General features: G+C 44.6%; 1 protein-coding gene and 1 non-coding gene across 3 annotated transcripts; one reads left to right on the top strand and one right to left on the bottom strand.

Moving 5' to 3' along the window:
* Positions 1–13,330: 13,330 nt before the first annotated feature.
* Positions 13,331–27,795, bottom strand: BATF3 (basic leucine zipper ATF-like transcription factor 3). Of its 2 annotated transcripts, none has more exons than XM_010366097.2 (3): positions 27,324–27,795; positions 24,203–24,307; positions 13,331–13,893 (listed from the first exon to the last, which is right to left on the bottom strand). In XM_010366097.2, the coding sequence occupies exons 1-3, from the start codon at positions 27,471–27,473 to the stop codon at positions 13,705–13,707; spliced, it is 444 nt and encodes a 147-aa protein (XP_010364399.1). In that variant the 5' UTR covers positions 27,474–27,795; the 3' UTR covers positions 13,331–13,704. The 2 variants fall into 2 exon arrangements, with proteins under 2 accessions (XP_010364399.1, XP_010364400.1); XM_010366098.2 differs by lacking the exon at positions 27,324–27,795 and adding an exon at positions 26,972–27,249.
* On the top strand, positions 19,427–19,530 carry LOC115899367. The gene has a single exon (XR_004059093.1). It is a non-coding gene; the product is annotated as a U6 spliceosomal RNA (small nuclear RNA).
* Positions 27,796–56,751: the final 28,956 nt, after the last annotated feature.

Below are 56,751 nucleotides of genomic sequence, written 5' to 3'. Positions count from 1 at the left end.
AGGATATTTCTTGAGCTACCTGTTGGATACCCCTTTCTTGACTTCAGGGAAAGGAGGAAGCCCTCACGAATCTCTTTGCAATCTTCTCCTGTCTCCACTCTTTTATATCTTCAGTGTAACTGAGAGGTTTCAAGCCAGGTAACCAGTCTTAAACTTCTTTTGTAGTAAATTTTGTATACAGCCTAGCACTTCCTTTAGAAAGTAGCATCTATTATAACTTGGTAGCTGATTCAAAACTTCAATCTTATGTCTTGTGGCATGTATAACAGAAAAAGAACTGGGAAAACCCTAAATGTTTACCAGTTATTGGTTCAATAAAGTATAGAATGTCCATGCCATAGAGTATTAGGCAGTAGTTAAAAAGAATAGGGCCTGTCTCAATGTGTGAACATGAGATAGTGTCCAGGATGTATTACATGAGAAAGCAAATACTGTCGTCCCTCCCTATCCACATGGGATTGGTTCAGGAACAATGCAAGAATATCAAAATCTGAAAGTGCTCAAGTCCCTTATATAAAATGGTATATACTATTTGTATATAACCTCTGCACATCCTCCATATACTTTAAATCATCTCTAGATTACTTATAATACCCAAAACAATGTAAATGTTATGTAGTGGTTGTTATACTATGTTGTTTTTTTATTTGTATTATTTATTATTATATTGGATTTTTAAAATATTATCAATTCACAGTTGGTTGAATCCACAGATGTGGAATTCTCAGATACAGAGGGCCAACTGTATCTAGTATCACCTCATTTGTGCCTAAAAGAAGAGGAAATGGTCTTCATGTATAGTCTTTATGTGCACAGAATATTGCTGGTTGTATATCTTAGAACCTGGAATAGCCACTGCTTCTAAGTTAAGGGCAATTTTTTTTTTTTTTTTTTTTTTTTTGAGATGGGATCTCACTCTGTTACCCAGGATGGAGTGCAGGAGCATGAACATGGATCACTGCAGCTTCGACTTCCTGAATCAAGCAATCCTCCCACCTCAGCCTCCCAGGTAGCTGGGACTACAGGTACACGCCATCACACCCGGCTAGTTTTTGTATTTTTGGTAGAGACAAGGTTTCACCATGTTGACAAGGCTTGTCTTGAACTCCCAGGCTCAAGCGATCCACCCACCTCAGCCTCCCAAAGTTCTGGGATTACAGTCGTGAGCCACGAAGTAAAGGGTCTTAAAGGCCGGACCTGGGAGAATTACTTTCACAGTGTATTATTTGGTACTTTTGATTTTTTAAAATATAAATGTAATGTATATATTACATTTTAAATTCCCAAAGGATTATACAGTCATTTAAAAATTATGGTTGTGAAGATTAATATGGCAGCATGAAAAGTTTTTATGATGTAAAGTGAGAAAAGCAAACATCCGTAGTCAGTACGTGCATTCCAATTTCAACTATGTAAAAATAAGCAAATTTAAAAAAGACTTAAAGAAAAATGAACAAAATTTAAGAGTAGTTATGTTATAGCATTGGGATTTTCCATAGTTATAAAATCAACTTTATTGAGGTATAGTTTATATGCAAAAATGCATCTATTTTAAGTATACATTTGGAAGAATTTTCACAAATTCATATAGTCACATAACCATCACCACAATCAAAACACAGAACATTTCCATTATTCCAAAAAGTTTCCTTGTACTTTGTCTCATTCAATCCTGGTCTGCAATCAACGATGAGTTTTCTGTCACTATAAGTTAGATTTTATTTTCTGTCACTATGAAGTAGAATCATATACTATGTACTCTTTTTGTGTCCTGGCTCCTTTTGCTCAGCATAATATCACATCCATCCTCTCCTTCTTCCTTAGAAACTGCATCCTGGGCAATATCCTCAGCTGAAAGATTACACTTCCCAGCCTTCCTTGCAACTAGATGTAGCCATATGACAAAATGATGTCCAATGAAGCATAAATAGAAATGTCATGTGAGACTTTTGGAAAAGCCTCTGTAAAAGTGAGGAGCAGACACCCTTTTCTTTTTCTTCTCCTTTCTCTTGCTGTTGCCCTGGAATGTAGACCTGACGGATGGAGCTCTGGCAATCATCTTGGAATATGTAGTGACCTTAAGGATGAACAGAAAAGAAAATGAGCCTGGGCCTTTAATGACACAGTGGAGCTGCCCTCTCAGCTTGGCTCTCTTCTTCTTAGTCTGCTTTTATATGAAAATATATACATATCTTGTTTAAGCACAAATATTTTGGGTTTTTCTGTTATTTGTTGCTAAAAGTAATTCTAATTATTTCATAAGCCTTAATGCATTTTTAAATTATGCATTTTTTGATCAAAAATTAAATTGTAACATAAAAAATAAAACTTTATACTAAGATCTGACAAAAACCGTTTAAGAAAAACATTACAGGCTGGGCGCGGTGGCTCACGCCTGTAATCCCAGTGCTTTCAGAAGCTGAGGTGGGTGGATCACCTGAGGTTCATTCGAGACCAGCCTGGCCAACATGGCGAAACCCTGTCTCTACTAAAAATACAAGAATTAGCCGGGCATGGTGGCGTGCACCTGTAATCCCAGCTACCCAGGAGGCTGAGGCAGGAGAATAGCTGGAACCCAGGAGGCAGAGGCTGCTGTGAGCTGAGATCGCACCATTGCACTCCAGCCTGGGCTTCAGAGCAAGACTCTGTCTAAAAAAAAAAAAGAAAGAAAGAAAAAGAAAAACATTACAGACCAATATCCCTCAGGAACATAGATGCAAAAATTCTCAGCAAAATATTAGCAAATTGAATCCTCAATATATAAAATGAATATGCATGACCAAATGAAAGGTTGACTCAGCATTAAAAAATGAATCAATGTCTGTAGTCCCAGCTACTTGAGAAGCTGAGGCAGGAGGATCACTTGAGCCCAGGAGTGTGAAGCTGTAGTGCACTATGATCACTCCTGTGAACTGCCACTGTATTCCAGCCCAGGCAACATAGCGAGACTTCATCTCAAAAAAAAAAAAAAAAAAAAAAATCAATGTATTAATAATTCTCCACAGAATAAAAGAGAAAATCAAATAATCATCTCAATTGATGCAGAAGATGCATTTGACAAAATTAATATTTCTTTATGATAAAAATTCTCAGCAAACTAAGAATAGACAGGAACTTCTTCAACTTGACAAGGAGCGAATCTGAAAAAAATTACAGCTAACAACATAATTGTGAAAGACTGAATGCTTTCCCCTAAGATAGGGAACAATAAAAGGATAACTGCTCTGAACATATCTATGAAATATTGTGCTGGAACCCCTAGCAATGTCTAAGGCAACAAAAAGAAATAAAAGTCATAAAAGATAGGAAAGAAAAAGTAAAACTTTCTCTAATTACAGGTTAAAATGATTATCTACATGGACAATCCTATGGAATCTAAAAAAAAAAAATCACAATCCTTCTAGAATTAATAAGAGAATTTAGCAAGGTTAAAGGATACCAGGGTGATATACAAAAATGAATATACTAGCAACAAACAACTGAAAAATTAAAATTTTATAAATCCCATTTACAATAGCCTTGGAGAGCATGAAATATTTCGGGATACGTTTAATGAGTGATTTGTAAGACTTCTACACTGAAGATTATAAAACATAACTGAGGCTGGGCATGGTGACTCATGCCTGTAATCACAGCACTTTGGGAGATCAAGGTGGGTGGGTGGATTGAGCACAGAAGTTCGAGACCAGCCTGGGTCTCGAACAAGGTGTAACCCCATCTCTATAAAAAATACAAAAATTAGCCAGGCATGGTGGTGCACACCTGAAGTTCTAGCTACTCCGGTGGCTGAGACGACAGAATCGCTTGAGCCTAGGAGATCATGCCACTGCACTCCATCCAGCCTGGGTGGCGGAACAAGAACTTGTCTCACAAAAAAAAAAAAAAAATCACTGAGAAAAATTAAAGAATATTTAAATACATGAATAACTGTATCACCGTCTATGAATAGTGAAGACTCACTATTAGCAGGATGTCAGTTTCCCCCACATTGATCTATAGATTCAATATAGAATCTATATTCACATAATCCTGGGTGAAAACAGCTGGAGTTTTTAGACATTGACAAGCTGATTCTGACATATAAATTTACATAGAATTTAAAAAATAATACAATGAATCTAAAATAGAAAAAAATAAGACCAAGATTGTGACAAAGACACACATGAGGTTCTGCAATAGCACAGAGGAAGAAAGAATAGCTCTGATTAGGTGACTCAAGGGAGGCGCCTCAAAGGAGATGACTGAACAGTGCCGGCATCTGGGTGCTCAGGTAAGCATCTGAATTTTGAACAAAAAAAACAAACTTCCTGCTTGATCCTGGTTGAGAACTACGGGTTCAAACAAGGTGGTGCCTGTGGGGACAGAGAAGGGAGAACAGTTGGAAGAGAGGATGGATATGAACACCAACTGGACTTGGTGGAAGAAAAAAATCCAATTAACTCTGGTTTCCAGCTTGGGCAGCTGGGTAGATAATGATTTCATATTCCAGGATTTGGGAAATGGAAAGCAGATTAGTTTTATGCATGGCAGTGGGGATGAGAGAGAGGTTGAGAGAAAAATGATCTCTACACACCCTCCAGAGAGCTCAGAAACTCAGTCCCCCCAAGTGGGTCCAGCAGGGCAGAGAGCTGGAGACAGGCTGACCCCAGCTGCCCTTTAGGTTTTGCCTCCAGTGGGGCAGACCCTGCTGCTGAGAAAGGTGTGCTCTGAGCATTTGTTGGACAGCTGCTGAATCTTAGGGCTCTGAGTTACTATAAAGCAACTTTTCTCCATGGTTTTGTTGTTTAGCATAGAATTTGTTAGCCCCTAGACAATTGTCCCTTGGTTTAGAATGCCGGAACAAATTTGACCCGTGGAGTCTAGTTCCAGGATTCTACTCACATTGTTCCACTGAAGAGATTTTAATAAAGGGATATTTCCAGGGATGACAGCCAGGCTAGGGAGCCGACCAGGGATGTGGAGGCACCCAGGAGCTCTCCACAGTGGAAGCTATTACCACATGGAGGCCAGAAGGGGCAGAGGGAGAGGATGGTATTACTGAGGCCCAGTGGAGACTGGAGCCATAGAGGAGGAGCTGGGCTCCTGGAAGAATGCAGCCATTGCCAGGCCAAGCCTCTGAATCAAGTGAGCGCAGACAAAAAATACACCCCATCACCACCCTCCTTATCCCTCAGTCTCCAACTGGTGCCTCCCACTGGCTAATGGTGATTGGAAGCCGGCCATCAGGGGAGCATGAGCAAAGAAGAGTGGAGAATGGACCAGGTGTGTAGGGTCAGGGGCAAACAAGATACCAACACAGCCACCCTGGAACACAGCCTGTGTAAAAGCAGGGGCATGGGTAACTTGGAGGAATGACAGAAAAACCATAGCACAGAAGTCAGGACTCTTGGATCCCCACCCCCACGCACACTGAGTGTTCTGGGAGGCATGCTGCTGGCATCTTAGGCCTCGACTGCTTTGGCTGCAAAATGAGTAGGCTGGACCATTCAGTTGAGTGAACATTGTAGCCTTCCACAGAGAGTCCCCTGACTCTGCTGTAAGTCAGCTGGCCTTCCCACCAAGCACAGACTGTGGCTCAACCCCAGGCAGACAGGAGTAGTGCTGGGCAAGGGGAGTGCCAGGGAGGCCTGGGACTGGCCAGCATCTGGGACTAGAGCTGATGTTCCTCTTTTCCAGCAAACCCATGGGACATGCAGAGTCTACCAGGGACTTTTCTTAAACGTACTTTTCACGGTGGTGAGGTACATTCAAAAAGAAACAAGAGTATTCATCTCCAGAGAGCAGCAGCTTCACAGACCTGTGTTGCTGTAGCTCCAAGTCCTGGTGCCCCCGCTCAGTTCCTGATAACTGAAGATGAAACTTGAACAGCAAAAGGGAAGTCTCCTGTATCAAATCCTGTTTCTAGATGGTTTCAGTTCTTAAAGACGTAGGATTCCATATTTTCTCACCCAATAAGCTGGAGGCAAAGAAGCTTCAGTGACCACCAACCACATTTGCACAGCCCTGGGGTGAAATGGGGCTGCGCCACAGAGCCTTTCTGGAATCCGGTTTGAAAGGGGGTCCCGATATTTCTAAAATGTGTCATCTTTCTCCTTATCTATGTAAAGAATTGGTCCAGGTAAGTGCACAGATTTGCTAAGTCAGCTCTGGGTCCCAGAGGGCCTCTTAGTTTTCTCCAATTTTGTACCTTCCTAGTTTCTACAGGGTCAGATGCCTCACAGGAGCACATGCTACTGTTTTCTTTTGCAGGTGGGAAGGGCCTGTTCACACTGGCTTCAAGGTCACTCACAGGCCGAGCTCAGGGAGTTGCTCACTCCTTTACTGTGCCCATGAAGTGTCCCTGGCCTCTGGGAGGACAGACAGAGACTGGGATCTCGCTGCCTTCAAAGTATTTTGTCACAAATACATGTTCGAATATGTGTTCTGCAGTTTATTTAAAGAGGATAAAGGAAGGAAACAAGAACAACAAAGAGAAAAATAAGAAAAAGAAAAGGTGGAACAGGTGGTTAGTAAGGGTTCCCAAGCATGTGGAAATACATAATAAACAAAGAAGGTGATGCGTCCCTTGAGGAAGAGGAAAGGGAAATGCTACCACAAAGATTTCACTGAGGCCCAAAGCGTTTTTCTCCTTGAAGTCAGACACCAGACACTGGAAGAGGTGGATACAAGATGCTGTGGCATCTTTCACATCAGGACACAGTCATTTGTTTACTTATTTACTTAAACAAACAACAACAATATGGCCGGGTGCGGTGGCTCAAGCCTGTAATCCCAGCACTTTGGGAGGCTGAGGCAAGTGGATCACCTGAGGTCAGAAGTTCAAGACCAGCCTGACCAACATGGTGAAACCCCCGTCTCTACTAAAAATACAAAAATTAGCCAGGCATGGTGGCGCGCACCTGTAGTCCCAGCTACTTGGGAGGCTGAGGCAGGAGAATCGCTTGAACCCAGGAGGTGGAGGTTGCAGTGAGCTGAGATCGTGCAACTGCACTCCAGCCTGGTGACAGAGTAAGACTCTGTCTCAAAACAAAACAAAACAAAGCAAAACAAAACAAACAAAAAAACCCAACCAATATAATGGGATGCATGCTGTGATTCAGAGTCAAGGGAAGCACATGGGAAAAGCTTCTGATCAAATTTGTCAGAGATCACAGAAGTCTTCTGAGGAAGCAGCGTCTAGCCTGTGCCCTAAAGGTGCTTAGGAGTTGGACAGAAATGAGGGGGAGGAATAGCAGATAGGAGGGCCTAATTCAGGATAAGGCAGCCCAGGACAGCGGAACAGGTGAGGTGGCCCAGGGACTCTCTGCTCCTTGGAAATTACACAGTCAATACATGATGCCCTGACTTTCTCGGTGTCTCTGTGCATTTGGGGGTAAATAAACATCTTCCAAAAACACTAGCTTCATTTGACACTGTTTAAAAATATGTTTTTAAAAAGGCAAAATCATGCTCTTATTTATATACGAAATATACAAGTGTTAAGACTTTTATTTATTGGAAATCATTAATCAATGAGGGAGCCAAGCAGTTGTAACCAGTTCAAAAGATAATCTGAAAAACAGGCATGTTTCCAGATTTGGAATATCAACATGAATGTGCAAATGGAGGCAAACTGGTCTTTCCAAGGGAGAGGAAGGGAAATAAATTGATCATCTACGGGAGGACATAATTTGCATGTCTATAGATAATGACTTTGCATTGTTCTGAATCAGCTACAATTGACAGAGTTGTCAAAGCTCAAAGACACTGCAAGACTCTTATCAGATAACTTGAGGGGTGTCCTCTAGACAATGCATAGTTACCTCTTGCACATTTTCCCTACATGGCCAGCCTGTCAAATTCTCTTGCTTTTTGTCTCCTCTGGCCAGGACCATGGGTGATTTGTGTACCCAACTCCTCTGTGCACACATGATAAATGAAGTAATCCTAAGCAAATATTAAGGACTTACACGGTAATGATGTAGAACAGATAGAAATGTGATAACTGTATTTACAGCATTTAAATGAAATTAAAGTTAACAACTGAAGAGATTTGTGTCCTGTGTCTATTTCTGTCTCACATCTCCATCGTCATCATCAGCCTATTGTCACTTTCATCACTGTTATTACAAGGCCTTTCTTAAGCAACGTCTTCGCTAATTTATGGGAACGCCACATTTACAACAGGCAAACTGACCTGGATGATGAATTCTAGGAGCAAAGAAAGTAGGTTATGTCCATGCTCTTAAATGGGGAAACAACAATGAGAAATTCATATCACAAATATGAAAGTGATTTTGTAGGGGTTGGAGTAGGGGGTAAAGGCTTACCTGGGATGAAGACAACTAGGGAGGGAGTACCCATTCAGTCAGTCAGTCACACAGATTTTTTTTTTTTTTTTTTTAGTGCTTACCATGTGCTAGGCCTGGTGCTAAGCAACCAGGCGTATAGGAATGAATAAAACACTCTCTGACCTGTCGCTTACAATCTCAGTAGGCATGTTCCCTGTTCAGACCAGATGGTGGAGAGCATTAGATTTCCTCTAATCAAAATGAGACAGGTCTGGAGGTGAGATTTCGGAAGCGGTATGACAAGGGGCCCTTTCAGGTGTATGTGGGTGAGGGATGTGTCTTTATCTTGTGTGTCTTGTTTCCCCATGATGTACACAATGGGGACTTAACCTTTCATTGTTTGAACAATAATTTGTAAATGAATAACTAATCAGTATTTTAATTATTTTATATTAGTATTTATTTTTATAAAAATTAGTTTATTGAAAGTAATATGATTATAATTTGCAAAAATGATTAATATTTAAATATTTATAATTAATATGATTTATGATTAGCATAATTTATTACTAATAAAGATTCCATATTCCAAATGGTTACAGCTAATTTGCAAATTAGCTGTAACAATTAAATAACTTCTGGGAGGTACTTTCATTTATTCTTTCCACTCTCAGCCTCAGGTTGCTGGCCGCCACTGTTGTTTCTCAAACTTTCTTGCTTTCTCAATTTCAGAAAGTACTGCCTGGTGAATTGAATCTTCTCTGGGTTTGTAACATTCTGGAAGGTACTTTTTGGTCTTACCATTAGCATGAAGGAAAGCCTAAGGAAGCTCTGTGAAAGCTGAGGATGCTTGGAAAATGGTCCTTCCTCTCAGGTTTCTGGGCAACAGTAATGATTACACATTGTCCAATAACCTGCCACCCTCAAGTTCAGACAACACAGGGGCCAACTCAGAGCACAGCAGAAGCTTATATCCTACACAAGGCAACTGAAAACCCAGTTCTAGATGAGTCTTGACGAAGAAATGAATAGATAAGTAGCAGGTTATTAAGGGAAATCAGGGAAGTTCCAGAGCCCATCTCTGGCCTTTCAGGATGGTGTGGTAGAATGCAAACAGTGGACTCTCCCTTGCACTTTCCCTCAGGGCTATGGTTAGAATTCTGGTCTAGTAGCCTTTGTTCTGATCTGTGATGATATTTCTGGTCTTCTTAAGAATATCATACCAGAAAAAGGTGATGCTAGAACAGCCAAGAGAGCAGGTGAGCTGTTTCAAGGGGCAGTTTGTAATGAACACAGCCTTGGACTTAGGGGTTCAAGCCCTTCAAGCGTACCATCCCAAGAGCACCACCACTGCTAAATACAAACTTTTGGTGTGGGTCACGCTAATGGAGACGATGTCCATGGTGGTGGTGTTGACCACACCTATCTCCTTTGTCTCACATAGATAGGGTAGGATACTTTCATCAAGGTAGTCCATTTCCAAATGGGCACTCCAGAAAAGTTCCCATGACTCCAAGCATACAGCAGTTTCCAGAGATTCGGGCCTTGGTTGGCCACATCCTCAAATCTCAAATTATGCAGCATTATGGGAGTGTGGAGGAACTTCCCCCAGCACACCCTCTTGTGGATTCAGCAAAACCTCCCCAGGAGAAGGGATGAGTTAGATTCAGAGAACAAGGATCCCCATTCCCTCCTTCCCTTTCCCATCCCTCTTTCCTTCCCTTCCTCCTCTCCATTCTTCCTTCTTTCTTTTTGCTCCCTGGCTCTCTTCTACAAGCCTCCTTCATGCAGCACAGATGACCCTGCCAGGACTTCTTGGACCTCAAGGGAGGGAAGGTGTTTCACTGAGAGCTGGGGCCTCCTTTTTTTTTTTTTTTTTTTTTCTAGTTCTTGCTGGGGCAAAGCCCACAGCCCTGTGTCAGTAAATACCTCCCCGGGTGGCAGAGACCCTAGTGGTGGGAAAGAAGAGAGGGGCTTTTGGGACTCTCGCTTTCCTGTCTGTTAGAGTCATCATTCTTTACCAAGATCTGGGGTCAAAACTGGGTCCTGATTACTGAATGGAAACCCCAAGGTTCAAGGCTGGCTGGTGCAATATAGGGCGGGATTGCGGACAGGAAGTGGTGTGACTGTGTGGGTGTGAAGGAAGGACTTCCTCCCTCTCTGACACTTTCTATGCCGAGGGGGCCTTTCTCAGGCTGCCTTCCTTCCAAACCCAGCAGGCAGCCACTCTGAGACTTGAGATACAGATGCCCAGCACAAGGCCTGGTGCCCAGCGGCAGTACGAATAGAACCACACAAATCCAGTCCTCAGCAGCTTGTCTACTCCCCTAGTCCCTCCTGGAAGAATACAGCACCTTCTCAGGCTTATACTCTGCAGAATTTTTACTTTTTCAGGTAGGAGTAGCCCTAGGGGACATTTGTTTTTCAGGACTCTGGTCCCGTCTCCAGTTATCTCGGAGGGGATATGACCCTCAGCACCATGGGCTGCCTTAGTTTTGGTTCCCTTCTTCCAAATGTATTGTTTTCACATTGAAAGTAGAGGCAGTCTTGATCCTCCCAAAATTCAAGCTCAACCTCAAGCTCAACACAGCAGCTAGGGAGGAGGACACCTGATTCAGTGGCCAATTTGAATAAAGTTCTCGATCACAGACAGATAAAGCAATTAACATATTGCAGCAAAGCAGCTGGATCTGGGAGACATTTAGGAGACACAATGGACAGGACTTGGTAGATTAGCTTGGGAACATAGAGAAATCAATAGGTTTCTAGCCAGGTGGGTGACGGACCCTTGATTAAATAGGTAAAAACAGATTAAGAAGCATGTTTGAGGGGAAGACAATGAGATCATGAGTGTATCTTGGGCCATGTTGAGTCATTGAGTGGGATGTGCCTTGAAACATCCTCTGAGGGACACCTAACAGGCAGTTGGATGGATCCACAGGGCTGCCCCCTAGAGAGATAACTGGGCTCTGGATACAGATGGGAAAGTTATCAGCGTAGAGATAGATGGTGGCTAAGAAGAAGCAGGTAGAACAAAGAACAAAGGTAAAAGCCGTTGTCATAGGCTGTTGGGAAGTAAAGGAAAATAAGACGTGAGATGTGACCATTAGATTTACTAACCAGAGCTTACTGGTAAACTCCAAGGAGGCAATTTCAGTGAGAGGGTGGGAGAAAAGGCTGGAACCTATGATAGAGCCTGACAGATATTCACCAAACCCAGTTCTTCCTCCTACTGAACGCTTGACTAAATTTAATTTCCTGACCTCCCTTGTAGCTGGATGGGGCCAGGTGACCGAGTTCTGGCCATTGAACTGTGGGGAAGTAATGCACCAGTCACCTCCAGGACATAGTCCTTTGCCTCATCCCCCATGGACCCTCTCCTCCCCAGCCTCCCAGCCAGAGTAGAGGGGCTGGGGGATGGCAAGGCCTTCTACTCAAATGGAAGCTAGGGGACTAATGAGGATTATGACGTGGAGCCAGGGGATTACCTGAGGTCAGGCTGGATAGGGCTTATGGACAAGCAGGCCAATGGGGCCAGCAGGCCTGGACACCCTGGAGTTAGCAGTGGAGTAGGAGAGCATACAGTAGAACAGCAATGACCACAAGGGTCAGAGCAGGTCAGTGGACAGTCAGGACAGCTGGATTTTGGAAGTCGGGTCAGTCAGAGGGGTCCACAAGCCTGGAGAACTTGGAAGTTCTGCAGGATCAAGTTGAGACTCCTGGAGGCCACAAATTCCTGGAGTTGAAAGTCAACAGCAGCAAAACTCCTGCATGTGCCAGGCACACACTTCGTATGTTCCTACTCACCGCTGCAGAGACCCCCGGGGCCCCGGCTCTAAGTCCACCACCACAGACAGGGTGCTCATCTGAACCGTGCAGAAGGAAAGACAGGCCACATTTTGACACTAGCTGAGCTGCACCCAGTTTATCTCCTTGTTGCATCAACCTGACTCAATTCACAGAGGATCAGGTGGGAGACCACCTGAGGTCTCAGCCTTGTTCTGCTGCTCACCCATGGGGGACCTTGAGCAAGTCTCTTCCCCTCGCTGCACCTGAGCCCCTTCTCTGCAAAGTGGAGGGTTCAGAATGAATTATTTTAATGTCTCTTGTTTTAAAATCTTGCATCATGCTTTTCTGCCCCTGAACTCCCAGCAGGCAAGAGTTCTGTTCGCTAACAGCAGCCTTCCAACACGCCTGACAAGGGCAAGTTTGCAGCCTTCAGCCTGTGAGTGTTAGAGACCAGGCAGGCCTCCAGTAGGAAGGGGAACTCTCCCTAGGAAAGGGGGCGTTGAGAGGAGTAGCCCAGAGTCAGCAAGTCCTTCACCCCTGGGAGGGGGCTGCCTTCTATTTCTTTCTTGTTTCTTTTCTTCTTTAACCATCTACATTTACAACCAAGCACTTTCCTTTCTGTTCCCATTTCTTGTTCCCTTTATGATGGAATGGCTCCACCCTCCAGAACCACGTCTCTTCCAGGGAAAAAGAGAATTGGAGGATGGGAAGTGTCTTCCCAGTTGGCTTTCCTTGCTGGGGCCAACTTCAACCTGGCTTGGTTCTGCTTTTCCCAAAAGACGAGAGTCGGGCAGACAGGGCTTTTTGAAAAGAAATTGCTCTTCTCATCTACCCAAATATTTGTTTAAATAAAGAGACAAATTTCTCCACTCAGTTGTGACTCAGACTAATACAAAGTTTCTCCCCCATCCTACACCTACTACAGAACAAGAAGGTGGCCTGGGAGTGGACGGTGCAGTTGAGAAAACCAACCTGGAATAGAAAATGTCCCACGCAAGTCCAGCATGGGTGTGAGAGTTGGCCAAGGTGGAAGGCTGTGCAGAGCATGACAAAGACACGGGTCACACCCAGCATGCACCTTTGTGACCCAGCTGGGTCAAAGACTTCTGAAGGCCTAGAAGTGGCGAGGAAGTCCCATTGGTTTATGCTCCAACACAGCCCCCTAAAGCCACCTCCCCTGTCTGCCATGGAGGTGGCTGTGGGAGAGTAGCCAGGCAGGGAAGCAAGACCCATGAGCCACAGAACACCCGGAGAAGACAAAAGATGACCTCTCCAGGAAAAGGAAGTGTATTGTGCCTCTAAATTCCAAGAACTGGAGAAGGGAGAGACAATAAGCATCTTTATTATCCAAATTCTAGAGGAAATGGCTCTGCATAACAGCAGAACCTAATAGCTGCCAGGGTGGATGAGAAGTCATTCCTGAGGGTGGCCTCCATGCTGGATCTGCACAAGGGCTCTGTGAGTCTTGCGCCTGTTGGATGTCATGCTGAGCCCAGTCTGCAGGGGACACAGCTGGCTAGTCCTGGAGCTCCCAGGAGGAGGCCTGGCCACAGGTGCCCCCTGTATACAATTGTGAAGGGAAACCCTTCCTCCCTGGTATGAAAATGACCAAGGCTCCTCGTTGGGCAGAGGAGTGTCCTTGGCTTCATCGGGGCAAGCAGCCGGCCACGGGGTCTGGCCGGGGAGGCACTGGCACAAAGTTCAGGGGGCAGAGCAGCAGCGGACACATCTTCTCATGCTCCTTCAGTGCCTCTGTCAGGTGCTTCAGCTCCTCTGTCAGCTTCCCGATCTCTCTCCGCAGCATGGTGTTTTCTTGCTCCAGGCACTCATATTCCTGGAGGAGACAAAGAATGGGCAACATCATTTCTGATGCGGTCTTCCCTTCCTCCGTCCTCCTGTGCTGCACTGCTTGCCTCTTGCCCATGAAAGCTGTCTCGTTACGCATGTCCCCTCCACCACTCAGATATTCAGGTATTTGTCTATTTGATGAGTGTCTCTCCCCTCCCACTGGGAGAAACTATTTATTGAGGTATACCTTACATAAAATAAAATGTATCTATTTTAAGTATGATCCAGTGAGTTTTGACAAATGTATACACCTGTGTTGATCAATACACAGAACATTGCCATCACTCCAAAAAGCTCCCTCATGCCCCTGTGCAGTTAGTTCCCCCAAATGCTGATGTGCTTCCAAAGATCTCTGTTGGGTTCACAGCTATACTCCCAGCACCTAGAACAGTACCTGGAACACAACAAATGTTTGTTGATTGCACTAACAAACAAACGAAAACATCCCTTGCCTTGGCTTTGCTCCAGCACTCACCTGTTCAGTGTCCTCCCCATCAGAGTTTACAGAGGCGTAGAACTGCAGGGGATCAGAGAGAAACCTTATCCCAATCCACACAATGTAGAAACCATCCATATCCAGCTTGTTCTGGGCACTCCTGCCCTCAATGGACAGACTGTCATTTCTGGGCTGCTCTACTAGAAAAATCCTCTTTAGGGGCTGGGCATAGTGGCTCAAGCCTATAATCCCAGCACTTTGGGAGGCCGAGACGGGCGGATCATGAGGTCAGGAGATCGAGATCATCCTGGCTAACATGGTGAAACCCCGTCTCTACTAAAAAATACAAAAAACTAGCCAGGTGAAGTGGTGGGCGCCTGCAGTCCCAGCTACTCGGGAGGCTGAGGCAGGAGAATGGCGTAAACCCGGGAGGTGGAGCTTGCAGTGAGCTGAGATTGCGCCACTGCACTTCAGTCTGGGCGACAGAGCGAGACTCCGTCTCAAAAAAAAAAAAAAGAAAAAAGAAAAATCCTCTTTGCTGGGCATGGTGACACAAGCTTGTAATCTCAGCACTTTGGGAGGTCAAGGTGGGAGGATCACTTAAGGCCAGGAGTTTGAGACCAGCCTGGACAACACAGTGGGACCCCATCTCTAAAAAAATTTTTTTTAATTAGCCAGGCATGGTGATGCACACCTATAGTCCCAGGTACTTGAGAGGCTCCACCAGGAGGATTGCTTGAGCCTGGGATTTCGAGGCTGCAATAAGCCATGATTACAGCACAGCACTCCAGCCTGGGTAACAGAGAAAGATCCCAACACAAAAAAGAAAGAAGAAAGAAAGAGAGAGAGAGAGAGAGAGAGAGAGAGAGAGAGAGAGAGAGAGAGAGAGAGAGAAAGGAAGGGAGGGAGGGAGGGAGGGAGAGAAAAGAAAAGAAAAAGCCCTTATTTGTACTGATCCAAACTCTCCCACTTTCAAATGTACCTATCGGGCTTGGTTCTATTTAATAGAACCACACCTAGTAGATCCAATGCTTTTTTCAACATCGCATTTCTTGAAATGTTAGGATACAGCCCCGTACCACTTCCCTTTACATATTCTCTGAACTCAGTTGTCTCAGGTCCTCTGAGTTCCTTGCATCAGGCTTTTCTTTGCCCTTCTGGGGACCCTCACCAACACATACTCCAATTTGCCAGAATATCTCAGAAAATGTTGCTCCCAGGATGCAATGCATGGTTCTGGAGACCATGCCAAGGGCAAACGTGTGGCAGTGACCTCTCCTGTGCTGGGCCCAAGCTGCTGAGGATTCTTCCTGAGCCTACACAGAAATGCAAGATTTGTCTGCCTGTGCTGCTTCTTTGTCTGTCCTTGGATGATGATGGATGCTACGGGGCTTAAGGGTAGGGTTTTACATCCATCTCCACTGAATTTCATTCCTTATTTGGACATCTTCCAGCCCAGCAAAATCGCAAAATCTTTTTGAATCTCAATTGCATTGTCTCATGAATGATGATAGCACACAGCTTTAAGCCATCCACTAACTTAACATGCAGGTCTTCCTTTTCTTCATCCGAGTCATTAATAAGTTCTACAATAAATAGCCAATAGCAGAGCTCTACGGCATGCCAATAGAGACCCTCTCTAGGCTGGCAATCTCATTTAAATCTTGCTGAAATGTTTTCATTCATTTCTAGTTTATAGTAAGGCTTTGTTGTATCATGCACACCATGCATTTCCCAAGCTCAGGGCCCAATTGTGTTACTCTTCACACTTTCTCTCTGAGTAGTAATTTTAAGGGAGTATCACTAAAGAAATCTGATCTTATAGCCCCCAAAGACACATGCAAATTATCAATCCTGCCCCTTTGCTCATGCAGTTATCCTCAACTGGACTGCCTTCCTCCTTTTCTGCGTGGGTTCAGCTCAAGCCCACCAACTCTAGGAAGGCTTCTCTGACCACAGTACCTACAGGAACCACATCTTTTATTATGTGTTCTATTCTATTTTGTATCATATTCAATCTCATTCATATTAAGTAATGTCTCCCCCCAAAGATCAGAAATGTAAAGGACCTAGGAACTTCTGCTACTCCTCTCCTCTACCTCCACCTGATGCACCACACCACCAGCATCTACATGCTCAGTGATTCCTCAGCCCTCATCCTCTGCTTTTTCTTTAACTCCATCCTTTCCTTTCATAATGGACTCTCGGCATCTTCCTCCCTTTCAGAAGCAAGGGGTCTGGCAGGGCTGCCTGTAAAGTCTATCTGAGCCATTCCCCAGGCAGGCTCCCAGGGTGTTCTGGAGCACTCTCCAGGGCAGCAGGCTGTTCTGGGAACATGTGGCTTCACCAGTATACCGGCCCCATTCTGCGTCCATCCTCCTCCCTGCCTCCCACTCCCAAGCCCTCACGCCCTCCTCTGGCCTCTGACAAGCTCTAGTTCTGGAGTCAGAATTCTGTCTACAAACCCAGCAACAAGCCCTCCATGGGCAAGGGGAGAGTCTGGATGGGAGGATGGGATGGAGGCCGAGGCGTCAAGGGAATCCTGCAGGCAGTAGAGGGATGAGAAAAGCTGCAGCACACACACACATCTGCAAACACACACTCACACACTCATACACACATACACAGAGTCACACATGTATCCACAAACACACACACTCTCATACACACTCACACACACTCTCGCACACATACACACTCACACACACTCATACACAGCCACACACACACGTCCGCAAACACATATTCACTCTCATACACACACTCTCACACATGTACACACTCACACACAGTCACACAGTCACACAGTCATACACACATACACACACCTCGCACACTCAGTCACACACACTCACAGACTCACATCCACACTTCACACATTCACTTTCACATAAGCACTCACACTCACACACACTCCACCCTGCAGCTGGAAATGCCCTTCACTTTCAAGTAAAATGGAGACTACATGTGAATAGTTCCAACATGTTAACATTTTAAGTAGATTCCGAAGGACAAGAAGCCCTCTTCCTTTGGTAGAATATTCCAAGCTGCCTTTCTACATATACTGAATTCCACAGCAAGAGGCTCTGAGCTTCGCAGCTTTGTCTCTGGAAGCCATGTGCGCAGCCCTGTGGCCTGAGGCTTCCCTGAGGTCCCCTGCCCTCCCCCAACCCCTGCTCAGAGTCGTCAGAGCTTCCCGTCACAGATGCCCCACAGGCCCCTCATCTGCCTTCTCCACAGGGACTTTCTCTTCCAGGATTTAAGCTTTACTTATAAACCGGCTAAGGGACTTTTATTGAGCTGAGGGAATAACAAGAAGAGAAGTCAAAATAGGTGAGACCAGTCCTATGAAAACAAAAAGAGGAGCTGGGAGGGAAGGAAGAAGAGGCCAGAGAACACCGAATAGCAGCAAAAGGGGGAAGAAATGAAACCCACCTCACACCCAGAAGAAATTCCTGGAGTAAACACAAACAAAAAGCAAGCAAAGAACATTAAACCCTTCATTATTTCCAAAAATATGACCCATCTAGCTCTAATTCTGCCAAGTTCCAAATCCTTTGCTACACGAGGGTTTGAGGTTGCTGTACTCCCTCTCTGGGTATTTGCCAGGACAGTTTCAAAGCAGACACCTAAAAATTAGAGGTGGTGAAATCACTGTGGATCCCAGTTCTGCCTCAGAAATGAAGCTGCCTAAGGCAGTGGATCTCAAGTAGGGCAACTGTGGCAGTCAGCAGGGGACACTGGCAGTGTATGGAGACAGTTTGGGTTATCACAGCTGGTGGGGGGTGCTACTACATCATGTGGCTAGAGGACAGGGATGCTGCTCAACGTCCAACAGCACAGAGGACAGATCCCCAACAACCAGGAATTAATGCTGCCCCACACATCAACAGTGTTGAGGCTGAGAAACCCTGTTCTGGGCATCTAGGAGCAAGTGACTGGGATCAAGGGGCTGTCTAGGGATACGCAGGGTCCAGGGTGCCTCTGAGGCTAAAGACAGGATCAAGGACTGGTAAAGAAGTGAGTACCAGGGAGCACAGATGACAACTACAGTGATAAGGAAAGAAGGAGGAACAGGCCACCAGGAAGCCACAGCCACACACAGACCCCATTTCACAAATTAGAAAACTAAAGCTCTGAGAGGTACAGTGACTTTTCCAAGGTTACACAGACTTGGGATCTGACTCCTAACTTCAAGGTCAACTGCAGCTCTCTTGTAGCATCAACAATTCTGCGTTTAGTTGGCAGGGTCTGGGTCCAGATTTCCCCATGATGGTTACCAGAAGTAAGAGGCTGTAAGATCTCAGTACTTTAGAATAAGTCTACTCCCAAGCCTTCACTGATGCACTTCCCAGCAGAAAAACTGTGTTACCAGCAAGGGCTGTAAAAATGAGTGTCATAATCAGTTTCTAAGCCACATGGGTGCTGGCATGAAGCTTCCTCTTAGAACATGCAGTACCTGAAAAAACCATGGCGACACACAACATAATCACATTGCCCAAGTCATTCATCAGTTTGTGACATTTGGGGCTCCTCAGGATGGCACTGCTGCTTTCCTTTTCTGACTCAAAATTCTTTCTCAGTCTTACACCTTTGGGATGTCTGGTCGAACCAGTCTGACCCACTTCTGAGCCACCTTTCAGCCTGGGTGAGAGGAGACCCTGCCTATTCACTTTGGTTCTCATTTGTCAGTGTGGACTTTGGCATGCGCCTAGTGTTCAGAGATGAATGCAGGTCAAAATCCCCACGGGAGATGTGAGCGGGTTGGAGGGATGATTTGAAAGCCCACAGTGAACTCTGAGGTCTACAGACACATGCTAAGAACTGCTTCTCATCACCATAGTCCAACGGCCAGCAACCACTGCCCAGAAAACTCTACGTGAAGGGGAACCCCAGCCCCTGCCTCTCTGGCTTGGCCTGTGCAGCCTCTTCCCCCATCCTTCCCTCCACAGAGGTCTCGCCTTGACGGACACTCCTAGGCCTTTGGAGATGGAGAACAAGGAGGGGAGGAGGTGGCCAAAAAACTCCTAAGAGCTGCAGTTGGAGCAAGTTTCTCAGGGCGTTGGAGGCAACAGAGGCTCAAGTGCTCACTTGAGCAGCACATACACTGAAATTGGAATGATACAGGGATTAGCATGGCCCCTGCACAAGGATAATATGCAAATTCATAAAGTGTTCCATTTTTTAAAAAAAACCAGGAAGACCAAAGAGTAAAAAACAACCCAAAAAACCAGAGGCTCAAGTGCAGGTGGAGTATGTGAGTGAGGTGAGCAGAGAAAAGTGGAAACTCTTGTTGCCCAGGCTGGAGTGAAGTGGCGCGATCTTGGCTCACTGCAACCTCCGCCTCCCAGGTTCAAGCGATTCTCCTGCCTCAGCCTCCCGAGTAGTTGGGACTACAGGCACACGCCACCATACCCGGCTAATTTTTCTATTTTTAGTAGAAATGGGGTTTCGCCCTGTTGGCCAGGCTGGTCTTAAACTCCTGGCCTCAAGTGATCCACCCACCTCAGCCTCCCAAAGAGTTTGGATCACAGGCATGAGCCACTGTGCCTGGTCAAAAAGTGGAAACTTTAAACACGTTTGCTCCAAATATCCCCCCTCACGATATGCAAGAAATGCAACTACAGAGCTTGAGTTACTTTGAGATACTCAGAAATGCAATCCCTGCAGTGTGGGGTAGAGGAACAGCAGAAGAAAGCCCTTTTGATGCGCCACAGTCTCCAGGGAGCAGCAGGCAGTGGCTGTCAGTGGCTGTTTTCTGGGCCCTCTGGTGTCTCCCAATGAGCTGGCCTCACTCCAGATTTGAGGAGGAGGTTCCTATGCATGGCGTCCCCATGCTAGATTGGCCTGGGAGGTCCAGGGGTCCTAAGGGGCTGTCATGGCCAGAAGCAGTGTGCAAGGCGCTCTGTGCTCAACTCACTGGAGCTTGGCAAAAGGGTTCTTTACACCATTTTTAAACCAGATACCTTGCCTCCAATAGTAGATTTAATCATCCAATGATCCCTACAGCTACAATGCTTTCCTGGAAGGAACAGGGAAGGGATTACTCACATGGTGAGTAATGATTCGGTTCAGAAATGATGTTCCTCTGGTTCTGCAGAAGGTTTGGGATATATTTCCATTTTCCTAAGCCAGTTCCCTGCTTCCTCACACCCACTTGTGACCAGCGACACTTGTGTGGAGCTAGTGAAGCTAAGGTGAGGGCTACAGCTCTGGGGTCTGTATACAGGTGGAGCCACTGTCCTAGCCTCTTTGACCTTGTGTTTCTCAATAAAACTGGCCTTGCTGAGGTGATCTGCCAGTGGTGTGTAATCCTGACCCATTCCTTCAGCCCCACAGAGAGACAGGCGAAGGGGGTGCTCTTCCATGGAGGGTCTAGGCTTCAGATCAACCCGCCCCATTTCTGGAAAGGGCAACTGGCATGACTGTCATGCAACACAGTCTCTGGGTTGGAGAGCAGGCCAGGGACCCTACAGAAGGGGTCTCCACCCCACAGTTCCAAGAGGGATCAGATAGGGGTAAACGTGGCACCACCCTGAAGTTCCCAGGCACCTGGTTCACTTGGTTATGAGCCAGTTTTATTGAGAAAAGGCCAGTTTTATTGAGAAACACAAGGTCAAAGAGGCTAGGACAGTGGCTCCACCTGTATACAGACCCCAGAGCTGTAGCCCTCACCTTAGCTTCACTTAGAGCCAACGCTTCATACAGGTACTTTTCTTGATACTGTGGTAAAGTTCTGTATTTACATTACCTTCTGTGGCAGGCAGCATAATCGATCCACCCCTCACAGAAGTCTACATTCTAATCTCTTGAACCTGTGACTATGTCACCTTACATAGCAAAAGGGACTATGCGGATATGATTAAGAAGCGTGAGATGGGGAGACTATCCTGAATTATCCAGGCAGACCCAATGCAATCCTAAGGGTCCTCGTAAGTGAAAGAGGGTGTCGGGGAGTCAGAGAAGATGTGACAATGGAAACAGCACCAGAGTATTGCAGCCTGAGAAAGACGCAACCGGCCATTGCTGGCTCTGAAGATGGAAGGAGACCATAAGCCCAGGAACACTGAAGCCTCCGGAAGCTGGAAAAAGCAAGAAAACGAATCTTCTCCAGAACCTCCAGAAGGAAGGCAGCCCTGCTGCCATCTTCATTTTGACCCAATGTGACCCACTTCTGATGTGTGACTGCCAAAACTGTAAGACAGTGTAAGATAGTAAATTTTAAACCACCCAATGTGTGACAGTTTGTTTCAGCAGCAGTAGGAAATTAACATCGTTTCCTTGGGAAATTCTAGGTTTCCCACTGACAGGCAAGGCATGAGATCTTCCTCTTCTCTTTGTGACCCAATGGCAATGCTTGGTATTTGTGAAATGGATCTACTTGACGGTGCTCCATGAAAGATCTTGTCCAAGATCTTGTCCTCTGGATACATATTCAGTCCAGACTTACAACTGATGTTTTTAAAACTAGTTTTTAAAAATATTAATGCACCTGGCTGGGACTAGGAGCTTCTTCAGGAGTAATGCCTTGGCCATCCAGCAGCACATGTGGTCTGAATATAGGGCCATGCACTAACTGGGAGCCACAGGTCCCCTCTGGGGGCTATTTTGGTAACACGATGCTAGAATCACAATTGCTTCAGGAGCAATGAGGAAGAAAGAAAGGAGGCAAAGGGCATTACCATTCTTCTGTGGAAATTCTTCAGGATGAAGGCTGGGAGGGACCTTCCATGACACTAGTCTAGAGATCCCAGCCTCCTTCGAGGGCCCAGCCTTCTTACTTCAGGAAGGAATCTGACATTTATGATTTATGCCACATTGTGAATTTATATCAGAAGGTCACCTCTCTGTGGAGTATGTGCATTCTAAATTTGTTGTTTATTGTTAGAGTTTTAAGATTGCCCTTTTCCTCTCCTCTCCCCAACACATCTCAGAGTCTTTACATTGCCAGTGCCCCAGAATGGCCTTGCTGAGACAAGCATGGCAGGAGACCTAGCACAATGCCTCACGCCTGTAATTCCAACACTTTGGGAGGCCAAGGCAGGTGGATCACTTGAGTCCAGGAGTCTGAAACTACCCTGAGCAACATGGCAAAACCCCATGTCTACAAAACTACAAAAATGGCCAGGCGCGGTGGCTCATGCCTGTAATCCCAGCACTTGGGAGGCCGAGGCGGGTGAATCATGAGGTCAGGAGGACGAGACCAGCCTGGCCAACATGGTGAAACCCCGTCTCTACTAAAAATACAAAAAATTAGCTGGGCGTAGTGGCGGGCACCTGTGGTCCCAGCTACTCGGGAGGCTGAGGCAGGAGAATCTCTAGAACCCAGGAGGCAGAGATTGCAGTGAGCCGAGATTGTACCACTGCACTCCAGCCTGGGCAACAGAGTGAGACTCTGTCTCAAAACAAACAAAACAAAACAAAAGACAAAATTAAGGGTAGAGGTTGGAAGATTGCTTGAGCCTGGGAGGTGAAGGCTGCAGCAAGCCATGATCATGCCATTGCACTCCAGCCTGGGCAACAGAGCAAGATTCTGTCTCAAAAAAATAAGAAAGTATGGCAGGAAAGAGCTAAACTAAAATCTTTAATTATGCACACCAACCCCGACAAAGACAAGAACATGGAACTGTGGCCCATTCCAATCAAAAAGATCCTCGGATGCTTTTGAGGCCAGTTCCTGGTATGGAGCAGCCCCAGGTCCCAACTGCAGGATTATGCAGGTGTACGCATGAGGGTGGAGGGAAAAGGAATGGCTTAGGATAAATCCTAGGCTTCTGATTTGAGTGATAAGAAAGATGGTTCGCTCCATTAACTACAGTTTGAAGACAATGAAAAGAGAAAGTCTCCGGGTAAATGGATAATAACACTCTTTTATGGATGTGGTACATCACAGCAGCCTGCAGTGGACCCATGGGGAAACAGCTCAGCAGACGCTGAAGTTATGGGGTCTAGGGTCCAGGACATAGGGCCTGCCTGGAGTAATCAATGTTGGGAGCTGGTGCTGGGAGAACAGATTAATAGATTAAGTCTCCCAGGGTGAGAAAAAACAAAGGGCAGAGTTTGAAACACTCGTCACCACCAACATTTAAGGAAATAGAGGGTAGAAGGCTAACAAAGAAATGGAGAAAAGAAAATTGGTGAAGAGGATCAGGAAAACTAGGAAATGTGGTCTTTTAGAAGCAAAAGAGGGGAAAGCTTTAAGAAGAGATGGGTCCAAAGTGTCAAATGTTCTAACAAGGTAAAGGATGATGAGACCAGAAAGAGGGTCCTGGATAGGGCAGTGCCAGGGCACAGGTGGCTGCAGTGGGAGCAGCTTCTGTAGGGTGTGTGTGTGTGTGTACACATGCATGTTGGGTACATGTGTGGATGTGTGTGTCTATGTGCGCATATATGTGTGTCAGGTGGAGAGGAGGTAGCAGAAATTAAATCACAGAGGACTGGGGAATAACCAGGAACCGGGGACACAGAGACAACAGGTGTAACTACTCTTTTTTAAGAAGCAAGGATGTTAAGGGATTACTTTGGAGGGAAAAAAAAAAAAAAGCAAAACAAGAAGCAAGGATGTAAGGGAAGGAAAGAAATGGAGCAAGAACTTGAAAGTGAATCAGGGTCCAGAAGAGGCTTTGTTTTGTTTTATAATGAAAGAAACTTGAACATGAGAAGCACCTGGTGGATGAGGGAGAAATGAACATGTGTGTGAGCAAACAGTGAGAACACTGGGCTGGAAGGACCTGGCAGAAATTAGATATGAGTGATGCTGAAATCGTGATAAAGAGAACAGTGATACCATCACCCCCACTCCCATGCAAGGGCAGAGGTGGTGTGGTTCTCAGGTGGCTTATCCCTACCACGGTCTCACCTCATGGAGCTTGTCAGCCTTCTGGGTCTGCTTCTTCCGACTTCTCTGAGCAGCAACTCGGTTTTTTTCTCTTCTTCGGACCTTCCTGTCATCATCCTCAGGGCTCTGGGGAAAAACATTGGGTGGGCGTGATGTCGTGGCCCCTCGCCTTACCCTTCTCTGCCCTGTCTCGTCACTCAGCGTTGTTCACAGAGTTTCACCATTTGCTTTGCAGTAGACAGCAGCACTAGTTGCTACACCAATGGGCTCACAACAGCCCCTTGCCCAGGAGCACTCACTATGTGAGTGTGTGAAGTGTGTGGTGTGACTGCTGTTTAAAAGATGAGGAATAAGAAACTCAGAGGGGTTAAGGACCTTGCTCCAGGTATTACAGCCACCAAGTGGGTGAGTGGGAAGTGGAACTCAGGTCTGTTGGTCTCCAAACCAACGTTCATAAACCTCTAGCCCACAGGGCGTGTGCCTGGAAGAGCTGTGGTGTCAATGTTGTCCATCTGAGACTGGAAAGCTGGGCAGGGGCAGGGGGTGGTGGAGAGATCTGCTATCTGGAACTTGCTATTGGGTGGTGGAGAGATCTGCTATCTGGAACTTGCTGTTTGCCAGTCCTTACACCACCACGCATGAAAGGTACTTTTGATGCTGCATGCAAATCATGATTACACTTGTAACTAATTGCAACCACATAACTCTACCAACACACCAAATGATCTTAAACCCCACTGACAATGTACTCATTTGAACAATGCTTGGCTGACATTTTGTTTCAGAAGTCAGAGTGAATCAGAAAGCAAATTTTTGATGTGTCTTGAAAGCTGTTAGCTATACATAAGATTTAACCAAATTCAGTCAAATCCCTCAAGAGTGATCATGAAACAGGCAGGCGGAAAAATGTACGGACCGTGGTAAAAACACTTCAATCAGTTATAGAAAACATGAAAAAGTAGAGCAGTATTTGCTTTCTAGAACCCCATGAGAAGACACCGCCAAGCGGGAAAAATACCACACTTACAGAGTTTAAGAGCCAAGAGGTACAAATACAGGAAAACCACTCAGTTATTAATATTCATGGAATGCAAATGTTAATAACACAAAAATGGATATTTTCAGTTATCATTTGATCTTGTCCTGTATTCCAAATAAGACACACATCTTCCCAAGTTACTGCAGGTAAGAATTTTTTATAACGGTATAAAAAGGAGAAGAATAAATAACATACATAGCAAATAGAAGCTTAAGGGAACAGAGACAAAGTATGAAAATACAGTCTTCTAGAGAGGCAAAGAAGTCTTGATAAACAAAACCAGAACATTACAGGGGAACATGTGGTTAGAAGACAGCTCTTTAGCTTTAGAATCACACCGATCCTAGTTTTGTCTCTTAGTGTCAACATGGCCTTGTGTAAATTGTTTAAATTCTCTAAATTTTCAGTTTTCTCATTTATTGCAGGCATAATTCATTCATTCTTTCAATAGGTATTAACTGAGCACCCACCATGTGCCAGACACTGTCCTAGACACTGGGGATACAAGCCCTAAACAAAGGGTCAGTGAACTCTGCAGACTTGGTGCTAACAGCCTAATGTTTAGGATTGGGATACGATGAAATGAGATTTTGTCCTAAAGCTCCCAGCACACAGTATGCCCTCAAGAAGTTACCTGCCTTTGTTGAAGTTGCTACTTAAAAAAAAATGTATTCTGCATAGTGTTTTTCATGCCTCTGCTCTCTGTAATCAAAAAGTCACTAGCACAAGAAAGCAGCCTGCCTACTGCCCTCGGGGAGCTGACTCTAAACTGGACTCATCACCATGATCACACCTGCCAACCTAGCAGAAACATTTAGTCAAGACAGAAAGAGGTGAGCAAAAGTTAGAGATAGTATTACGTTATTAACCGTATCTGATTCAGTCTCAAAGATCCTGAGAGATCGATGTTATATTCATTTTACAGATGGGGAAACGGAGGGTCGGAGAGGTTAAACAAATTGCTCAAGGCTGCTCAGCCTGTGTGTGGCAAAGCCGAAGCCCAAACTCAGATCTCTGTGACACTCCAGCGTCACCCGATGACATGTGCCCGGCGCTGAATTGGGAAGGTGGGGAGTAAGGATGAAAAGACCCAGTCTTCGTCGTAAGGCAGGTGGCCAAGACCCAGGCAAAGTTTCCAGATGGCCGTCCCTGTGGCCAGCCTGGTCTGTTTCCTGAGTGCTCAGCTGTAAACGTTGCTAGGGGACAGCGAACTGGGAAGGGGCAAAGGGTTTCCACCAGCTGGGGGCGGAGTCGGCCCTTTGTAGGACCCCCCGCCCAGGCTGACCAGTCCCGCTTTCTCCATTCCCTCGGCAGCCCACCCCTGGGGAAGCCCGGAGGGGCTACAGGCGCGGGCGGTGGGGTGGCAGTCGCTGGCTGCGCGAGGATGGGGCGGCCCCCAGGGCAGTGCGGAGCCCACGTGCCGGGGAGCACCCTCCATGCCTGGCCCAGCCAGGCGTGGGCGCCCTCGGGCTTCTCCTCCCAGAGGGCGAAAGAGCTGGCGCAGGGGCCATTCCAGGCGCCGCGGACACTGTGCGCACGCCGGGGTCCCTGGCTCGCCCCCACGCGCCCACGCCTCCACACCCCCACACCCCCACGCCCCCACGCCCTTACCTCTGCTTGTCTCCGGCCGCACCAGCAACCTCTGCACCTCCGCAGTCACCACCACGGAACTCCGGCACCCACCTCCTCGCCCCCCGCGGCGCGCCGGTTCCCTGCACCCCACGACCCTCCCTGAGCCTCCCGCCCGCTACCTGCGGCTGCGGCTGCGGCTGGTTCCCGGGCGCCGCGACGCTCCTCTGCAGGACGCTGCCGGCGGCCGGGAGCCCTTGCGACATGCCAGGCGCTCCTCCGGCCCGGCCCGCCAGCGCGCCCTGCCCACGGGGCTGCCTACGTGCGCTGTCCCGCCGCGGCCATCCTCGTGCCGCACCCACGGCCCCGCGCCAGCCCCGCCCCCTAGGGCTTCCCGCTCTCCCAGCTCCTCCGCGCGTGGGCCGGGTGTCCCAGCGCGCCAGTCCCGGCAGCAGTCCTTCCCGTCCACGTCTGCCCCGCCCTCCTTCTCCCACCCCCGCCTCGTTTCCTCCTCTGCCCGCCCTCTCTCCGCACCTCGGGGTCCCAAATCCACCCCTGCTGCGACTTTCCGCCGGCGCCCCGCGCTTCGTGGAAGTCACGTGGTGGCTCTGAAACCCCAGAGGGAACGCGAAGCCCACCCACGCGAGGCGACGCCCGGGCGGGTGGGGGCCAGGGGGGCGCCATGCCGCCTTTGGGGTCCTTCGGCCGCTACCGGGGAAGTCAGGTTGAGAAACACAGTGGGTGTTTTGGGGTCGGTGGTTTTTTCCCAGTCCCATCGCGGCATCTTCCTGCGTCTCAGCCACGCCCTGCGCCCGCCTCCCGGCGCGGGGGTCACAGTCCCGGGGCACTTTCTCCGCGGCGATCAGTCATCCGGGTGCCACTCTCGCTCCTCCAGCGGCCCCGGAGCCGCGGCTCTGGGACGAGGACGGCGGCTTCACTGAGTCCCACCGCGCACCCCGAGCCACGGGCGCCCCAGGGACTCTGCAGGGAGCGCCTGCCCTTCTCGTCCCCGGTCCGCCGGGCTGTGTGAGGGAGCGAGGCGGGGCGGCCCCGAGGGTGAATTCCCGGAGCGGAGGGTGGGCAGGGGGAGGGTGTCCCGGACAGAAACGGTGACGGGCTTCCCTGAGAGCGAATCTGCCACGTGGGACGTCACTAGTGACAGGTTTGGGGATCTGGACCCGCCATGCCACGGTTAAATGGCCCAGATCCTTTTTCTCTTTCAAGATTTATCCGCTCCTGTCAAACTGGGGACCGGGTTGAGATAGGGCAAGTCCCTGTCCACCTGCCTGCCCGTCAAAAGATGCGAAGCCAAGACAATTACACGTGGTCCTAGCAAAGGAAACACTAGCTGCCACAGGCTGCGGTCTGCATGCTGTGAGCACCGGGAAAGATAACCGCGATTCGGGATGGGCGGGTGGGAACCAGACCAGAAGGGCAGAAGTGCCTACCAAGTGTGGTCGCTTGGGTCTTCAGGTTTGTGGCCAGCAGTGGGCATGGGGGACAGGCATTTCCGATGCCTTTTTAAATCTTAAATGAGTGCACGTGCCCCCCGCCAGGATTTAAGACCCACTCTTGCAAAAGCTTTGAGAGAACTTGAGTGAACATGGCTTCCTGGCGGCCAGCAGGAAAGCAAACTGAGATTCTTGTTTGTGTGATCAGAAGCTTCGGCCAACTGAGAGTTAGGGAGGAAGACAAGAGGGTGGACGCAGCCCTTTAGAGGTGCAGCGCCACACTCACTCCACACCAGCAAGGCTGCGCAGCAGAGCCAGCGCTACGCTGGGTTATCTGCCCGGATTAATCTTCTCATCTCCGTTATTTCATCACTCAGCTTAATTCGTGGTTGCCCCAGGACTATTTTGCATCCCACAAGGTACCCACACAAGGTCCTTAGCATAGCACTCTACATACACTCAACTGGTGCTCAGTATATGTATTGCACTCGGTCAGCTGAGAGCCCTCATTCCTGAAGCACTAAAAGGACTCTACCGAGCTAGGAAAACCTCTGGGTCAAGGAGTTATCATTTTCGGAAGTGATTTCATTCTCCAGTGTTGTTTATGCACGGAAAGGGCAAGGTAGAAACACCTCGGGAACATTCCCGTGCACTCCCATGCTTTATTCTAGTCATACCCACTTTTCTCACTGAACATCACATTTTAAGTCCTTGGGGGCTGCTTCTTCCCTGTCTCTCCCCAGGGAACCTGGAACCATGCCCCAGCACACACGAACTCTTTATATAGGCATAGTCTACTGTCTTGTGTTATACAAGGGTTTCTTCAAATATATTTAGTCTTGGTTAACTAGTTAGCACTTAGGATAGAGATCAATGTAAAGATCATATATCAAAATGAATGGATTAAATAGGTAGATACAGAAATGAAAATCAGAGAGCTAAAGCAGAATTAAATTCTTATTTAAGTCACGGAAGCAAAGGCAACATAGTGAGACCCCCATCTCTACCAAAAATTAAAAGAAATCAACTAGCGGAGTGTGGTGGTGCATACCTGTAGTCCCAGCTACTCAGGACGCTGAGGCAGGAGGATCACTTAAGCTCAGGAGTTTGAGGCTGCAATGAGCTATGATTGCACCACTGCACTCCAGCCTGGGCAACAGAGCAAGACCTTATCTCAAATAAATAAAATAAAATAAAATAAAATAAAATAAAGTTGTGGAGATAAGACAAGGAGAGGATTTTAAAAGAATACATGTAATAGGAGAAATTGACTTGATAAGATCTGAACTGTATAAAAGGGCTAAATTGTTTTAGATGACAGTATAACCAGAAATGTAAAACAGATTGAATAAATACAGTGCATATGAGGAAGGGTTAATATACAGCCCATTAAAAAAATAAGAATATTGAGACAACCTGCAAAGGTAAATTGCAGAAGGGACATGAAATGGCATTTCCCAGCAGAAGAAATAATCAAGGAAAATAGATATAGGAAAATACATATTAAAATAAGAATCCTTTTTAAATTAGCAAAATAAAAAGTAGTAATATCAAATGCTGGCGAGAGTATGGTGAAATTTGTACTCACATGTTTCACTGGCTTCATTGTAAATTGGCACAAACCTGCTGGAAAGCAGTTTTACTCTCACTTTCAAGAACCATAAAGGAGTCATCACTTTTGACTCAATTTTCCTACTACTAGAAAATCATCCTAGGAAGATCATTGAAAATACTAGGGAGAGAAATACTATATGCACTAAAAGTTCATAATAACATTTTAAGAGTGAAAAATGTAAGCAACATAAATGTCCAATTATAGTTGGATGGCTAAACAAAATATGTTATTGCCACAGGATAGAATGTTATGCATCTTTAAAATTACAAGCATGCAGGCTGGATGCAGTGGCTCTCGCCTGTAGTCCCAGCTACTCCAGAAGCTGAAGTGGGAGGATCATTTGAGTCCAGGAGTTCAAGGCTGCAGTGAGCCATGATTGCACCACTGCGCTCCCGTCTGAGCAGGAGTGACACCCTCTTAAAAAAAAAAAAAAAAAAAAAAATTACAAACATGCAGACAAATTTGCCACATGGAATGTTTATTTGATCTGAAGTAAGAAAAACATCAGGATACAAAAAGTACATATATGACAGGAACAGTATGTACGAATGTATGCATGAAAAGATTGGAAGAAAACGTACCCTGATGGTAGCCTTTCTCACATAATGTTGACAGTATAATTTCTTTTACCTGTCCTTGTTGAAAAATTGTTTTTATTTTGTTAGCATCTTAAAACATTTCATATGTATAAGTGATATAAATATATTTATATGGCACTAAGCTCATTGACCACACCAGAATGCCAGCACTTCTCTGATCAAGTGGTTTGTTCTAATAACAGACTTCTCCTTGCTTTTCTGTAATGTTTTCTGGTTTGTTTTATTCTCTCTAGTCAGAAGGAGAAAAAAATGAAGAAAAGATAAAGAATAAGCATTTCAAATGTCTCATTTTCTTCTACCTTTTATTTTCTTTTCATTTGTATTATTTTCCTTGAACCGGGAAGAGAAATTATATGATTTGGCAATTTCTGATTAATACCACAATTACCCTGGATTACATCTTTGGGAAGGCGGGGAGGAGGTGCCAGAGGTTTATAGCTCAGTGACCAAACCCTCTGGTGATTCACTTCACAAAAGACAGCTCTTTATAAAAATGCATCACTCCAGTGCTAGCAAACACTGTCACTAGTTCACCTTTGCTCTTCTCTTTTAGGAAAATCGGCCTTTCAGTCATTGTACTCTCATTGCCCTTCCTTAGAAGGTGGTCCTGTGGGCTGCTGGTGGGGATGGAGAATAGAAAGCTGAAGGCAGAATCCGCTGTGTTTGCCAGAAATCAGCCACTGCGTGTCAGGCCGTTCTAGGCGCTGGGATACAGCAGTGGACAAAAAACCATCCACACCTCCTGGAGCTCTCGTTTCAGCGGAGGAAGGCAGACAATAAACAAAATTTAGTAGTGTGTCAGAGGGTGGTACATTTTATGGCAGAATACAAAGCAGGGAATAGGGACTAGGTGTGGGGAGAGGTGCATTTTTGAACAGGGAGGTCCAGCCAGGCTTCTGTGAAGGAGGTAAGAGAGGCAGCCCTTTGGATACCTGGAAGAAGTGGTCCAGGCTGCACCAACAGCAAATGCAAAAGCCCTGTGAAAGCCTGCCTGGCCACTCCAGAAACTGCAGGAGGCTCATGTGGCTGAAAGTAGAGTGAGGAAGGGGTGGAGGCCAAGAGATGAGGTCAAAAATGCAGTAAGAGCCAGGTCTTGCAGAGCCTCCTGGGCTACTTGCTTTTACTGGGCATGAGATGGAAAACACTGGAAGCCTTTGGGCTGAGGTATGACGTGATCTGACTTGAGTTTTTTATGAGATCGCTTTGGTCGCTATGTTAAGAACAGACTGAGAGGGGCAAGGAAGAAACAGGAAATGACAGCAATAATCCAGGATAGCTGGGATAGGGGCTTGGAAGATGTTGGGAATGCAGAGGCCGAGGCAAATTTGCCAGGAAGCTAAAGAGCTTAAGCTTCCGGGCACCTCACTTACACAGGTCCCTGTCACGACAGCTCAGAAGGGGCCGTAGCAATGTGTCCACATGGTGATATGTTTTAATAAAATTCGCAAAAACAGGATATTTAAACCATAAGCTGTGAAGGCCACTGGTTCTCACCCCAGCATCTCCCAGTCTCTTCATATCTAGTGGTATTGCAATGGCTATGGACATTTGAGGGACCCAGCAAAGTTTAATCAGATATGTTAATATAGTAGGGTATGTGGGTTTCAGGAACTCCTGTATACAGTCACGTTTGCTACACATTTTGTATGACCGCCAGGAATATTCCAGCTGCCCACTGTGCTAACTCACTCGACAACATCTATTGTACTAAGACATAAATATATCCTACACTGCCCTGCACCACACATATATGTATCAAGGTGGTGGAGGGGAGCCCCAGAAGCAGTCTGTGAAAATCCTTCAAATCAACATACGTGCTAAGTTCTAAACAGAAGATTCATTTCTTGTTTGCATCTAGTCAAAACCAAATTATCTCCTGTCGGTAATGAAAGCAACAATACAACTTATACAATTACAAATTGCATTTTGAAAAACCCAGAGGGTTTTTTTCTTTGTTATCTGGAGTTGCATATTGGAAATTTTAACCGCTATTGGAAATGTGTTGTGAAACATTTGTTCATATAGGGAGAACACCATCCTTTTTCATCTCTAAATGTATGTGTGTGTTAAAGAACTGAAAGAAAAAACATATGTAATTAATGAAATGTAAGAAAGAGCTAAGGATAAACAATTAAAATCAATAGAAATATGTCTGATATTAATAAACAATTTGTAACATATTTCAGATTATACTAGAAGCACTGGTTTATTCAGAGAAAAAGATAAATGTCAAATGGAAGCAATGAACAGGATTTTGGGTTGTCTGATGATTCGATAATGAGGAAGGATGGATCATATAAACACAATGGGAAAATACTTACAATTATTACTGCTCTCAGCTGAAATATTGACACTGATAAGGATAATACCAAGCTCATAATATGTGAACACAATGAGGACATTTATAACAAATTGGTTAATGAGTGTCATCAATTCTAAGCATATTTAAAATGAATCACTGGAAAAGAAAAATATGAATTGTTACAACTCATAAATAAAAAAAGTAATCGAGGTTTTTTCCAAATCTGACAATTCTTTTTGTTTGTTGTTGTTGTTGTTTTTGAGATGGAGTTTTGCTCTTGTTGCCCAGGCTGGAGTGCAATGTCGTGATCTCGGCTCACCACAACCTCCGCCTCCCGGGTTCAAGCGATTCTCCTGTTTCAGCCTCCTGAGTAGCTGGGATTACAGGCACGAGCCACCACACCCAGCTAATTTTGTATTTTTAGTAGAGACGGGGTTTCTCTATGTTGGTCAGGCTGGTCTCGAACTCCTAACCTCAGATGATCCCTCTGTCTTGGCCTCCCAAAGTGCTGGGATTACAGATGTGAGCCATAAGGGTCCATATTTTTAGGATACTTGGTTATACCTAATAGTACAATCTAGAATCAATTGAAAAGCATAGAGAAGAAAAAGATTCTCCATAATCCAAGCATCCACACAGAGATAACTGCTAATATTTTACTGCATTCCCACTTTTTTCTATGTAAGTATATACTGCATATGTACTTATATACATGAAATCATACTCTAGGCCAGGCACAATGGCTCACGCCTGTAATCCCAGCACTTTGGGAGGCCGAGGCAGGTGGATCACCTGAGGTCGGGAGTTCGAGACCAGGCTGACCAACATGGAGAAACCCCATCTCTACTAAAAATACAAAATTAGCTGGTCATGGTGGCACGTGCCTATAATCCCAGCTACTCGGGAGGCTGAAGCAGGAGAATCGCTTGAATTGGGGAGGCAAAGATTATGGAGAGCTGAGATCGCGCCATTGCACTCCAGCCTGGGCAACAAGAGCGAAACTCCATCTCAATAAAAGAAAAGAAAAGAAAAGAAATCATACTCTAAGCTGCTTTTTCACTTAGTGTTATAGAGCATATTTTCATGACAATAAATATACATCTGTCATTATTTTAAATATGCAGTTTCCATAGCAGAGATATGTCATAGATGGTCTAAGTCCTTACTATTCTGTTTTTAATTTTTACATATGATGAAACAACATTGTTAATATCATTGTACTCACATATGTCTGCACTTGTCTGATTATGGCCTTAGGGGTTTTTAAAAAATTATTTTATTTATTTATTTATTTATTTATTTATTTATTTATTTATTTGAGATGGAGTCTCGCTCTGTTGCCCAGGCTGGAGTGCAGTGGCACAACCTCTGCTCACTACAACCTCTGCCTCCCAGGTTCAAGTGATTCTCCTGCCTCAGCCTCCCAAGTAGCTGGGACTACAGGCACCTGCCACCATGCCTGGCTAACTTTTGTATTTTTAGTAGACAGGGTTTCACTGTATTGGCCAGGGTGATCTTGAACTCCTGACCTTGTGATCTGCCAGCCTTGGCCTCCCAAAGTGCTGGGATTTATTTATTTTTTTGAAATGGAGTCTCACCCAGGCTGGTGTTCTGTGGCATGATTTGGGCTCACTGCAACCTCCACTGTCCTGGGTTCAAGCAATTCTCCTGTCTCAGCTTCCCGAGTAGCTGGGATCACAAGCACGTGCTTTCACACCCGGCTAATTTTTGTATTTTTAGTAGAGACGGGGTTTGGACATGTTGGTCAGGCTGGTCTCAAACTCCTGACCTCAAGGAATGCAACCTCTTCAGCCTCCCAAAGTGTTAGGATTACAGGAGTGAGCCACCACACCCAGGCAGGCATTAGGTTTAATCACTAGGAATAGAATTGCTGAGAATAAGGAATATTTGTATTTTCAAGGTATTGGACACATATTACCAAACGGCCTTGGAATTAAGAGTCCTGCCAGCACTGTGTGAAAATCCTACTAGCTAATTAGGTAACATTTTTAGGTGGGCTACATTTCAAGATCAGAAGAACTCAACTTGTTTCTCAGATCACTTGTTGAATCTTGATGAAGGTGAAGAAAACAGGAACAGATAAATACGCGATGGGGACCTCCCCACCCTCTGCCCCCATCCAACTTCCACAGGCAGTTCTACATTGACTCCCTGAGGCTGTGTCCCTGGAGCCAAGGATTTCCCAGGGGGCAGGCAACCCAGGCTGACTCTCTCAGTTCTGCAGCCTAATCCAAAATGCATCACATTTGCTCCATCCAAACTTTTTATCTGGCAGGCTTCTCTCTCCCACTTTCACAGAGGAAAGACTAGGAAGAAAGCAAGTCAAACCTGGGTGTTCATCTCACCTCTGCTAAAGAATGGGGGAGGGACTTGGGGAAGAACACTTAATCACATTAGGTCAGGTTATTATCCTCTTCTATGCATTGCATTGGTTATGGAAAAGCATAAAGGAAAAAAGAAAAATCTGAAGGAGAAAAAAGTGGGTGGCGGGGGGGAAGAAGACAGTAAAGAAGGTATTCATGGTGGGATACCAGCAAGTGACTCTACCTGGGCCATAGAAAGTTCTGGAATAGAGACTGGGAAGTTTAAGTGACTGGTTCTCTATCCTGGTGTTCTGCCTCTCCCTCCTTCCCTCTGACCCTCCCCCTCCCTCTCCTTCCCTTCCTCTTTCTCTCCTTCCCTGTCTCCAAGGAGACTGACCTTTCTCCTGGGCCTCTCCTAGGATATCCCACCGACATCTCAGACTCAGCATGCTCAGCATTAAGTTTATTATCAAACCAAATACGCTCCTCTTCATGCACCATCCCAGGGACCTGTGCCAACGGCTGCCCACCACCGGGGCAGAGGGCATGGCCACATTTTCTGTGGACCCCACACTCAGTCTCTATAGCTACGGCACCTACTCTGGGGCTGAGCCAGGTTTTGTGGGGCCTAAAGCTGATACTACCAGGGGCCACCTCTTTAAGAAAAATCATTCAAATCTAGATATTCAAGTCAAATGTTAAGTAGAATGAAAAAACAAATCTTAACAAAATATTGCAAATATAAAATTCCAGAAGATTGCATACTTTTTTTTTCATTAATGGTTAACACACTCCACTGTGTCTGTTTTTGGCTGCGCACTCTTTGAACACCTCTTCACATAACAATGCTTTTGAAAGTTATTTTTATAGAGAGAATAGAAAGATAACTCTTGTGATTGATTAAAATTGTATTTTTGATATTTGAGATTACATAAATCATGTGCTTGATTCTACCCAGAGATATGCTTGCTGTTCACTCACCAAAATTCAGGAATTCTGATCAATGCTGTTTTCTATGATTGCCATCAAAGAGTATATACAGGCCAGTCACAGTGGCTCACACCTATAATCTCAACAGTTTGGCAGGTTGAGGCAGGAGGATTGCTTGAGCCCAGGAGTTCAGAGACCAGTCTGGGCAACAAAGTGAGACCACATGTCTCCAAAAAAAAAAAAAATCAAAAACTTACCCGGGTGTCGTGTGGCACAAAACTGTGGTCCCAGCTACACAGGAGACTGAAGCAGGAGGATCACCTGAGCCCAGGAGGTCAAGGATGCAGTGAGCCGTGATTGCACCACTGCACTCCAACTTGGGTGATAGAGCAAGACCCTGTCTAAAAATAAAATGTTTTTAAGTATATGCATTTATAATTGTATCAGCTACATTGTCAAGTGTATCCCAGGCAACTGAGAACTTTTTTGCTGTTTAGGCTTCCATGAGAACAGAATCCTAGGACAGGTGTGGTGGCTCATGCCTGTAATTCCAGCACTATGGGAGGCGGAGGCAGGTGGATTACTTGAGGTCAGGAGTTCGAGCCCAGCCTGGTCAACATGGTAAAACCTCGTCTCTACTAAAAATACAAAAATTATCTGGGCATGGTGGCAGGTGCCTGTAATCCCAGCTACTCAGGAGGCTGAGGCAGGAGAGTTGCTTGAACCTGGGAGGCACAGGTTGCAGTGAGCCGAGATCATGTCACTGCACTCCAGCCTGGGCAACAGAGTGAAACTCTATCTTAAAAAACAAAAACAAAAACAAAAAAAACCAGAATCCTACATTTTTACGTAGCTATTAGAAGCCTCTGCCACCAGCTAACTTCCACCACATATATTTCAAACCTCCACTGCCCGCTTACTTCTGGCTTTGGCACTGCAGGACACGTTCATATCCAATCATCTCTGGCCCTGCACCTCGGCATCTCCATGCCAGGTAAGTTGGCTTGGTGTGTCAATGTGTCCAGAATTGGTGGATTCTTGGTCTCACTGACTTGAAGAATGAAGCCACGGACCCTCGCGGTGAGTGTTACAGTTCTTAAAGATGGTATCTGGAGTTTGTTCCTTCAGATGTTCAGGTGTGTCTGGAGCTTCTTCCTTCTGGTGGGTTCGTGGTCTCGCTGCCTTCAGGAATGAAGCTGCAGACCCTTGCAGTGAGTCTTCCAACTTATAAAGGCGGTGTTGACCCAAAGAGTGAGCAGCAACAAAATGTACTGCAAAGAGCGAAAGAATAAAGACTCCACCCTATGGAAGCAGACCCCAGCCGGTTGCCACTGTTGGCTCCGGCAGCCTGCTTGTATTCCCTTATCTGGCCCTACCCACATCCTGCTGATTGGTCCATTTTACAGAGAGTTGATTGGTCCACTTACAGAGAGGTGATTGGTCCGTTTTGATAGAGTGCTGATTGGTGCGCTTACAATCCTTGAGTTAGACACAGTCACAGAGTGCTAGTTAGCTAGATACAGAGTTAGCTAGTTACAGAGTACTACTTGGTGTATTTGCAAACCCTGAGCTAGACACAGAGTGCTGATTGGTGCATTTACAATCCTTGAGCTAGACACAGAGTCACAGAGTGCTAGTCCTCCAAGTCTCCACTAGGTTAGCTAGATACAGAGTACAAATTGGTGTATTCACAAACCCTGAGCTAGACACAGAGTGCTGATTGGTGCATACACAATCTTCCGGCTAGATATAAAAGTTCTCCAAGTCCCCATCCCGTTCAGGAGCCCAGCTGGCTTCACCCAGTGGCTCCTGCACTGGGGCTGCAGGCGGAGCTGCCCGCCAGTCCCGAGTGGCACCTACACTCCTCAGCCCTTGGGCTGTCAATGGGACCAGGCGCCACGGATCGGGGGCGGCGCTCGTGGGGGAGGCTTAGGCCGCGTGGGAGCCCACCACAGCGGGTGGAGCTCAGACTTGGCGGGCTGCAGGTCCCGAGCCCTGCGCCGCTGGGAGGCAGCTAAACCCAGCGACAATTTTGCGTGCGGCACCCGGGCCAGCAGCTGCGGAAAGCCCCTCACTGCCCTGGGCCCGCGGCACCTTCTGGCGGCCGCGTGTGCGGGGTCCGCGGAGCCCGCGCCCCCGGGAACTCGCACTGGCCCGCGAGCGTGGCGCGCAGCCCCGGTTCCCACCCGCGCCTCTCCTTCCACACCTCCCCGCAAGCAGAGGGAGGCGGCTCCGGCCTTAACCAGCCCAGAGAGGGGTTCCCACGGTGCCGTGGCGGGCTGAAGGGCTCCTAAAGCGCCGCCAGAGTGGATGCTGAGGCCAAGGAGATGCTGAGTGAGGGCTGCTAGCACATTTTCACCTCTCATTAGGAGTATGTATCCTGGAAGCTTCGCTTTCACCAGTATCCTAGCAATAGCAGCTCTACTCCCAAGTGAAACCCAAACTCACTGCATACCAATTCAACTCCCCTTCACTCTCTCAAAAATGCCCATGGCCACCCATGCCACCTGCCCTGAAAGAATATATGTCAAAGGGAAAGCTGGAGTGGAAAGAGACAGCAGTCTTAATTTGTTGTAGTCAAAGTATCGTTCTTTTTGCAAATTTTGCAAAAATAATTTTTGTCCCAGGGCCTGGGAAGTGGCTTTAAGTGATGGATGGGCTGAAGCTTAAACATAAGTAGCTTCACAGTGAGTCCATCTTCACTTCTATCTTCACAACATCTGTATTCCTCTTCCTTTCATCTCCCTTCCTTCCTTCCTTCCTTCCTCCTTTCATCTGGGCCACAGCAACAGCCCTGTGACAGGCCTTCCTTCTGCTCTCAAGGGCCTCTGGACCATCCCAAATTTGTTATGTGACTCCAGTGTTTAAAACCCTTCCATGGCTCCCCCTTTGTCGCCAGGATGTAGCCCAGCAGCTCTGCTTGGCCTCCAAGGCTTTCTCTAGAGACTTTCCCTTCCCCTGACTCGCCTCACCCTCATGCTCATGAAATAGAACGACTGCTTGGGAACCTCCAGACCTCTTCAAGATGTCTCTACTCTCTATGGCTTTTGTTTTTCTCGGTCCCTCTTCTTTTCTCTGCGCTTATCTCTTCCCCACCCCAACTCAGTCGGCTTCATGAACATGTACTCCTCTTTCAAGAAGTAGCTTCAACATCTCTCCCTCCAGAAAGCTTTTCCTTGACAATCAGGTAGAATTAACCACATATTTCTTTTTTCCACTACTCTACTTTGTTATAAAGTTTTAAAATTTTTGTTTTTATTTAATAAGAAATATATGTGAAGGAAGCAAGTACAGAAAACATTTTTTAAAAATAAATATGTTAATGCATTCCCACAATAAAATGGAATTTATTACAGATAAATTGAAAGTGATCAGCACTTTTTTATTTTTTTGAGATGGAGCCTCACTCTGTTGCCCAGGCTGGGGTGCAGTGGTGCAATCTCAGCTCACTGCAACCTCTGCCTTCCGGGTTCAAGCGATTCTCATGCCTCAACCTCCTGAGTAGCTGGGACTACAGGCGCCCGCCACCAAGCCCGGCTAAATTTTTGTATTTCTAGTACAGACGGGGTTTCACCATGTTGGCCAGGGTGGTCTCGAACTCCTGGCCTCAAGGGATTCGCCTGCCTCGGCCTCCCAAAGTGCTGGGATTACAGGGGTGAGCCATCGTGCCCAGCTGTGATCATCACTTTCAATTCTGGTCATTAATTTGGTGTGTATCCTTCCAGATTTTATATTTTATATATATATATATACACACACTCCTCATTTACAAATCTGTCTCCTCCTCCCAGATTACAAACCATATGAGGAAAAAGCAATGTCTTCATTACGCTGGCCCCTCCCAACCCAGCGCTAGCTGTGGTAATAACCAGCACTAGAAATGATGGCATTGAAGCACAGACAATTTAAGAAACTTGCCCAGGTTACCCAGAGAAGTGACTGGGCTGGGATTCAAACTCAGACAGAGCATGCACTTAATAAAGTTTTAATTGGTCAATAATGAATACATAGTCATGTTGCAGTAAATAACATTTGGATTAGTAGAAGAGTTACCCCAAAAAGAGTTTCAGCACATACTATCAAAATACACATGAGAATGTTTAATGATTTCTACATGCATCATGGTGGCATACTTCATTCAAAAATTAAGAAATTATCATTATATTGTTTTTGAGACAGAGTCTTGCTCTGTCGCCCAGGCTAGAGTGCAGTGGTGGGATCTCGGCTCACTGCAGCCCTCTCCTCCCAGGTTCAAGTGATTCTTGTACCTCAGCCTCCTGAGTTGCTGGGATTACAGGGGTGTGCCACCACGCCTGGCTAATATTTGTATTTTTGGTAGAGACAGGGTTTTGTCATGTTGGCCAGGCTGATCTCGAATTCCTGGCCTCAAGAGATCCACCCTCTTCGGCCTCCCAAGGTGCTGGGATTACAGGCATGAGCCACCGCACCCAGCAATAACTTATTTGTTCTTATTTCCCCCAATTTTGTTTCTAAGGGAGAGGCGCCTAGCAAAAATGTGTTTTTGCTAAAGTCTTGCAATGCTGGTTTCTACTGAAGCCCTAAATAATGTCACACCATAGGAATTATAGTAGTGTAGTAACTGAAGAGGTTGCTCATTATTCTGTTTTAAACTATGAATAAGACATGTGTCATTTGTGACGTACTTAAAAAATTAATTTCACTCATTTCCGGTAGGACCTACTACCACCTACAACTAATTTGCATTTCCTTGGATCCATTTTCAACTTCTTGTGCCTGGCACAGAGCTGAGCTCACAATTCTGGTCACACATCTACTGAATGAATAAACCACGAATGACTTCTACAGGCAGCAGATTTCCTTAGAAACACACTAACAACTTTGGTGGTCCTCCTAACACTCAAAGTGGATGACTGGGGCTGTTTCAAGAAATCTCTTTTTTTTCTTAACAATAGCCCGTGCTCTTCGATAGTTTAGGACAGAAAGAGCCTTAGGCCAGTGGTTTACGCTTGTAATCCCAGCACTTGGAGAGGCTCAGGCAGGAGAATTGCTTGAGCCCAGTAGTTTGTGATCAGCCATGCAACATGGTGAGACCCCATCTCTACAAAAAAAAATGACACACACCTGTAGTCTCTGCTACTTGGGAGGCTGAGGCAGGAGATCGCTTGAGCCCAGGAGTTGGAGGAAATGATCATGCCACTGCACTCCAGCCTGGGCAACAGAGACTCTGGCTCAGGAAAAAAAAAAAAAATGAGCATCTCAGTCTTCTTTTCAAAAAAAGCAGAGCCAGTTTGTTATTTCCCTCTAATAGACCTCATGTAGGCAAAATTGAATTAACCTTTATCCTTGGTTCCTGATACTCTGACATCGTTGTTTTATGAATGTACTTCTTGTGTTTATTTATTACTCATTTGCTTGTTAATAACAGACATCTCCAAACCCATCACCTAATCCAAGAATCAGAACACCGACAATCCCTTTTATTTACCTCTGTTCTCTTCACTATTCCAGCGCCTTTTCCCCCATCTGACTATCCTAAATTTTGTGTTTATACTTTTGTCACTTTTTAAAAACTAAACTTTTTTATTTTGACATATTTGTAGATTCTCTTGCAGTGAAATCCCACATGCCCTATACTCAGTTTCCCCCAATGGTAAAATCTTGCAAACCTGTGTTCCATATGACATCACAATCAGAAAGGATATTGACATTGATACAACCGAGACGCAAAATGTTTCCATCACCACAAGGATCTCTCCTGTTGCCCTTTCTTAGTCACAACCACTTGTTGCTCATGCTTTGCCTATCTGCTCCTTTACCCCGGTGACCACAAATCTGTTCTCCATTTCTGTAATTTTGTCATTCAAGAACATTATATAAATGTAATCCTACAGCACATAACCTTTTGAGATTGGCTTTTCTTCACAATTCTCTGAAGATTTCATGGAAGTTGTTGCCTGTATCAATAGTTTGCTCCTTTTTTGTTGCTGAGTGGTATTCCGTATATGGCATGGATATACCACAGGTTGTTTAACCTTGTCAAGGACATCTGGGCTGTTTCCTAGTCCTTGGCTATTACAAATAAAACTGCTATAAACATGTGTGTATCTGGGCATGGTGGCTCATGTTTGTAAGTCCCAGCACTCTGGGAGGCCAAGGTAGGAAGATTTCATCAGCTCAGGAGCTCTAGACCAGCCTGGGCAATATAGTGAGACCTTGTCTCTACTAAATAAATAAATAAATTAGCCAAGCATGGTGGTGTGTGTCTGGAGACCCTACTCAGGAGGCTGAGGCAGGAGGATTGCTTGATCCTAGGAGGTGGAGGTTTCAATGAGCCATGATCATACCACTGCACTTCAGCCTGGGCAACACAGTGAGACTCTGTCTCGAAAAAAATTTGTGTACAGAGTTTTGTGTAAACATAAGTCTTCATTTCTCTGGGATAAATGCCCAAGAGTGCAACTGCTGGGTCACTTGTTAGTTGAACATTTAGTTTTCTAAGAAACTGCCAATGTGTTTTCCAGAGTGGCTGTATATTTTTAATTCCCACCAGCAATATGTGAGTGATACTATTTCTCTACATGCTCTCCAGCATTTGATATTGTCATGATTTTTTATTTTATTCATTCTGATAGGTGTGTAATGACATCTTATTATGGCTCTAAATTGCATTTTCCTATTGACTACTAATGTTGAACATCTTTCCATGTGTTTATTTCCCATCCATATATGCTCTTTCATGAAATGTTTATGTCTGCTGTGCATTTTATAATTATGTTGCTTGCTGTTTTGCTGTTCAGAGTTCTGAGAGGCTTGCTTTTTTCAAGGTCTCATTCTTTTGCCCAGGCTGGAGTGCAGTGGTGCAATCACGGCTTGCTGTAGCCTCAGTCTCCTGGGCTTATGTGATCCTCCCACCTCGGCTTCTCAAGTAGCTGGGACTATAGCTGTGTGCCACCACTCCTGGCTAATTTTGTTTTGGTTTGTTTTACTTTTTGTAGAGATAGAGTCTCACTATTTGAACTCCTGGGTTCAAATAATCCTCCCGCCTTGGCCTCCTAAAGTGCTGGGATTACGGGCATGAGCCACCACTGTCTAGCCAAGAGTTCTTTATATATTCAAGATACTAATCCTTTGTCAGATATATGGTTTGCAAATATTTTCTCCCACTTTATAGCTTGTCATTTCATCCTTTTAACAACATCTTTCAAAAAGCAAAATCTTTAATTTTAAAGAATCCCATTTATCAATTTTTAAAAATGAATAATGCTTTTGGTGTCAAGTTTAAGAACTCTTTGCTTAGCCCTAGATCCTGAAGATTTTCTCCATTTTTTCTAAATGTTTCAGTTATACATTTGATATTTAATTGTGTGACCCATGTTAATTTTTCCATAAAGCATGAGACTTGGGTGGATGTTCCTTACTGTTTTGTTTTTTGTTTTTGTTTTTTGAGACAGGGTCTTACTCTGTTGCCCAGGCTGGAGTGCAGTGGTCTGATTTAGGCTCAAACTGCAACCTCCGCCTCTCGGGTTCAAGAAATTCTCATGCCTCAGCCTCCCAAGTAGCTGGGATTACAAGAATGCACCACCACACATGGCTAATTTTTGTTTTTTTTTAGTAGAGACGGGGTTTTGCCAGTTTGGCCAGGCTGGTCTTGAACTCCTAACCTCAAGGGATCTACCTGCCTCAGTCTCCCAAAGTGCTGGAATTACAGGCATGAGCCACCACACCTGGCGGTTGTTTGTTTCTTTTACCCATGGATGCTTAATTGTTCCAGTACCATTTGTTGAAAAGACTTATCTTTCCTCCTTGAATTGGTTTTGCCCCATTGACAAAACTCAGCTGGCCATATTTGTGTGAGTCTGCTGGGTTCTCTATTCTGTGTGTTCTTGATCTGTGTGTCTACCTCTCTGCCAATATCCTACAGTCTTCATTATTATAGCTATATAAGAAGTCTTGAAATTGGATAGACTGATTCCCTCTACTTTCTTCTTTTTCAAGATTGTTTTAGCTATTCTAATACCTTTGCCTTTCCATATACATTTTAAAATAATCTTGTGTGTATATATTTTGGGATTTTACTTACTGGGATTTTGATAGAAATTACATTAAACGTGTCTAAATCTGGAGCAAATTGGCCAGATTGAGTCTTCTATCCATGGACATGTTGTGTCTCTTCTTTATTTATATCTTAGACATCCTTCATCAATGTTCTGTAGCTTTCAGCATGTTAAGTCCTATACATGTTTTGTTAGATTTACACCTATCCACTTTTTGTTGAGTGATTGCAAATGGTATTGTATTTTCATTTCTGTGTCCACATGTTCATTGCTAGTATAGAGAGATACAACTGATTTTTGTAGGTGTATCTTATGTCCTGTGACCTTGCTAAACTCATTTGTAAGTTCTAGGAGTTTTTGGTACATTCCTTGGGATTTTCTGTATAGACAATCATGTTTTCTGCAAATAGGACAGTTTCATTTCTTCCTTTCTGATCTATATACATTTTCTTTTATTTTCTTTCCTTATTTCACCAACTAGAAATTCCAGCCCAATGTTGAATAAAACTTCTGAGAGTGGACATTTTTGCCTTGTTCCCGATCTTAGAGGGGAAAGCATTCCATCTGTTATCATTAAGTATAATAATATTAGCTGTGGGGGTTTTTGTAGCTGTCCTTTATCAAATTGAGGAAGTTCCCCCTGTATTCCTACTTTTCTGGGAATTTTTATCATGAATCATTGTTGATTTTGTTTTCAAATGCTTTTTCTGTATCAATTGATATGATCATGTGATTTTTCCTCTCTAGCCTATTAATATGGTAGATTACACTGATTTTCAAAAATTGAACCACACTTCCATTCCTGGAATAAACTCTGCTTGATTATAAATTGTTTTTCTTTTTTATTTTTGAGACGGAGTTTCGCTCTTGTTGCTCAGGTTGGAGTATAATGGTGCCATCTCGGCTCACTGCAACCTCCGCCTCCCAACTTCAAGCGATTCTCCTGCCTCAGCCTCCCGAGTAGCTGGGATTTCAGGCATACGCCACTATGCCTGGCTAATTTTGTATTTTGTTTTTAGTAGAGATGGGATTTCTCCATGTTGGTCAGGCTGGTCTCGAACTCCCAACCTCAGGTGATCCACCCACCTCGGCCTCCCAAAGTGCTGGGATTACAGTGTGAGCCACCACGCCCGGCCAGTTTATATATATATATATATATATATATGTACTGCTGAATTCTATATATTGCCCAAATCCTTTAGCTGTAATAGGACTATTAAAATTATTTCATATTGAGTGAGTTGTGATAGTTTGTGTTTTTCAAGGAATTGGTCCATTTGATCTAAGGTGTCAAATCTATGTGTGTCTCATTGTCCTTAGTATTCTTTTTATGATCCTTTTGTTATCGGCAAGTTCTCTAGTGATAGTCCCTGTTTTATTGTTGATATTAGTGTCCTTTGTCTTCTTTTTTCCTTGTTGATCTTGTTAGAGGTTTCATTGATCTTTTCAAAGAATCAGCTCTTTGTTTCAGTGGTTTGCTTTATTTATTTGTTTTTTACCGACGTCATTGCTTTCTGCTCTTAACATTATTTTCTTATTTCTGCTTGCTTTGGGCTTATTTTGCTCTTCTTTTTCTAGGTTCTTGTGGTGAACGTTTTGAAACATTTTGTGCTATAAATTTCCCTCTTGGCACTGCTGTAGCACAAATTTTGATATATTGTGCTTTCATTTCCATTTAGTTCAAGGTATTTTATAAAAAGTTTCTTTTGAAACTTCCTGTTTGACCCATGGATTATTTAGAAGAGTGTTATCTTGTTATCCTCTTACCTTTCTGTTATTGATTTCTAGTTTCATTCCATTGTGGTCAGAGAATACACTCAGTATGATTCTAATTCTTTTAATTTATTGAGGTTTGTTTTATGGCCCAGGATATAGTCTATTTTGGTATATATTTCATGGGTACTTGAAATGAATGTGTATTCTTCTGTCATTGGGTGTTCTATAAATATAGATTTGATCCTGTTTGTTGATGATGTTGCTGAGATCTATAGACTTGCTGGTTTTTTTGTTTAGTGGTTCTATCAACCATTGTCAGATTTCTTCATTGTTGCCCATCTAGGAGGTGTAAAATCTTATCTTATTGTGATCTTAATTTGCATTTCCTTGAGTTCTGGTGAGATTGGTTATCAAATTATATTTTTATCCCTAATTGTACTTCTAAAAATATATCATTGATACTTTACCAATGATATGAGGTTAATGCAAAAGTAATTGCAGTTTTTGCCATGAAAGTAATGGCAAAAGCCACACTACTTTGTACCAACCTAATAATTATTCATATTTATTGCTTTTTTTTTCCTTATTTTTTTTCCTGTTTTTGTTTTGTTTTTGTTCTCGTTTTTACATATGTAGTGACCTCTGCCAATGGATCTGAATAGAGATGGGTAATTCTCCTTGTGTATCTCTATCTGGGACAGTGCTACAAGCAATTAGATACATACTTAGGTCAAAACCCTTCAATTATTCCCCATATTGTGACAAAAATAATCCAAAACTTTAGGCTGACTTTTAAGTTGTATATGGCACACTTTAAATTTATCTAATCCAGCTGCGTCAGTGTCTCCCTATTTCCCAGCTCAGCTTGTTCCTGCCTCCACACTTTTGGCCGTGTCATTTTCTTTGACTACAGTGCTGTCAACCAAAATCCTATTTGTGCTTTAAATGTGGCTCAAATGCTCCCTCTATGGAGACTTTCTTGATCATTCCAACTGGAAGTGATTGCCTTGTTCCTCTTAACAACAGATTGTAGAACATCTGTGGTATAATGACTGCATGGTTTGGTATCATAATGCACACATCTAGGAAACCAGTGGGTGGTCTCAGTGATTCAGAACAGAAGTGTCTTATTGTTTCTTTACATCTATTTTATTGGCTTGTAGGCAAAGCGCCTCTCCTTTATTAATATTCTTTTTTTTTTTTTTTTTTTTTTTTTTTTTTAAGATGGAATCTCACTCTGTCGCCCAGGCTGGAGTGCAGTGGTGCAATCTCGGCTCACTGCAACCTCCGCCTTCAGGGTTCAAGCAATTCTCCTGCCTCAGCCTCCTGAGCAGCTGGGATTACAGGTGTGTACCACCATGCCCTGCTAATTTTTGTATTTTTAGTAGAGATGGGGTTTTGCCCTGTTGGCCAGGCTGGTTTCGAACTTCTGATGACCTCAGGTGATCTGCCTGCCCCAGCCTCCCAAAGTGTTGGGATTACAGGCGTGAGCCACTGTGCTGCCTGGCTTCTTTTGTTAATACTCTAACTCATGTAGTGAGCATTGTTAAAATTCCATCTCAAATGACTATATCCACCAAAAGTGTTGTATTGGGCAAACTGCCAACTTGTTCAGCAGAAATATTACTAATATGATAGACTGGAGGAATAAATTATTCAGAATGCTGATAAACTCATGCTATGAAGTGATTTCCACATACATGTCAGTTAGATGTGGGAGATGAACTATCAGTAGCAAAACAACTGAAAAAATGTATTTTATATGTGTATTTATTTATTTTAGATTCGGGGGTATGTGTGCAGGTTTGTTACATGAGTAAATTGTATGATGCTGAGGTTTGGGTTTCTAAGAATCCCGTCCCCCAAGTAGTGAACATAGTACATGGGGTAGTTTTTCAGCCCATTCCCCCTCCCTCCCCTACTCCTTTTGGAATCCCCAGGTTTTATTGTGTCCATGTGTACACATGGACACAATAAAATGTTCATCTCCCACTTATAAGTAAGAACATGATAATTCATTTGATTTTGGGTTTCTGCATTAAATTGCTTAGGATAAAGGCCTCCAGTTGCATCCATGTTGCTGTAAAGGTTGCTGTAAAGGATGTGATTTCATTCTTTTTTATGGCTGTACAGTAATCCGTGGTGTGTATGTAGCACATTTTCAATATCCAATCCACCATTAATGGGCACCTAGGTTGATTCCATGTCTTTGATATTGTGAATAGTGCTGTCGTAAACATATGAATACAGATAGCTTTCTGACAGAATGGCTTATTTTCCTTTGGGTATATTCCCAGTAATGGATTGCTGGGTTGAATGCTAATTCTACTTTTAATTTTTTGAGAAATCTCCAAACTGCTTTCCACAGGAACAGTACTAATTATAAGCATTCCCTTTTCCATGAAACCTCACCAACATCTGGTTGTTTTCACTTTAATAGTAGCCATTCTTATTGGTATGAGATGACGGTATCTCATCATGGTTTTGATTTGCATTTCTCTGATGATTCGTGGTGTTGAGCATTTCAAAAAAGCTATTTTAAAAGTCTGGCTTTTGGCCAGGCGCAGCGGCTCACGCCTGTAATCCCAGCACTCTGGGGAGGCCGAGGCAGGCGGATCGCCTGAGGTCAGGAGGTTGAGACCAGCCTGACCAACATGAAGAAACCTCGTTTCTACTAAAAATACAAAGTTAGCTAGGCATGGTGGCGCATGCCTATAATCCCAGCTACTCAGGAGGCTGAGGCAGGAGAATCGCTTTAACCCGGGAGGCAGAGGTCACGAGATCCTCGTAAGCCGAGATCACACCATTGTACGCCAGCCTGGGCAACAAGAGCAAAACTCTGTCTCAAAAACAAAGTCTGACTTTTATTGTGAGTCAAAGTGGGCAACACTCCACTGAATTTTGAACTTCTGTATCTTCAAGCTAGTTAGCTCATGGCAGATTTTGGAGTAATTATTGTTAGCTGATAGTTTCAGTGGTCTGCATAATATAAAGGGATTTACAAAGAATAAGTCTAAATACACCTTTATATCATTATTATTTTATTATTATTATTATTTACAAAGTTCTCAAGAGCTCGAATGTTATGTCATCTTTTTAAAGTAAGTGATTTCAGGCAAGTTTCATACAACATATCTGTATATAAAAGTAGCCATGAATTTTTATATTTTGCATGGGTACAATTTTACATACCAGGCAATTCCAGACTTTATTAAAAATTGAATCATAAATTTTTAAGTCACAGAAGACTAGAAGAGATTCCTAAAAACAGAGATTCTCATCTTATTATAAAAAGGGACATTACAGAAAATTTAAAAATTCAGAAAACAGCAATGATAATTACTGATCATTAACAATAAATTATTATGTATTTAATTAATACATAGTTAAAATAATTAAGTTATTGTTACCACCAATAATCTGCTTACCCAGAGACAACTGCTGATAACATAGATCTTAGAGAGATTGTCCTAAATCTTTTTTGGTTTATGTCTAGGCAAGAGTATACCTGAGGTTTGGTTTTTGTTTTTCTTTGAATGAAGGACTCTGCACTGCTTTCAGCGTTCTAGAACTTAACAACACTGATGATTGGCAGTTCTTTGTGTTTATTTTTGGTCCCACACGTTGTTCTTCAAACCCATTTCCTCTTGTTCTTTCCCCAACAGAGGCAGAGAAGCACTGGCCTCGAGCTCTGCCTATGATTTTTCTACAGAACTAAACTACCATACCTTAACCTGCTCTCCTCAGGGGTGAATCAATTCAGTGTCTTTCCTCTTGGCATGTGAGTCTCATTCTCCAATTGTTTTACCACTTTGGGGCATCCCTTGAACCTTCTGAGAGGCTGAGCGCAAGGCATATTTCTTCTAACAAATAGCTCACTGTATTGACATTCACCTACCTGAAAGCAGGAAGCTGGATCAGATAACTTTGGGGGCTTCCTTTCAGTTCTGACTTTTTGTGGGCCCTCTCAGGACCTGGCTTAGGATTCTGCTCTTGGCAAATATTTGGTAAGTCTTACTGGTTGTATGACTCATGAGTGTGGTTCCTAATAACAGTCACAAAAAAAAAAAAAAACAGTAAAAGCAGTTCCAGGAATTTGCTGGTTACTCAGTAGTGGTGGATGCAGCAGGGAAAATAATGCAGGCTTCCTGCCCATTTCCTAGCCACTTCTCCATATATGCACCTGGTCACAGAGGCATGGTCACAAAGACCATATGACAGACCCCAGAGACCCCAGGCAACGTGTTCCCCAGCAGGGAGCGTGTCCTGCGGATTATGTTCCTCAAGGAGCTCAGGCTTCTTAGGGGCAGCTTTCACTCAACTTGGAAGGGAGCATCTAGGTAGAGGGGCTCACTCAAGTGGACTCCTCATTTGCTCGTTTCTTTCTAAGGAAGCCACTTTTAAGTGTGATGGCATTGAGACTGTGTATTGCTGCACCCCAGTGCCAGTGAACCTATGAAATACAGCCATGCTCACTCTGTGCCTCACATGGAATCTCTCCAGAAGTAACTGGGAAGCCAGAGTGGGAGGGAGCCCTAGCAGTGGAGTGATGGGGCCAAAATGCTCATCTTTTGAGAGCTCAGGCTCATCAATCTTCAACCTTTACAGAAGAACTCAAGGCCTTTACTTTTGCAGAAAGTGCCTGGACTAGTCTGTCAAACACCTTCCAAAATTGGCCCTTTATTCTTTGGAAAGTTATTCACCCCTCCCCTGTTATTCATCTTGCTCTTGTGTCTCTGACGTTTTATTTAAGCTCATACCACTTGCTGAGAACACCCCCAATCAACCTCTATCTTCTCTTATCATTCTCAGGGCTCCTGAAACTACTTCTTCCAGGAAATCTTCCCTGACTAAGAAGAATAATGAAACTTCCTGGCTTCCTTCTACACTAACCACTCTCCTTAAATAACTCCCTTTTTGTTTTCACAGAACATAGATGCTGCAATTTATTTATTAGTTTAACATGTGTTTTTAGACTCTCAGGAAGGATATACTTGCAGATGATGACTTCTGAGAAGTAGGATGGGGTCCAGCTTAATGTGCAAATGACCCCAACATATCAGCAGCAAACAAAGGCTGTTGCCACAGGTGTGACTTTACAAGTAATTGCTCAGACTTTGCCTTCAGAACCTGTTCTGTTTTCCAGTGGTGCTGCTTATATGTGCAACATTAGCCAGATCCTTTAGTTGTATTCATTCAACAAATGTTTATTGTGAGCCTGCTATGAGCCAAGCACTGTTAGGTACTGGAGATGTAGTGACCATTGAATTTTTCTTTGAGAAATTTTATTTTTACCAAGCTCCCAAGAGCTAGAACTTTATGTCACTTTTAAAGTAAGTAATTTCAGGCAAATTTCATATAACACATCTATATATAAAAGTCACCCAGGCTGCAGTGCAGTGGGGTGATCTTGGCTCACTGCAACCTCCACTCCCCCCACTCCCCCATCCCACCTGCCAGCTGCCATCCCACCTGCCAAGCTCAAGTGATCCTCCCTCCCAAGTGGCTGGGACCACAGGTGTACACCACCACACCCAGCCTTTTTTTTTTTTTTTTTTTTTTTTTGTATTTTAGTAGAAATTGGGTCTCACCATGTTGCCCAGGCTAGTCTCAAACACCTGAGTTCAAGTTATCCACCCACCTCAGCCTCCCAAAGTGCTAGGATTACAGGCATGAGACACTGTGCCCGGCTGAAATTTTTAAGATTATTGTAGTGGACCACCAATTTGATTGCCCACACTGAACTATTTCTCTAAGTATTTATACCCTTGTGTAATCTCCTACCCCTCTTGAATCTGAGCTGGCTGTGATCTGCTTTAATTAACAGGATATAGTAGAAGTGGTGTTGTGCCAAGAAGAGCTGGCAGTTTCTGCTTTTGTGATTTTGAGATCCCTTAGCTACCATGAGCAAAGACCTGCTACTCTGCTGCAGAAATCATGTGGGGAGTCCAGTCAGAAAGGGAGTGGCCCTGAGACTACAGGGAAAGGGAGAGAAGCTCAGACATTCCAGTGTTCCAAAGAACCCAGTCTCCAGCCAACCCAACTGAATACAGACACATGAGTGAACACCAGCAAGACCAGCAGACCATCCAGCTAAGCCCAGTTCAGATTGTAGAATTGTGGGTAAATAACCATTTGGTTGTTTTAAGCCACTAGTTTGGGGTTTTTTTTTTTTAATACGAGCAACTGGTAACTTAAACATCTCATCACTTCTGAAGACAGGCAAGGAATATATGATCTTCCAAAGTAGTTTCAAGATACTTTGATAGAATACATGTGTAGACATTTAAAATCAAGCAGAGGCCAGGTGTGGTGACTCACGCCTGTAATCCTAGGCATTTTGGCAGGCCAAGGCCGGAGGATCATTTGAGCCCAGGAGTTCGAGATCAGCCTATACAACACAGTGAGACCTCGCCTGTACAAAAAAAAAAAAAAAAAAAACCTAGCCCATATCAAGTTCTTAGATAAGAATTACCAACTCCATCTTCCCTAAAATAAACTATGAAATTAATGCAATCTCCCAAAATTACCAACAGGATATCCTTGGCATCTCAGGCAAGCTGATATTAAACTTCATATAGGGAAATAAATAAGCCAAAGTAGCCAGGAACTTTATGGAAAAATAGTAATAACAAGTGGAGGAAGATAGTCCTAAGAAAAAATAAATGTATCATGATGCTATACAAGTTAAAGCAGCACGGTATGAGCATATGAAAAGAACAGGCTAGGAATAGATATAAGTATATATTCGATTTTATTAGATGAAAAATGTGGCCTCTCACATCAGTGGAGTAAAAGAGGTACTATTTGGTACCAGAATGGTGTCAGAACAGGTGGTTAACTTTCTGGAAGAAAATGAAAGGATCAGATGTCCCCCATAAACGACTACTCTACTCAGCAGGAAGAAAAAAACCCACAAAAATAATAGCATTAGTTCAGTTCAGAAAATCCAGTTCAAGCCAATTATTAAAACAGTTTTTGGGAGGTAACACTGTCTCTATTGGAAGACTTGGTATTTTTCAGATTTCCCTGCTCTTTATCAAGATGGCATATGGGTGTAGGGAGAAGAGGAGGTGCTGGAGCCATCTACCCAGGTCCCTGTACTCTCTCTGGCCCTCTGGTCTCCATAGCAAAATGCCCCTGTCCACCTTGTCTCTGGGCACATCTGATGATAACATCTGTGGCTGGTTTATTGAATTTGCTCTGGGCTTGTGTCCCCCACCGACCACCTGGCTCATCTCAGCTCCCAGTGGCACTGCATTACTCCTGAAGTTGGCTCGTCTTCAATGTCCAGACCGGTGAGCCACTCTGCAGCCCTCAAATACAGGATGATTGGGTCACTCTCTGTGGTGTCCACGAGAGGCTGCTGGCCACTTCGGTGGGCTCCTCCCACAATCCTCCACGTGGCACGTGGGAATCTCCAAATGCCTTCTGTGCAACAACAGAGCTGAGGCCGGTCCCAGGGGCTGAATGGTGTCCCTCCCTCTGATGGACACCAGCACAGCATGGACTTTCCTGTCCTGTCTCTTCATGGTGGGTGCAGAGCACGGAGACAGTGTGCTTTCTGGCTGTGTCCTCTCAGAGACCCTCCAGTCCAGTCTACTCTGGCCTTAGAGATGACTGTCCAGAGAGGGAGGGCGGGCTCTGGGTCACCTAGCTTCATCCTCTTCTTCTTGCGCAGTTCACCAGAGGCAGAAGGGATGAAGGTTCCCCCATCCCCTTCTCTCCTAGACTGCCCCTAGAGCTAGTCCACCAGGCCTGGCTCCTAATGTGTTAAATGGGGGTAAATGGAATTTAGAAAATCTCTTTTTCTGGCCGGGCGCGGTGGCTCAAGCCTGTAATCCCAGCACTTTGGGAGGCCAAGGCGGGCGGATCACGAGGTCAGGAGATCGAGACCATCCTGGCTAACATGGTGAAACCCCGTCTCTACTAAAAAATACAAAAAACTAGCCTGGCGAGGTGGCAGGCGCCTGTAGTCCCAGCTACTCGGGAAGCTGAGGCAGGAGAATGGCGTGAACCCGGGAGGCGGAGCTTGCAGTGAGCTGAGATCCGGCCACTGCACTCCAGCCCGGGCCACAGAGCGAGACTCCGTCTCAAAAAAAAAAAAGAAAAGAAAATCTCTTTTTCTGAAAACTCTACATGGCTTTCAAGACTTGCCTTGAGACTCAGAGCTATTTCACAATCCTTTGTTCCAGGCAGGGTCCAGGATCCCCTTCCAAATTACTGAGGGGCAGTGAGCCACGGTGCTCGGTACGTGGCAGGAAGGTCCCTTAACTGGGGAAATGAATATCAGTGAAGTTAATGTTTCCAAAACATTCTCCTCGTAACAGACACTACCTAAATTTGGAAAAGTGATACAACTTTCAAGCAGCAGTCAACTAAAATGATTTCTTTTGCAATTTAGGTTAATATCGTAACTATGCCACTGGAGAGAAAAGACAATGAATTAGACATGTGGCACATACTTCTCTCAAAAACTATATGACTCAGTTGTCTGAAAGTTGTTTTGTAACCTTCTTAAATTCACACATCACCAATTCAGAATTTATTATAATTATAATCCTGAACAGTCAGGACTGTTAACTTCCCACTATGAAAGAATGACTAGCTATGATGATTTATATTTCCCAAGAAATTAACAGCAAAAGTTCATATTTAACCTCATTAAGATAATAAATTGCTTTAAACAACTTTGGGAACTTTCTTAGATGCTGGTATTACCTGGTAATATTCACTATTCATTAACTGCTGGGAAATTTTAAAATGTTTGTTGATACTCTCTGTCGCTATGTGTCATTGAAAAAAAATAAGAAGAACCAGCGAGGTCGCTGTGGTGTAGTGGCGAGGGCGTCTGAGACTCTGGACAAGGCCTTTGCTGTGAACCACAGGGAGAAGGTGGAAGCAGAGCTTGCGGTCAAAAGGCCTCGCTCTAATCTACACGGTCTATGGACCATTGGGAAGGTGGCCAGGCACTTGCCTTCTCATCTCCACCTCTTTCTCATGAAATGGGCATGATAATAGCCCTTAATTCAAGGATTGCCTTGAGGCTTAAAAGAGATGATGCACGTGAAGCTTTTAGCATGATCATGGCATGTAGTAAGCACTCAATACATGGTAACTACTAGTATTATATTGCTATTACCTTCAGCAAATAAGTTGATAACATTATATATGTAAATATTTATTTAAAGTATTTTTGTACAATTCCAGGCATAAAGTGGATTCTTTATATGCCTGTTTTTAAAATATGCTGTTTTAAACACTTCTACAATTCACGCTATTTATTAATGGCCTTTTACCCAATCTGGGACACTATTACAGTTGTGGCTTTACTCAATCTCTTCCTTTTCTTTGGGTAATCTTTTATCTTGAACTACCAAGAGTAGATGAATCATGAGCTCATATAGCTGGAACAAATCTGACATTGTGGGTTTGTTCAAACAATTTTTTCAAATCAGATTTACAGAGGGATATAAATGAGAAAAGGAGTTTTGTGTTAGGAAAAAAATGGTTTCTGAGAATCCTGGGGCTCTGAGCTGATGAGTGAAGGGAACCACAGGCTTGTCTGCACATCACATATACCATTTGATGAGATCTCTGGAGAATGGAATACCTTCACAGACAACATTGGGGATAAACCTGATCACGGTCCCCTTTGTTGCCACGTCTCACAGTTTCTCCCTTCTCTGTTTCCTCTCACTCTGACTCAAGGAGGGCCCTCAGCGCAGAGAAAATTAAGTCTAGTGTTTGCAGGAGGGCAAGACTGGGAGTGTTGGGGGTGGCGAGGCCACAGAGTCCACCACTCTGGCAACGAGCAGTGTTTATTTGTGCGTTTGAAAGTTTGTTCCCTTTGAATATGAAAGAAAAAGAAATGAGGAGTAATTTTAGTAGGAGGATTTCTAAAGAAGCAGTCATTTGTCAATCTGAAATTTTTTTTTAAAGGAAGAATTCTCAGGTTGGGCTTACAACAAAAAATAAATTGCAGTAAGTGTTAAAACTTGCCAGTCAATTACAGGAATAGCTTAGTGTTCCATCATAGTTTCTAAAACCAGACAAAATCATTTCTTGCAAGCAGCTAATTCCACAGAAGTTTCCAAACCCATGAGTTTCACTCTCAGGTTCCCTCTAGGAGCAGAAATGTAGGTTTGCTTGGGCTCCTAGCCTCTCCCTCAGCTCCCTCTTTTCCCTCTAATGGATCCCTAGATGCTACTGAGGGCTCCCATAACTGATGGCAAATTGCTTGAGGGCAGGGTCTGTGCTTTGGTTTACAGGTGTACATCCACACAACTCTAAGCACAGTATTTAGATTCATCGAGTATCTGTGTAATAAAAGATGTAGCTATGAAAAATAATTTTACAATATTGTTTGGCATGTGGCTGGGAAAGATCCTGAGGCTCTGGGGCTGGGGTGTGTGGGGCCTGGAGCAGGGGTGCTCTACAACTTTGCTCATTTTTATTATTTTGCCAGTGTCATCCCCTCATTTCTACACTTCCTCAGGATCAGAGGCAGGCACACAGGGCATAGACAGAATATGACAAGTCAGAGAGAATTCGAACACTTATTTTAACCTTGTCTTCATCAAATTTTTGTCAGAGAAGGAAATGAAGCAAGATACCAAGTTCAAAGCCTCCTCTCTTTTCCTTTTTCCTATCTGCTCTTCTGGTGGAGATGCTCGGCTATGAAATGGCTCAAAAGAAAAACAGCTGGAACATGGAAAAAGCAATGTAATCAGCTGGTGCTGCAAAGGGCAGTGATGTATGGATGAAGGGGTTGCTGGGGTGACCCAGCCAGCAAGGACCCTGAGGGGGCAGGTAACCAGAAGCTGCCTTGTGGAGGAACTAAATCTCCAGAAGGAATTTTTTTTTTTTTTTTTTCTAGAATAAAATAGGCTGGGCGTGGCAGCTCACGCCTGTAATCCCAGCACTTTGGGAGGCCAGGGCGAGCGGATCACCTGAGGTCAGGAGTTCAAGACCAGCCTGGCCAACATA

The sequence above is a fragment of the Rhinopithecus roxellana genome, chromosome 8 (genome assembly GCF_007565055.1).
Source record: "Rhinopithecus roxellana isolate Shanxi Qingling chromosome 8, ASM756505v1, whole genome shotgun sequence".
NCBI lineage: Eukaryota > Metazoa > Chordata > Mammalia > Primates > Cercopithecidae > Rhinopithecus > Rhinopithecus roxellana.
The sequence above is the reverse complement of the archived record's forward strand: the minus strand, read 5'-3'. Positions and strand labels throughout refer to the sequence as shown.

What these genes read in the sequence shown, in the direction of transcription:
- BATF3 (XM_010366097.2), bottom strand. Translation starts at nt 27,473, where the DNA reads ATGGCGCCCCCCTGGCCCCCACCCGCCCGGGCGTCGCCTCGCGTGGGT. An exon ending in GGTGGATTTGGGACCCCGAG is followed by an intron (nt 24,308 to 27,323) that starts GTGCGGAGAGAG and finishes GTTTTTCCCCAG; the next exon opens with AGCCCTGAGGATGATGACAG. An exon ending in AGGCTGACAAGCTCCATGAG is followed by an intron (nt 13,894 to 24,202) that starts GTGAGACCGTGG and finishes TGTCTCCTCCAG; the next exon opens with GAATATGAGTGCCTGGAGCA.